Raw genomic sequence first — 60,948 nt, 5'->3', positions numbered from 1 at the left:
GTAACAACCAGACATGTGGTTGATGCGTTTCACAACAAGTCTCCATACCTAAATGACAAAATAGGTCATGCCAGTGCCTTGCAAAACAACCCACATAAAGATTTACTGATCGACCACCCCTAAGGTTAAAGCTGCATTACAGTAATTGATTTTTTTGGGCCACTTGGGGACAGTGGAGCAGGGTTGGAATTTGCGTTGGCTATAAACACAACTATGACATAGAATCGCCTTATAAAGTTGTTGTTTAAAGAACATTTAAGAATCTCACAGACGTGGAGCAACATCTATTTGGAGACGTGTTTCTGGCCACCTGACGGTACCTCTGTCTGCTTACCGTTTGGTGCTTGTCAGGTGGTGTGCAGTTGTTTTAGAGGTTTTTCTTTTCCTTAAAACAGCTGCCTGAAGCTTGAAACAAGGTTAGAAAGAGAGGTGACACTGAAGCAAAACAGTGAGCTAAAATATGATGAAACTCTTCGTAGAGCAGAGGGGAACTGCAAAGTCAGGGGATAATTCTCTGTGGGCTCGTCACTACGACTTTTACCCGCGATATATGTGCTAAGCTAGGCTGACACGGCCTGGAGCTACAGTATTTCTGCACACTCATTTGACTTTAGGTTTAATGCCAAGCATATTTCCCAAAATATTGGACTGTTCAGACAGATTTATGCCATCCTAAACAGATTTTTAGGTTATTTACCTAACTTGGGCATCAGTGGACTTAGAGATCAATGGGTAGAGGCAGCTTGAGGGAGGTGGCAGTGACGGTCAATATGCATATCATCAATATTTGATGCAGAGAAAACAGAGGGACAACGGATGAACATGAATCTCACGGAAAATCCAGTTGGCAGAATCAGTTAATCTGACAAATAATAGATGGAAATGAAACACTGATGCAAAAATATGTTTCTCGGAAGAGCTGAATGTCAAGGCTCACTTCTTATGTTGCACAAATGGCCACAGAGTCTTTGACAAATCCACTCCCCCCCCCCCTGTGTGAAAACATGTAATTCTTTGTCTGCCTCGTGTCGTGTCCAACCGTGTGACTCATGTTTCTCATGTTTACGCTGCGGCGGTACATCACCTAGCCGTGATGACGAGGATTTTGCTGTAAGCCACAGCTGAACACGCTATATCCACCCTGCTGGCACGGCCTCAGTGTTTTCATTCCATATGATAGGAGTCACACCACATTCCTGTTACAACTTCTCTGCGGCACATATAAAATCTCCTCTCGAAAACCGCAGAGACATGTGTTTTTAATTTTTGGTCTGTTTGTTCCCATTTACAGCATCTCTCTCCACTTTTTCTCTCTCTCTCTCACACTCACACACACTGAAAAGACACACACACACACACTGATCGCCAGCTCTCTTCATGTTGATAGGCCCATTTAGTCCTCATGAAAGCATTCCATTTAGGTGCATTTGAGGTTATGGTTGTCACTGACAACCGGCTGTCAAAGAGTGGCAGCCTCTATCAGCGTAGGGGGTTTCCAGAGGAGCTTACAACACACAGAGCAGCTATTGATGGAGCCCACTTTATGGACTCAGACCCACCAAAGGCAATGGTGTGTGACAAAGACAGCGAGGGGAGATGGGAGTTTGCTTCTCTGACCCCACAAACGGGAAGAATCCCAGCGGATAATTAATCCCATTTGATTTTATTGTAATGCCCGGTTTGGATGAATGTGTTGAGAAAAGATGTTAACGTTAAAGATTTCGATGGTGGAAAATGTAAACACATTATGTTGACTGGTGAGAAATGCAGGGCTGTAGCTACCATTTCCATTGTGGGAACCTTCTCAGGCACCCAGGAACCATGAACTCGAGAACCTTATGTCTAGACTAGAGGAACAACGGTGTCAATAGTTCCTGGTACCAAAGAAGTCTGTTCTTCCCGTGCAGGATGTGGTGTGTTCATGTCCTGTCACAGATTTAGCAATTAACATTAGCAAACCCCGCCCCCCCTTAAACAAAGCAAAAAATGTTTTTCTGCCAAATTGTCCAATATCAATTTTCTTGTTCATAAACACAAATATACTGCTGGCTAAATCATCTATTTTTGACTCAATGTGTTCAATTTGAACATTTTTAGGACATCAAATTCATAAACAAATAAAAACTTCAGCTTTTGCACCCCAGAATTGTATCCCTTTGAGTATGAAGAAGGATTTGAAACAAGATTTACACTTTAAAGAAATGACAAATACATTAAACTGAATGAAACAAATACAAAAAAAAAGAAAAATCTGAATAATAAAACAATTTCTAGAGGCGGGGGTGAATTGGGACCCATGACGTCAGTATCTCTAAAATCCTGGCTACAACCTGTACAGCTCTGGGCGAAAGTATTAATTACTTAGTTTTTTGCAACTGTACACAGTGTCTTACTTATGGATTACATTAGAAAATACATATATATTGACCAAGGTCCTTATAAATTATAAATAGTACGGATCAATGTTTTATCCCATGAAGCTGTCGGCTTCCTTATTAATCTAAACTATATAGAAATACCATGTGTGACCTTCATAAGGAGTTACAAATGAAAAGGGCAGACATCATTTCAAATATTATAGTGAAAAATGTCTTTGAAGAGGCTTGTATTACATGATGGGCAATCTATCACTAAATGAAAGCAAAAAAATCGAATTCCTATGTAGCAAATCGGGACTACAATCTAAGTTTCGTTGTGCAACCCTGTCGAACAATGACAAATAAACAACTTTGTAACCTTTGGTAAATCAAATTTTAACATTTATCTTTATTATTGTTAACAACAGCAATACTACTACTACTACTAATTATTATAGTAATAATACTACTACCACTACTACTACTACTACTACTATTTATTATTATTATAGTAATAATACTACTACCACTACCACTTCTACTACTTCTACAACTACTACTACTACTACTACTACTAATAATAATTGAAATAAAAGTCATGGCAATTGTAACTTAAGAAAAAAATACGATAAAAAGATGTATGTGATTGAATTTGTCTGTATATAAATGACTGCCTATGGAAATGTATTGTTGGGAATATCACCCCCAACACACACAAACACACTTACACACACAAACACACATATACACGCACAGCCTCCTCCTCCTCTGGAAACCTGTTCTGGAGGGAGTGACTTGATCGAGGCGGCGTCCAATTATATGGAAGCAGCACTTATTCCACTTTATTCCAGGCTACAGTTAAGTGGCGTGAAGCCTTCAGAGACGCAGGCTTGTAGTATAAAGACAGAGCAATAGGCAGAGAGACGGTACCCATGTGACATGTGAACGGAAAGCCAAAGACAAAGGTAGAAATATCTACTATACCAAGTGAGGCGTCTGGCGGCGTGCAGAGGAGACACAGAGGATGCTCCTAATCAAATCCATGAGGGCTTTTTTTTCTCGTCTGGAAATTCACGGCTTCATATAAATGATTCATGAGAGCCTGTTTCTATTTCTAAGGGAGTAATTGCGCTCGCAGTGAGTTTCAGCTGAAGCCGGTCACCAAACAATCTGCAGAAAGACGGTAGTGGAGCTGGGATCACATCCTGGAGACAATTATAAAGTCAGTTCATTTAGGGGAGTTTGATAAGCGTTCCTTTTTTTTTTCAACCTGGACTGGACCTCATCTGTCAAAAGGATCAACTGTTGCTGCAGCCGGAGCGAGCGCAGAGACATTCTCCAAGTGTGTCTGGCTTTCATAATGGATGTTTGACCGTCACTTGGTCCTGCATGCAGCCACACAGCCGCTGTTGTGTAATTAACATGGAAGAGAGACTGATACTGTTGTTGATGCCTCGGATACACCTTCATTTGTCCTGATGTGATGCCACATTGTTGCACTGAGGAGAATGATAATACCCCACACCGCTGCCGGCTTTTTCATACTGGTTGATCATCTCTGTGTGTGAAACAATACACATTTATTCTTCTCCCTTTGCATTAGGGAGCAGTTGCGACATTTTAACTGTCGGACGTTAATTTGTTGTTATTGACAGGCTTTTTTTTTTGTGATAGTGACCTTGCCCGATTTTGACATCTATTCAGCGGGAGATCATCATGCTGATGATGATGAAGAACGGCGGCATGGATGCGCATCAGGTTGATATCGATTCGGAATTTGAGCCTCACAGTCGTTCGCGGTCGTGCACCTGGCCGCTGCCGTGTCCGGAGGATTTCCCCGGGGGAGAAGAGGCGAGCCGAGGTCTGGCCCTGGCATCGGTCAAAGTGGAGCAGTACAACGTGCCCGCATGCCGGGCCGAGAGAAAAGGCGGCGCACCGGCGGAGATCAAGCACCCAGCCGGCGCCCCGGCACCGGTCGTGGCCGCTCCTGCCTGCATGTCCGGGGCTGCGCTCGACGTGGCCGGCCAGCTGCGCAAAGCCAAGTCCTCCCGGCGAAACGCGTGGGGAAACCTGTCTTATGCAGACCTCATTACCCGTGCCATCGAGAGCACCCCGGACAAGAGACTCACCCTGTCCCAGATTTATGACTGGATGGTTCGCTTTGTTCCTTATTTCAAGGATAAAGGCGACAGCAACAGTTCAGCCGGATGGAAGGTAGGCCACATGAAAGAATTTTTGTGACACATGGTGAAGGTTTTACTGGAGAAACTGCACTATATTTAGCCTTAGTCTGTGTCTGCAGCATAACTCCTTTCCTGCATATTTGAAAGCCACATAATTGACCCTTGTTCCCGCAATTTATGTCAGTGGCGTGTCACTCCACACTAGTGTTGTGGAAAGGGGCGGTGAGCATGCATATGGGTTCACTGGGTTCATCGTATTTAGGGATTGCAGCCTTTTCATATGGAGAAGCCACACGGAGCCAAACTCCCCCTGTTCACGGTTCCCTTTGGATAGGCAACTAGTACGCGCTGTGACGCATTGGCAAAGTGTCTGGTCTCAAGCCTGTATTTCTCTGCGTTATCGGGTCACACGGGGGACAGAGTGTGCCTCCGGTCTGATTTGCAGCTCTTCAGTCACTCATGCCGCCAGTTGGGTACCCGGGTTAAACCGTTTGGAGCCACCCCGCCCCCCTGCGAGCCAGTGCTCGCACATTGAATTACGCACAGGCTGTGCGAAAGCATGGCACAAGGCGAGGGGTTTAAAAGGACAATAACAAGAGATGATGACATGGGGTGTCACAGCAAACAGATGTAACTACAGATCATCCCATAAATTCAAATGAATATGAGGTTAATCTAATAGATTGGTTGCTGTAATCTACTTACATTTACCACCCATCATGTTTGGGGATTAATGGTCTTTTGTTTCCAGGCCCTGTGGCTTCCACTCTTACTATCCTTTATGTTTATGAAGTCTTTGTTTATTCTGCAGGCCTCTTCTCTTTATTTTCAGCCATTTCAAAGCTAACTGATGTCTAAATCAGATCTTCTGTTTAAAATTGCAGTTCAGTAAATTCTAAATAAATGTGCACTTACATCCGGTTACAGACATCAATTAAGACTGCAACTGGGAGGTAATATGCAAGTCGTATGTAAACACAGGTAAATCACTTTTGAATCAGACCCTTTTCGGAAAGGAGACAAAGAACATAGAAAAAAACTTAATGTATTTGAAAACCTGATCACACCTCCAGTTTGTAACACAGGCTTTGTGTTTAAACTTTTCAGTCCAAGCCGTGAGATAACCGTGATGACATCCCCGTGACATCACCAGGGTTCATTTTTCAAACTTTAAAGTTCCCTCCAGAGCCACAGAAGACATCATTGAATAGTTTTCGGCTGAGTAGTACTGCCCGTGACAAGTAAACTGAGCGTTGTGTGTAAAATCAGTAGGGTGCCCCTTTAAGATTCTCTTAACGCTTTTGAAGTTGCGGTTTACTGTGTGTATCGCTTTTCTGACACAGCCTGGCAATAGAAGGAATACAGAGGAGGGGGATCACAAGGTGCAGTGGGATTAACAGGCATTTCACACCATCTGTGTGTTTGACATCGAGTTGATCCAAAATCCTCTATCGACTTCTCCTGTCATGTTATCATATCCGTACAGCGTTGTATGATAAGTGACATTGTCTCCCTTCTATTTGTCCCTCATTCGATGCTTTCCCCTGCTCTGCCATCCCATTTGTCTCCAAATTGAGCAGTATTAAGACGCAGATTAATCTCAATAAAATCACTATTTGATTGAAGTTGGAGCGGAGCGGCAACAACCCCTGTCCAATCTTTATGGTATGGGGGTTTTTAAAATTGGATTTAAAGCTGAGCTTAATTCCGCGGGCCTTGTTCGTGCTGCCCAGGGATTCCCAGCTTGATACCTGCTCCCGTTCCAGCTTTGCGTGGACGTTTTGATTGGCTGTCCTGGCAGGGAATCTGATTGGTGGAGAGAGGCTCCAAGTGAAAAACAACTTGATTCAATCATAATAACGCTCCTCAACAATAACAAAAAAGAGAGAGAGAGAGAGAGGAGAGACCCACATGCACTCACATGTTGGACAGTTGCAGCGATTTTAATGAGATTTGAAACACAGAGGTACAGAATCACTCGCCAACACACACACACACACACACACACACACACACACACACACACACACACACACACACACACACACACTCCCACACATTGTTGTGTGTGATTCTGCTTTGATTGAACATTATTGATGAGAAGGAGGGGGAGGGGGGTATATATGGATGGATGGTTGGATGGTTAGATGGGATGAGTGGGAGGGAAATAAGATCCAGTCAGAGTCTTGCTATTAAAAGCAGTCTTAAAGAGCTGTTGTGTAATCCTGTCTGAGAGCTGCTGCTCAATTCAGCCGCTGGGCTCTTTGTCTTCATCTGGGCCGGGAGATTCTCCTGACTCTTAATACCACACACACACATCCCTACACACCCACCCACCCCCACACACACCCACACACACTGTACATACACTGTTGAGGTGTCACTCACTTGTTTGACAGTCAAGCGCTAAGGCTACTGAGGTAGATTGGATTTCTTTCACACGCTTACTCACTTCTTGCGTCCGGTGGTAGTGTATGGATTTCTTTGATTGTGGTCACACACACACACACACACACACACACACACACACGCACAGTGTTGCTTAAGCATCTGGCAGCAGGGTCACCCTCATGATGACTATGTATGGATTTCTCCGACTGCGGTACAGTAATTGTGGTCAAGTGTTTGGGCCATGTTTGTTATTGTATCGGAGGTGGGAGGCTGTGTTTGGTCATATGAAGTGAGTTCACTTCTGTAGGTGGCCATGGTGGTGATGCGGGGGTACGCGCTCAAACACACACACACATTGTTATGTTCATTTCACAAGTGGCTCTGCGTGGGAATGGATGTGCTGAGCTGTGGCCTGTCTGCAGGCTGTACTGTACACAGATTCAGCACCAGACAGGCAGGTAGGAGCTCACTGATTCTACCTGTCGGCTTCACAAAGCAGCACGGTAAAGGAACATCGTGGGTTTATGAGCGTTGTAATCAGACTGTGATATAATGAGCACACGGTAAACAAGCAGCAATACACATGAGGATCAATTATACTCTCAGAAAAGCGTTCATTTCTGTTAGTTTTCTTGTCTTTAAAGAGCAACTTTACACCCTGTTTTATCTTCACACGACTCTTTGACATTTGCAAAGTGACTGTAAATGTCTAATTAAAAAATGTAAGATTTCGTTTTAATGTACGATAGTTTCGTCGATTTTACAGTATTTTTCACACTGTGAGAGTTTCTCTGTTTTGGTCCGGCATCCATCACGGCTGCAGACATTTATGAGCATTACTCTCAGTATCTCGTATTGTCTTAGGGAAGTGCTTTTTTTTAATGTAATTGTTCAGGAATGCACCATTCCGGGAAGCGTTTGGATCAATTTGAAGCTGCACATCCAAAGAGACTTATGTTAAAATGATACATAGTCCCTACACACCTGTATAGATCTCTGCCACATGACATGAATCCTATGAATCCTGACAAAGTTTTAGTTTTTAGGGTGGGTTTGGGGTGTTTCGCGTGTTTGGGTTTATTTCAAATATAATTTATTAAGAAAAATGTGGTTTTTGACACTTATGTATCGTCCTCACTGACAGCTGTAGAGTCACATGACTGAATGCGACTCATTGTGAGATTGTAAGCAGAAAGTAGCATACATGCCACGGACACCTCTTTTCAGGTTTTTGAGGACACAATTTCAAAAAAAACATTTCACACGTGGACACTCAAATAAAACGGTTGATCTTCGTCGGAAAAAGGTCGTGACTATTTAATGTTGTTTAGAAAAACGTAAGATTTGAAACTAAGCTTTAAGGGGCTTTAAGGCCAAACAACTCCAATAACATAACATTTAAGTTTTGTCTAGAGACAATGAACTGAAACTTAACTGATGTTAAGTGATCTTAGTTGGACAATTCAAAACTCAATCATTCTAAAAAGGAATCTTAAAGACTTTATTTATTGAGTGTAAGGTAAATAAGGTAAACAGGATATATATATTTATATATGCATGGAAATACTAATACTAAATATTTATCCCTTAAAATGGTCAGATTGACTTTTGGTTGTGGTTTGGTTCTTCTATATCCCTGATTACTGAGACCAGAAGTGGATCTTTACCTCGAATAATGCTTCTAATCTGCTTGCAATGCATCACAATGCACTTCACGTAAAGTATTACCGCCCACGCTGACGGCCGTCCACCTTGTTCTGCCGAGATTCCACTCGTGAGAGATGGAGAAGGAGAACAGGGTGCACAGCGCAGAGAGAGAGATGGGGAAAAAAAGACATTTTGAAGAACAAGGTATTATTTGTCCTGCCAATAAAACCTTTTTTGAATTGGATTCGGAATTGAGTGGGAGATGGAGAGAGGCGTAAAGAGAAAAGATAGAAAGAGAGCGAGAGTGGTGGCGGTGGCCCCTGCTGCTGAGCACATTGATAGCAGCCTTAATGCCTGCGATGCTCCAGCGCCAGCCGAGACAGAGGGGAATTGGTTGGAGATGGTGGAACAGGCTTAGAGGGTTCCCTGTGCCAGCCGGCCTGGCGCTCGCTCAACAGAGAGCCCTCTGCACTGCTACACAGTTATTGTTATTATCACAAAGGCGCAGCAGAAGGAGAGGCAGCTCTCGAGTTGGCGGGCTTGGCGCTGGGTTAACCGGGGGCGGGGAATGGGAAGAGGAATTTGGAAGGCGAAGGGGGTTGGTTGTTGAATCTGAGACTATGGCAAAACTCATCTGATCAGTCGTGTGAATGGAGAGAAAACAGTTGGGAAGAGTCGTTGACGGCTTGAATGGAAAGGAGGCCATGCCGAGACGGACAGATTTTGATCCGAGAGGATCAGTTGCCTTGTCAGTTGATGCTGAGCAACAAAAGGCATTTGAATAGAACGCGGGCGGATATCACTTCAATCTGGAGAAGGGGCCGGGATGTAAACACGGGATGCACCAGCAGTGGAGGCGGGGTGTTCACTGCTTAAATGAGTCACAGTGGTTGGAATAGAACATAATATTCTCGCCCTCAGCCCTCACACTTCAATCAGCTGGAATAAAATGTTGAGAAACACTCCACAGATGGAAATTCCAGAGAGGAAACTGAGTCCAGACACTCGAACAGTCAGTCAGGAAGGCGGATCTTGGGAATCGTGCCCGGCGGTGGTGTCGTAAAATGTCGGCCCAGCACACATTCTCTCCGCATTGTCTACCAGACCTCAGGGCTTCAAAGTGTTCTGGTGTCTGGCTCGGACGATGAGCAGAGCGGTAGTCAAAAAAACGTTCAGTGCTCTGTCCTCGCTGTTACACCGTGACTCAGGAACAGGTCAGCACATCACGCGGTTAACCAGGCCTTAAAGGACCCCGCAAGGGGTTTGCTCCTTTCTACAAATCACTGACACTTTACGACACAGCTCACCGAATGGTGTCTGCTGCTCGAGACATTGCCTTCCATTCATTTCTATATGGTATGAAAACATTATCAAAGTTATCTCAAAGTGAGAAATCTATTTATTTCTGGCTTTGTACGTTTCTGCAAACCACGGATACATTGATTGTCAACGTTTTTGCATTCGGTACCGAGCGACCATGATTGAAAGTCACGTGGTAAGATAACTAGAATAAAAAGTCCGAAAGTAACATTGTTACGCTTGCTACGTAACGTTATGTAAGAAAGTCTGCAAAGGGCAGTTGTTGTTTTACGGTTTGTTTGCTACATCGGTTAGTAATTACACAAGTGCTGATATTTCTTCTAAACTGCACTAAGGTGTGAAGAAGTGACGTTTTGTTGCCTAAAACTAACCAATCGTTTCGCAACGTTAACCATGTGTCTTTGCGCGTTTTTCTGCAAGCTTGATACGAGGCTGATATGAAACCGATTCATTAATTAACATTTGGGGGGTTTTCTTCTGCTATATTGCTCAAATTCACACATTGAAATGTATAAATCAAACAGAGTTACTTTTCAAATAGAGTCAAACAAACCCAATCCATAAATTCACCGCAGCACCAAACTGATCATGATCCCACTGGAATCACAAAAATAATGTAATCATGCATCTGAAATTGCACTCAATTTTAATGTGATTAATGACACAGTTGCTTCATAAAGTATTCAACCCCCTAACTTTCTGCATATTGTACTCATTAAAATATGCACCAATTTGAATAAATCATCATGCACTCACATTGTGTTCATAATAGGCTTTTGATGCCTTATAATGCCTTATGAGCACCACTTCAAGTAAAGTGTTGCCCTTATTTTTACTGCAAATGGGATTCATTTTTGAGTTCATGCACACGCTGAAATGGGTTTGATAGAGGTTTGTATGGATCTGAAGATTCTTATCGTGTGTGTGTGTGTGTGTGTGTGTGTGTGTGTGTGTGTGTGTGTGTGCGTGCATCTGGTCTTGTTGTTGGATAGCTAGGCCTGATGGGAGTCCAGGTCCGGGGGGTACAGCTCTAGTTAATAATTCAGATGAGGCTCATTATCAAGGCAGCGCAGATCTCTCTCTGATTCCACCTTAATTGCAGGCAGGATGTGCCTCTCAGACACTCTCAAAGTCACTCCCCCTCCTGTCTGCAGCTGCAAATGACTACCACACACACACACACACACACACACACACACAGATCTCCACTAGTTCTCTTCCAGACTTCACCTCTCCGGAGCAGGTCCCCTCGCTGAGATCAGGCCTGCGTGAGAAGGTGAATGGACATTTGGAGATGAGTGGATAAATCCCACTTAGGGCTTATGACTATCACAGAGTATCTACTCCGAGGCCAGGCATGTGCTCCTATTATGAGTCACTTACATTTTTAATCAGATCTTCATGAGGGGCTTTCTCCTTTTGGAGGGCTCGGCAAACTAAGATTGATGGGAGGTAATCAGTCGGCGGACGGCAGCTCTGTGATTAATGCTGCTGGAGAGCGAAGCTCTCGGCGCCATGCTGGACGACCTGGATCACGGCTTTTCCGTAGAGTTGAAGTGAGCAGGGCTTGTAAAAAAAATAAGAGAACTGCTGCTGCTTGACAAGTAGCATCAGAATGATGTGGCATTTGAATAATGGCCTGGTGTTTCATTGTGAAGTTAATATTCAGAGATCTCTTACCACCCGTGTCTCTTACAGAATGTCTTTGAACTGAACTGCAATCTCAATTATGTTTCTGAGGAAACATTTTTTTCTCCTGGATTACGCTCACAGTTTTAAACATGTGGTTAACGTTGGATATGTGTTAAAAATGTGTTATGTTTATGCAACAAATTCTAACTCCACCATGTCACATGCTGACGCTTTGTCAGAACCTTTGGGGTCACTTTCCCTCAAAACGTAATTGAAATTGTTGTATGGGAACGTCATTTTTAGGAGGGAGAAGCAGGCAGGATTATCAAGATTGCTATCATGTCAATTCAAGACAATCAAGATTAAATATGGTCACACAAAACAAAAGTGCAATGCCTCACCAATGTCTAAAGATTTGTTGGTCAAGCTGAGATTTGATTTATGTAAGAAACAAATGTTTCATGTATACATCCTGCTGCTGACCATTTTGCTGCTCGTATGTTTTTAGAACAGTTTCAGCATGCAATGTTCAAGTTGGATTTCTGCCTGGAAATGGTGTTTCCGAATCAATCCAGCCATGATAGATGGGCATCTCTTTTTCTCTGGGGAGCTTCAAAGTAGAGCTGATTCTTTTGGTGAAAATATCCCGGACTAAAGAAAACAATGTGGGAATCCAGCTCACTGGAATCTCACAATGTATGTACACTATATGCTGTCATTGAGCCTTGATGGTGAGCAGATAGAATGTTTTCAGGGTTTTAAGCTTGGTGGTGGGAAATGTCTTCTTTTTACTCTTTGGGAGACATTTTAATTGATGAAATTTGCCCACAAATAGAGCATGTAAAAATGTTGCCTTTCCCCCTTTTCACCAGGCCATGTTCCCCAAAATTGAATGTTTTTGTGTCTGCTTGATTATCAATTTCAGTCAGATTTGTCAGTTTATTTGATACATAATCAATGAAAGGTGTATAACTGACACAAGCTTGTTTAGTTTGTCTGTTTTGTGGGTTCATAGGATTTTCTGTTGTTCTGGATGTTGCAGTAGATCAGCAATCAAGGAGAGGGTTAACAGGTTTGTCTAATTATGTCCCTGTAGCAGGGATGGGCTGGACACTGCTAAGTGTTGGAGGATAGGTGAGTTAGTTCTGCGGTAAATTACATTATGTGATATATGATGTGCTCATTGGTATGTACTGAGTGCCCTTAGATTAACTGTGATTTCAGCTGTAATTTATAAACCTTGTGTTGATGGTCATTTCATTATTTTGTGAGATTTGGATGCCCGCTCTGTTTTGCTCACCCTGTGCTGACTGGCAGGTGGTACATTCCGGTGAGTTGAGGCTGAAATGGTGAAATGCCATTAATTTGAGTCGAGGGGAAGCATGAGGTGGCAGCTTGCTGTGAAGCTGCATATTTCTTTTGTTTTTCTTTTGTTTTTCTTTTGTTTAATTTTGACTTATTGAAATTCCCGGCTTTCATTTTCCTTTCAGTAATCTTTTTGTTAATAAATGCCACTTTTCTTGCACTGCTCCTGCTTATTGGCATTGTTCCTTAACGTCCCTTTTTAAAGTTTTCTGTTGCCAAACCACATCATCTGCCCTTTATATGGGAGTGTTTCTGCCAATGGTCAAACCTCAAGAACAGGTGGCACAGTGAAGAGACTTTGGTGAGTCTAACTTGGGACCCTCAAAGGAGAAAACCTCTCAGTAAAGACTAAGAGTGGTTTAAGTGGATAAGAATACAAAGGTATTCTTGCATGAGGCCCAATGATTGAGTCAATTCATAAAAGCTGAAAACGTCTCTACAGAGTCCTGTGATATTTTAAATGGAGGGAAGTGTACAATTTAAAAATGATTTGTACAGCAAAAGATGCTGAAAAAGGTTAAATGTTTTGAGGGAAACGAATAGTTGCAGTTGGTAAAGAACAACAGGGTATGTTGGTGAAAAGAGACACTCCATCATTTTACAGTACTATCAATCACCCTTAATGCGTATTGTTCCCAGCGCAGTTCAATCGTGTTTGGGTGATGTTCAGCATCAATCAAGTCACTTTCATTTGCTGGCAATTTAATTCATTTTCATTAAAGATGACTGTAATTGCAATTTGATCATAGTTGATAAAAGCCAGTTGAAAATTAAAGCCATCTGTGCCTTAAGTGCCGGATCATTGGCTGTGTTTTAACCAGAGTTATTTGCTCATTGTCTTTGTTTAAAGCAGTTGCTACACTTGAGAAGGTGTCTGCTAACGATGTCAAGTCGGGCCCGTACACAGAAAAAGAACATGTCTATTGTCAGCACAAAGAAGGGTCAGGGAGGAGTATCTCACTTCATGAATATTCATCAGTCCAACGGCATATTTGGACAAATTACAATAAAAGCCTTTCAAGCTGGAACTGAGTGGAAATAATTTACAATCTTCTAATTTTGGAGATTATTAACTGAACACCTTTTAAACTGCTTTAATTCACGGCTAAGCAGATGCACATTATGGTGCAGATCACACAATCTCTGTGTGTCACGGCTTGCTGAGGGCGGTCCAGGAGGCAGACAGAGGTTAGAAGCGTAAGACGGCCTCTCAGTGAATTTTTGTGTCAGTTTGACGAAAATAGGTCAGGATTCAGAGCGTTGCGTTTAGCATTCTGCCCGTGTGATGGCTGACGCCGAGCCTGACGGCAGCCAGCCTCAAATAAACTCCAGACTCTTTCTGTTTCCTTCCCCCTGTCTTCCTCCCTCCCCATTCCTCTGTAATCTAAACTTTGTCCTGTCATCCTCTGTCTGTCCCTCTCTCTGCTGTGGTTTCCATCGCTTGGAGCTCACGTAAAATAAATTCAAATCTGTGGCCATAGATTAAGCCCGCTCCTCTGCAGAAATTGCACTTAAATCCACAATAGTCTGCGTCTGGTAGAATTTATTTGATTTAGATGTACTTTTGAGGATTGTAGTCCCGCTTTCGAGAGAGAAAATAGATGTGCGGCAAAGTTTTATGAGGATAATATTTCAACCGTGGCCAGCAGTGACCTAGCTTAGCATAAGGTCTACAGTATGTTTGGTCACCACTAGAAGGGCTTGATTTATTATTCTCCTGCAGTGCAGACCCTCATCTCTCATGACTGCCAAGCTTTGGAAATTACTATCTAAAAGGTGAATTCGCTCATATACGAGCCAGCTCACCGTTGAGCTACATCTGAGGCTGTGCAATTGAGTCATAGCAACCACCTCTGCCATGTGGAGAATTGGCTGTGCACAAACAATGGCGAAATATAAAGTGTCAAAAGAGATCAATTCTGTTAAGTGAATTTTCTGATAAGGTTGATCTGCGTCCAATTAGATTACAGGGGGAAAAAAAGTTTGTTTCATAGCTTTCAGAACACTGTGTTGTTGCTGGGGAAAGGTTTACTGTCTTACCTGGCCATCAGCCAGCAGCTAATTTAGAAGAACAACTAGTGTTATTGTGAACGTGTGACTTGTAGCTATTTTTTTTCTCTCTTCCAGCACAGATGGGAGATTTTTGAGAGTGTATCAGACTGTTACAGCAAGATACAGCAAGATAGGAACACGTTCTAATTGCTTTAAGATGATATGGCTTCTTGCTTGAGCCCCGTTACAATGGGCCTTCCTGTGTGCAGTTTGTTGTGTCTACCCTGTGGGAGCGGGTGCAAGCTGCAGTAGAGTTATTAACAGCCTTACGATGGAGTATTACATTTACACTGCAGACAATTGTGATATATTTTTTGTTATTGACAATCTGCCAGTATTTGAGTGCCTTAACTTTTACAGTAAGAACGATGGCCAATGGTTTACATTTTTTAAATGAATGGAAAAACGAATTATTCATAGCTGCCGAACCGTACATTTTGTGTACCGTTCCACTCCCAGTACATGATGCACAAAAAGTGGAAGAGGGAGATCAAAAGGGGTTCAAAAACAAAGTTTGGCCCCGGGGCCCCCAGACAGGTTAATGTGTCCGTGCAATGGAAATAATCATGTCAACCAGCCAATCAAAGTCACCAAATAAATGTACAAAGATGGTGGATGCTGGCGAACTTTTGGCTGCTGCTCCGTATACCTGATTGTAAAGTTCTGTTGCCAACGCTAAAACTTGGCCGATAAAGTTGAGCTGTTACTGTATATAAAGTTAACTTCCTGCACAGGTCAGCTGTGTTCATTTTCTAGAAAGCCTTATGTGTCCGGTATCTGCTCCCTCTGTTGTCAGCCTTTACCTTGTGAAGAGTTAGATTACGCCTGCATAACTGATTTATAGGCCCTCTTATAGTCTGACTTCATCAAATCCTTGATACCGCTAGTCATATATACCGTCTTTGATGAGTGCCACCGAAGTCGACGTGTGGATTTAATAGCGGCATTAATCTGCCTGTTTAATGGCGTTGTTGAGTGGAAGGTGGTCACCACAAGATGCAGCACTAAAAGATGAGTTATGGGCCCAGCCGGCGAACGATGAAAGGGCAAAATGCAAAACAAGCTGAGAGTTGGAGGAGAGTGGCGGAATTAAACAAGGTCTTGCCATACATTGAGGATGTGCAGAGGCTAGAGCTGGTTACTGAGCGCGGTGTGAAATGAAAACATGTCAGACGGTGCTGTCAAAGTTTGCAGCGGTTTGTCACCGCCGCTGAAGGTGTTGCTCAACACATGTCTGAGGTGATATTTTATTTGGTAGCACGCTTTGCTAATTTATTGAGAACACATGATAATTGATTCTCATGTGACATTAATGGGATTACACGAGTATGCTTCATCTCGTTTTTAGCCCTGTTTAGATAATGAGTCTGCTGAAATATATCAAGACCAAACATCACGCGCCTCTTTTTTTCAGGTGTTTTTCAAAACATTCAACATTGTGGCAGGTTATTGTTTTTTTGTTGTAATGAGGCCTGGTGGGGACTTTGTGCCATGTTTAATTGGCTGTGGTTATGAATCGGGTAATATGAATATACTGGGATCGTAATACGCTGTACTCCTCTGAAAGGATGAACTTGAGCAGTGGAAACATTACTATGTACATTTACTCACAAAATACCCTACGCTTTTAACCAGGGGTGGAATGCAACTAATTATATTTACTCAACTACTTTACTTGAGTACCATTCTGAGGTACTCAAGTATTTAATGCTGCTTTATTCTTCTATCCCACTGTATTTCAGATGCATTTACAAGTTTACTCGACCATATTTTACCAACAAAACATATGAATTCATCATTACAGGTGGTTCATTTTTAGAAACAAGATACCCAATAGTATATAAAGCAGCTAGAATTAACAAGAAAGATGCCGTTTACACCTTAATGTATCAGTAAGAATGTTAGACAAGATGAGTGCATTTGCCTTTCATACTTTAAATGCAATTTTCTGCTACTTCTAGTTTTGAATGCAGGACTTTGACATTACAAATTGTGGTATTGATACTTTAACTTAAAGATACTGTGTGGAACTTTTAACTGGTTATGATAGAGTCTTAGTTTAATCCTGATGACTCTATATGAACTACTTAAGATCACGAGAAAATCAGCAAGAAGATTGTCTATTTATATAAAGTTATTGTTAATGATGGTCGTCGGTGACAGCGGGTCGGATTCCGCACAAAAGCGGACAAAATCGGACAAAACCGGACAAAACCGTGGCGGTCCACCAGAGACTCCCTTAAGCTCAAAAGGAGTCTGGTACTCGGGTAACACAACCGCTACAAGGGACTAAAGGTCAGGATATCTTTAGCTTGTCATCTGCAAGTTCCCCAACTTTTTGGAGAGTTCAAGAGTAAATAGCTGAAGCACTCCATTTAAGTAGCATTTTGAATGTTATGTGTGGATTTTTATGTTGGGGTATTGTGGTGTTGCAGTGAGTCTTCCACCACTGATTAATGCGATGCAGTTTAATTGATTAACAACATGTGATCAACACAGCGGTTGATGGTAAGACCTCAATCCAGTATGACTCCAACACATCATTGTGACCATGATACTATAGTGTGTGTATATATTATGGTGCATTATTGACTATCATCATAAAATATAGTCAATTTGCTGCTTCGCTCTGGATATATTGACAGATATGATGGCAGTTGAAGCCTACAGTAATGAAGCTGATGGGAGGACAGAGGAGGACACGACGGTGGTAGCGGTGTGGTGTGCGTGACTGAGCAGTGCACGGGCCTGTCTCTGTAATTCTTGCAAGACGGATATTAAAGACGCAGCGCAGAGGCCTTCCCTCCGCTCTGTCCCTGCACTCCCTCTCTCTCTCTCTCTCTCCCTCTCTCCCTCGCCTTCCCCATTCTCCCTTTCCCTCTCTTTCCCTTTCCCTCTCCGTCTCTGCTAATGATCTGCTCCGCCTGTCGCTGCCTGGCTGACTGATGCCCACTGACAGCCCCACTCATGCGGAAAGGCTGCACCCCTCCTCCCCTTCACACACACACACACACACACACAGTATTGAACTCCTACACATCCCAACGCCAGATATTTGCTATGCATGTGTGACACACATGCACCATGCACGCCAACTTGCGTAAGCACTCACGGCGAGATAGATGGATCTACCCAAACAAATCACGCCCATTTGTTCAGTCACATGTCAACAGACATATATGTAGAGCAGATGACAGACACACAAATAGACCTCACGGTATACGTTATCCACAGAGAGTTCTCATCCTGTATACGCTATAGCATCCGGCTGACTTACCATCCCTGCATTTTTATGCAAATGACAGCGTATTGAATCAGATAAGCTGAATGGAAAGTAGCACATTTCAGTGACATTTTCCGCAGTGTCGCAAAATAGTTTTTTTTGCTTGCTTGAGGCAGAAAACTTTTTTTTTTGTTGATAAAGAAATAATGTAATAAATAGAGATGTGAATGTATTAGTCACATGAATAATGATGCGGGTTTGACATGAGCTTTTGTAAAAGCCTCAGTCTCAACAGTTAGTGTTGAGGACGCGACGTGTTGACAGATGTACTGTCTTACATTTAGTTTGCATATTAAATATCCTTAAGTGTAAGTAGTGATGATGCAGTTAATTGATTCATTGATTAAGAGAAAATGTATCATCAACTGTTTTGAGAATCAAGTTCAAGTCACTGATCGGGCAAAAATGTCAAACATCAACTGTTTCCAGCTTCTCAAATGTGAAGATTTGACACTTTTCTCCACTTGAATATATATTATGAATTTAACACATTTGTCTCTCAGACTTTTGGTTGAACAAAACACGACGTTGAATTGGGCTCTGAGAACTCGTGTTGAGCATTCTTCCCTATTTTGTGACATTTTAGTGGCACTTTACATTGTAAATATATGTAAATAACATTGTATTAATATACAGTTTTTGTCAACAATTATAACTTCTCCTTGACATATAGTATTACAACTGTGTTTTACTATGTTGTCATTTATTATCTGTTTATACAGCAGCCTCCACTTTATGGGTATCCACAGGAGTGTTCTTGTTTTTGACAAATACATAGTACAACTACATTATAGTGTGTTATAAACCATATAATATAGTGTGTTATAAACCATTTAATACATGTCTATATGCTGCATACAAATGCTAAATAGGGGGACTTAAAGTGTTACAATTCTAATAGACAAAACGATTGATTGATTAATCACAAAAAGCAGCCCGTCTGTCGCTGCAACATGTTAATTATTCTCCAGGGATCAGTAAAGTCTAATCATATCTTATCTGATCTCCTCACTTTGCTTTTGTTGCAAACATTATCTGACACCACACATTTCTGCATTCAGAAAAAAAACTCTCTATTCACTTCAACCTGTCTCATAGACACTCAACTGATTCACATTATATTGTTGCACCTTTTCAAATTTTGCATTGGATTCACTTGGCGCCGGGATTCCGGTTAGATTATTATTGGTGGTGATTGCCAACACTAATCGAAAGATTTTAAAAACTGCTGGTGGCTGAGATTCTCTCCCAATATTTAATGTATTTATGCACACATTAGCCAATCTGAGGTGAGGCAGAAAACACTCAGTGGTGCTCAGAAATAAATTGTCACCACTTCACATACTTAGCAACACCTCCAAATTGCAGTTTGTGGATATAGCCTACTTTCTCAATAAAACAATAACTTCTTTCATTATGCTCAAACATCATGCTCAAACATTAACTCGGTATTCTCTTGCTGCTCTTGCTCCTAATTACTAATTGGCCCTTACTAATAATAAACAGACATGCATATGGAAATCTGATCAAAAGAGCGTACTTGAACCAATTCCGGGTAATTTATTCCCATGGACATCCGTTACTATATATTGATCAACTCTATGATCAATCCATTATATATCACTGGGAGATAGTGCTCATATTTGATTTTTCATAGAATACCGATTTATGTAAGCGTGGCTGGGCTCAGTCCCGCCGCAGCATCTCCACATTAGCTGTCTGCCAGGGGAGTTTCAGGGACGTAAGAAATTAGGTCAGTAAGCAACACAGTGATGCAGGGCGACACCTCTGGGCTCCCCTCAGTCCCAGCCTGCACACAGCCCACACAATCCCCCAGCTGATGGCTCAGCCCTGCCATTACACTCAGCCGGGGTTACGCAAGGCTCTGCGAGGCCTGCCGGCTCTGGCACAGATTAGAGCGGGAGACTCGGCCAGGTACTTCACTGCTGTACGAAATATCTGGGCTGAGACCAACATGAGAGAATTACAGAGGAGCACAGAGCACGCTGTAGTGGACCAGGGTTAAGTATTTCCTTTCAATAGTAGTCACTCTCTCATATGGCACACTTTAAACGGTTTATAAATTGCAATTAATGGCTTTATTAAATCGTTTGTTAATACTTTATTGAGTTATATAAAGTTAAGTTACATGAAGCTTTACGTCATTATAACAGCAGTTGTTGGGTTGTCCTCTTGCTGGTGAGTAATTATCAGCCAAGTCATTAAAATGCTCATGAGTTTCTCACTTTTTAATAAGTCATCAAGTCTGCATCATAGATTATAATAAACCATTAATAAAGGGTAGTAAAGTATCAGTTCTGCGGGGACATGGGTGGCAAAATAAATACCAAATGGTTGTGAGTTCATCACTTTCTAATAGGCCATCAGCCAAAGATTCGTAATTCACCTGCAGTTATTCATTTATGTCATTGAGATCTGAGCTCTGCAGCTTACAAGACAAAACTACTGTCTTGCTGGAGGAGGATGGAGAATAGTCAGAGAGATGTTTTACAACCTGGCAACCCAAAAGTTGTTCTCAATAACGGCTTATAGCAAATCCACAAAGCTTTGGTAAATGATGTGTTAATTGTTAATACAGCCATTACTGTAGCAACAACTTATACACCATTTGTCATGAATTTTAGACGATGGTAGCTGTTTTTAATAGTTTCGATATAAGTCAGTCTCTAACACACTCGCGTCCTCATAGGATTGAATTGTAATCACTTTGGGGACATGTGACTCCATCATCAGGTCAGATGTACTTTGTATTTAGTGCCAATTAGCAAATGTAAGCATTCTAGCATGCTAAAGTACAATGGTGATCACAATAAACATTTAGCTCACAGCACCGCTGTGCCTAAGTGTACAATCTCAGAGAGGCACTAGCATGGCTGTAGACTGTTCTCTCTTTAAATTCAGCTTTTATTTCTTGTGAAATACTAAATAATTTTGCCATTTCAGGCCTAACAGTTACTTTCACAATAAAAGGTTAGAGGAGGGAAAATGTGTTTTGGTTATCCTGATTACCACGCTGACAAACGTAAGACATTGAATCTCAAGTAGACATTGCTTAATCGTAAAGGTGGCACAAAACAAAAAAGGTGGAAAAACACTGCTGTATTACACATGATAAACTTTTATTAAACACATTTATGGATATATTTTATTTTGGTAGTAAGGAGAAGAATCAAATTCTAAAGATTTACATCTTGAAGCACCTTCTGCCTATCAAACGTGCGTCTGAGTCTAACCGTGAATAAAAGCTCGTACAAAAGATTGAGACCCACAAAAAACACTCTCAGAAAAACACAAAATCGATTTCCATTTTGTTTCAATTAACGGGACGATTTCGAACTTTATTAGAAGCCGTCCGACCGTCGAGAACAGTGAAGTTACTTCTCGGTTCAAGAAAACGCGACAGCGCTTAGATGTGCAGGAGGAAGAACTTCAAGCCTCTAATGAAGTTTCTCGTCTGCTCTTTGAAAGACTGAAAGCTCTGTTATACTCCACCCCTCAGCTACCATCTTGACCCCCCCTTCACTCATACACACACACACACACACACACACACACACACACACATTCCAGCATCACCATTAGCAATTCATGAGCAGCGTCTCATTAGACTTTAAGTTTTACCATAGGCCTCTGAAGTATATGGCTGGAGCAGTTATTAATATTTCATAGTCTCCCATTGAGGAGCTAAAAACGAAGTCGACCCGCTTCCGCTACAAAGTGACTTGCGCTCCTCTTTTTTTTCTCTTCTTCTACTTCTCTTTTACCCCCTCTTTTCCCTGAGCGTTAGACTGTCTCTCTCTTCCCCTTTCCTCGCCGTTTGCTCCTCCGCCACCGCTTTCTCTCTTCAGTTTCCTCGCTTCCGATCCCAGTCTGCCACACAGACCTTAACTCAAACTGACTTAATTGGGCTGTCTTTGTTCTGGGAAATGTGGGCATACCTTCCCCTTCTCCCCAGCAAAGGGAGAAAAGAGAAGTAGAAAGTGAAGAGGGGAGGGAAACGATGGAGGAGAAACTTGAGTGAACCCCGATTGCTCTACGAGTACTCCCTGTGCCATGCTCGGGTTAGGGGGGGTTCAGGGGTGGGATGGGGGGATGGGATGATGTGAGTGTGTGTGATTGTGTGGAGAGAAAGATGGGGAGGGGAGTCTCGAGGGTTCACGGGGTGTCTGTCAGACTGGCAGACAGGAGCTCTGCCCCCGAAACAAACCCATGCATGAATAAGTCAATAAAGCCATGTCAGTGCAGTGTGTGTGTGTGGGTATGTGTATGTGTGTGTGAAGGGAGGGAAGTGGAGAGAATCAGATGAGGATGAGGGTGATGAGGCTTCTTGTTTCCCAGCGTCTGTGACAATGAGACAGACGCCACATTCCCCTCGCAATGAGAAACAGACTGAGAGAGGGAAAGAAAGAGAGGAAGAGTGATCAAAACCAGAGTGAGACAGAAAGAGAGGGGGGGAGGGAGGCGGGAGGAGAGCTTTGAATTGGTCGGGACAGTTACGGCATGCTTGCACATCGCACGGAATTGGTTGGAAGCTCGTTTTTGTGTGTCAGGGTTCTGCGCGGGCCTCAAACTGAGACCTGAACCCGGATGAACCCAGCTGAGGAAGAATGCCAAATGTGAGACTCACAGGGCTACGTTTTTGTTTGTCCTTTTTAAAAAGACAAAGATATTTACTTTGTTCAGATTGACAAAAGTTTTTTTGGCTTTTTTTGGCTAGTTCAGCCAGTACATTACATTAAGGCTCGTAGTTGTCGTTGTAGGTCATCTCAAAGGTGTTAAAAGGGGTTTGAGTCAAGGCTCTGTGCAGACCAGTCAAGTTCGTCCACACACAAACTGGGAAAACCCATTTCTCCGTGGCTTTTGTGCATTTCAATGTTAAACAGGAAAGGGTCCAACGCAAACTCTTGCCACAGAGTATTGTCTAAAGTATTATTTATCATTTAACTTAATTTTAACAAAGGGGTCTAACCCGAAACATGACAAACAGCCCCATACAAATGCCAGACAGTCTTTTCCAGCAGAACTTCACTGTTCACACAGTCATAATCCAAAACAGAACAAAGTCGAGTTGTACAGTTGCCCACCAATTTTCTTGCTATCGTATGTCCGAATGCTATTGCAGTTTTTTACACAGTACATTACCAGTGTTTAGTTCTGTACAGGCCTAAAACTGAGACTCAAAACCACGTCTTTAAGAACCAATACAACTGAACCCAACTGGTACTGCCAAAATGTTATACCTGAACTCAACCCAAGGCCTGAAGCTATACATTTGCTTTATTTCTCACAGTCAGAGGGAAAACGAAAGAGAACTTTCTGGTGAAATTATATTTGAATGACAAAAACGTGAACCCAAGCCCGGAGTTTAAACAACGCAATCAGCCCGAATCTGACCCAAAAATGAATATCCTGTGGGTAGCAGAACGCTAAGATGGTGTTTTTTTAGCAGTTGTGAACAGCCATGATGTTTCCACAATTCAGGGGCCTTCACCACATCATTACTTATGTCACCCATTCCTGTCGCATTAGCTCCCCAGGCTAATGCAGCAGTATTGTCTACACTTTGTTTCCTGTCATTCGTTCCCTTTTCCTATTTACTTGAAACCTATTTTTCATTCATATTAGACGATTGTGTAGGACATGATTTACATCCACGGCAGGCAGTAGTTGGGTCCCTAACCTCAACCATTGACCACCTGCCATACCTCTTTCCCTTACATTAAACTATGGTTGTCATGCACATGTGTTGTGAAAACAAACTATTTTAAAAGCGTTGGTATTGGACTTTGATCTGAAACCTTAACATAAAATGAAAATTGCAGAATCAACCAATATCAACCTTCTGTTCAACAATAGGGTTGCACACCGATGATTTAGCAAATCCAGGGACAGAAACAGAGACATTTCTTGATGAATAACATTTAAAAGAAACAAACAAGAGCCCATCATGAGTCCAGACACGCAACAAAATGGGAATTCAGTAATCTGATTTGAACCTGATCCCAAACCTAATAGTCAGGGTTCAGTTCGGGTAGCAGAACTTGAGGGTGGTGAGAGTTAAGTGCTTCAGGTGTTAATATGTTGAAACTCTGCAATCATAGCTCCCTTGACACACATGTACTTCTCAATGTGACGAACAAGTCCGAGGCAATGAAAAAAATGATTTAATAAGAGGCAATGAAGTCAGGGAGAGAGAGAAACAGAAGGGAGGAGGTGTGTGTGTGTGTGGGGGGTGGCAGTGACACAGAGAAGGAGATCGAGGATGGAAACAATTCAGTGTCCTTGGAAACCAATAAGGCTAATTTGAATTTGAGACTGAGGACTTCTCTCTTCTTTCGCCTCGTATGACCTCCTCCTCGCCCTTCTTCTGCTCTCTCCAATCAGTTTAATCTCTCTCTGCTCATCCCTCCCAGATGCTCTCCCTCCCTCCCTCCCTCCCTCCCTCTCTCTCTCTTTCTCTTTGCTTTCCCTCCCATCCGTCGTTCAATACCGCTCACTCTCACCAAAGCAGATTTCTTTCCATGACGGATGGGCTCTGTGAACACTCGCCCAAAAAGCTCTGTCAGATCTGCTGCTCGCGTAGTAAAAGCTGAGAGGCAGGCGGTTCACTCGGGGACATGCGTGGCATTATGGGGCGGGGGAGTGAGGGAGTCAAGAAGGGGCTTTGATCGGCGTACGTACAGCGTCATTCTGGCGTCTTCATAAAACGCCTGGATATAGTTGTGGTTGGCCAGGCAGCAACCATGTTGGCCACGGGAAAGCTGCTGCAGGCACATTGGTGCTTTCAGAAGAAGGGGGGGGGCTTTGTTTTTTCAAGGTCTCCCTCTTTTCCTGCTCTCACCCCATCAATTTTCCCCGCACATTATTTCTACAGTCTCTGTGGTTCTCCAACGAGTCCTCCTCTTTCAACATCTTAACCGTAACCCCCTCCAGCCTTTCTCTCCTCACTTCGCTCTGCCCTCACTTTTCCTCCCCGTCTCTCTCTCGCTCTGTCTACGATGGTCATGTCTCATGGGGGAAGACAGTTGGCAGGATGCAGGCTTGCTGCCATGGCAACAGGAGCCCTCCCTCTCCCTAAGGTCTCCTTAGCAACTAGTAGCTTGGCATTGTAGTAATGAGCCGGCCCAGCATGCCATACTAGCGAAGCACAAGATGTGTGTGTGTGTGTGTGTGTGTGTGTGTGTGTGTGTGTGTGTGTGTGTGTGAGTCTTTATGTGGTTTTGGCTTTGCGAGGGTGATATGCCCACTGTCAAAGTGGGGTTTGACTTCTGTTCTGTGATGTCAATTAATAATACAGAATTAGAAGTTCCGTTGAAGTTATGATTCATGAATATGCATATCCTTTTTTTCCCCCTTGTGTCTTGTCAATTTCTTGTCAATTTTCCGGATTGCATTCACTAAATGGAAATGTATAGCCTCGTCGTGGAAGAATGACAGTCGAGACACATCGCTCAGAGAAGAGCATCGGACTTTTTCTTCCCTTTTTGAAAATTGGCATACTTCAAAAGAGCACATCTGATGAGAGAGACGTGTTTCTCTTAAAAGGAATTTGAGTTCTCAAAAAGTGTGACAGTGTGAATTGGCAAAGTGATTTACCGTGAAAAAAGTCACACAGACGTGAATGCTTGAAAAGTCTATTCAAAGCTGGCTGAATAAAAAAGGACTAATTGAATGACACAATACAGAGAAGTGATTGTTGTAGGCAATGATCTGCCATCATCACTATTACTGTCTAACTTTGGTATTCGAGTATGGGCCCCAAAGTAGACATCAGGTTACAGAGAAGCCACGAAAGATTAAGCTAATGATGATCCGTTATGATCGGACACACGCCACCAAGGTTGCATTGAAATATGATCCAAACAGAGCTGTGTATGTATTTCGTTTTGATAAATGTTGCAATCAGAGGTCATTGTGAGGATTACGGTGCTTTTCTGTAACAGTTTGTGATGTTCGAGCCTGGTTCCAGACCTCTGAATCGCACATCTCGCATTTGGTTAGAGATTAAAATAGGTTCAGTGTTGTGCTTGTCAAGGGCTGTTTCACGCATGCAAGTCAGTGCTTTTCAGGCAGGATTAGAAAGGGGGATGTCATTTTCCTGAAAGAATTTGCTACATCCGCGAGAAAACGGTGACACCGTTGCGACAAAAATGGCGTGGATTAGATTGATGCAGCTTCTCAGGTAAATTCAGTGCAGAAACAATTCTTGTCAGGTTCGGATCTATCTTTATACAACATGCCAAATGTATGTTGAAAGAGAACCGGCTGCAGTAATCCTCCCCAATATGACAGTGAAGCGATATCCTCGTAAAGCGACTACAACCGGAGAAATCCAGTCCCTGTTATTTTGTACGGATGAACCTCGGTTATGATGAGGCTTCCTATTGAAGAGAGACCTTTGACTGTTCTGTAAACGATTGGGGACAAAATCCAGTGCAAAGATTAATGCTAAAATTAAAGCAAACATGAGGCTTTGATAGTTTCAGTCACAAAATTTGAGAAAGTATCGTGCTGGCAGTCGGGTGTGGGTTAATTTTCAGTGCCAGGATCTATTCCCCTAAGCAATTTAGTAAGGTCAGAAAAAAACTATTCCATATTGAAGGCTGTAACTTTGGGAAATACCCACTTAAATTGGCTAACGCAGATTGCCATACTTCAAATTAGCTTCAGATGAATTTAAAAACAGAACCATTGACTCATTTCCTATAGTGTAGTCACACCACAAATGTATCACTTGACACCAGTTTCGACAGAACAACCCTTAAGTCTTTATATGGCATTATCTCTTGAATCTTCAACTATCATGAAAACCTTTAGTCCTAGGAGTGAAAATTACGTTAGCAGGACAGATATGTTACTCTTGGTTAGGGCACAACAGAATCAAATACCCCCTCCTCCCAAACAGTTTATGTGAAAACAATGTCGTACTGAATGAATGAATAACCACGATGGCAGTCTGACATACCGTCAGCTGAAGTAGTACATTCAAGTTGATATTTGGCACTTTAATCAAGCAGCAGTTTCAGAGGAAAGGTCTGAATATTCAACAACACCTCCCCTTTTCAAACTATATGAATATTCATTACAAAGCGTTGAATACTTTTGTTCAAGATTAAGTGGCTTTTCAGCACCACTTTGGATTAAATCCAACCCTATAAGTGAGGTACGCACACGTTAAGAAAAGTTGATCACCTCCTCTACTGTTATTCAGTCAAAGCTGCACCTTTCTGTTTGGAAACTCTAAGTTATGTATGAAAGGCCAAAGGTTGAGCTGATTATTTGCACATAAGCAATAGTTGTTCGGCATAGTTGAGTGTCTGTGAGTACGTTCCCCCCTCTCCAATTCTTCAAGTCAATCAAGCCTTTGTTGCTTTTTTATTAATGTGCCATTCAGAATGTCTCAGCCCGTGTTACCGCCAGTGTATCAGCTTCTGACTGTGGATCAGTGCATTTGTTGGAGGTGCCGTGCAGCCTCGGCGTGTGGATGGATGTGACAGCTGAGTGTTGAGGTGGGTGGTGCTCTCCTGAGACCTGATGGCAGGTGTGATCAGGCCTGTTTCTCAGCTTCTCCTTTGGCTCCCATAGGTGTCACGATGCTCCACCTGGCGTGTGAAAGCTCCCAGGGGAGGGATAGAAATCACAGCTGTGGAGGTGACTCCTTTTTATGAGCGCTAGTCAAAGGTGGAGGACAAACTACATTTACTTTTGTTACTGTAATTGAAGGGCACAATCGTGTAGAGAATATGCTTGGTTATAGTGTCAAAAGGTCCCAGCATAGGGACACGATTGTAAGACAAAAATGTATCCATTCAGATAAAGAATATGTGGAATTTAACTTTTAGGTTATTTTGTTTTTAGCTATCTAAAAACTAGCACAACAACTAGCTGGTCTTGCTCATTTACAAATTTTTTGCTCTATGAAGTAGCTTGATAGTGAAATAAAAAAGAACAAGTGCAAACAATAAGGGTGAACATTTTCATTTTCTAAAAGCTGGTATCGAAATATTATTCTCAGAACTCTCAACACAGTTGATAACATTATGTAATATGAATTTATTACATTGCATGCGAACAAAAGACAAACTGTGGCTTAATCCTCTTGTTCATTGGCAGCTAACTTGCAAGTTTTACCAAAGAAGGGCTAAGCAAATACTAAGCAAAGAAGGATAAGGGAAAATATCGCTTTGGTTCTTTTTATTCACCGAAACCTTTCCAAAAAGCCGCTACATAGGGAAAACTGCTGGCTACATATAGTGATACAAATAAGGAGTTTGAAAAATTATTTTGTATAAAGTAAATAAAAGAAAAGAGCCAATTTTACTGTATTTCTACTCCAGCAAGTTGACTTCTACTGTACTTCATTAGAGTTTCCTGTAGCAGGACGGAACGGTGTTCCTTCCCGCCGGTGTTCGTGATGTAAGGAAAGCCAACAGGAAGGAAGCTCACGGCTGCTCCGGGTCCGTCACTCTTTACAGAGCTGGCTGTGGCCTGAGGACTGGGCATCTTTGGCACGCAGGGAGGATTTTCCGATCCCCTGCCCCGCTTTCAGATGCTCGTTAATCTGCCGGCTCTATTTTTATCTGCCCTCTCCTCCCGCCCCCGGGCTCTCTGCCTTCACTCTGCTCCTTATGTCCATTTGCAGAGAAAGAGGCTGCCTCGGCAGGCCAGCAGCTCCAATTAGAGGCCTCTCCGCTGGGGATTGGGCTTGCTGTCCGCCTCTAGCCCCTCAGGCTCCCTTACCGTCTACCTTTCTCAGGTTAGCCCCAGACGACGCCTCGCCCCCTGCCTCTCTGCACCCGTCTTTTCCCTCCATGTCTGCCTTGTTTCTCTGTCTTCCCCCGTAGAGCTTGTGGAGCTCCGCAGGGAGTAAGGGGGAGTGAAAGGCCTTCTGTCGCCCGAGGGCCGGCTCTAGTCCCTCGGCTGTACTTTGACGAGAAGTTAACTGGTGCACCTTTCAGGAAGCATCCTCAGTAGAACTGCTGGTTGTATTGTCACAGCTACTGCAAGTATACAACTGACTGCAAACACTGTTATTCATCCTCCATGCAGAAAAGATAAGGCTTTTGTTGTTTGGCGAGTTTTGCAAGACCGTCACAATTCAAAGAACCGGCCTATTACAAAGACCCTTACAAATATGATTCCAGCTTCAAAGGGTTTGTTTTAACCTGCTGAATAAGAGCGTACAGTCTTCAAAATGTTTTAATATTCAATAACAGAGAATCTTTAAAATCTTTATCTACTGTTGAATGAGTTACCATGTGGTACATGTCTAAAGAGCCATTTTTTGGTGTTACATGAATAAAAGATGTTGAGACTGTTATATTTAATCATATTTCAGTCTGTGCTGCTTTGTGTTGGTCATGTTTCAACTGTAGTAGCAGCACTGTTGAAAAAATGTGGCTGCACGTCTTTATTGTAACCGATTGGTCTGCGCTGTTGCTAGCCTTGTACACAACTCATTGTGTGTCTTGAATGGTCCTAGCTACACTGCAATCATCTGGATCCTCTCATCTGGATCTATTTCCCTGCAATCCACCAAAAGAATAGCATCTTTTCCCCCCAGCTTATAGCCCCCACCCAAACTCTGCATGTTCACACCTTCTCCAACCCCATTAATCCCTCAGCCTCCCACTTCTTTATTTCCCTTCAAAGAGACAAGCGCTGCCCGTGACATCAGTCACAGGAAGTGAATCTTTAGCGTTGACTAATTTCCATCGATTGCCTCCAGACAGGCTTAGCAGACGAGACCCATTCCCACACAGAGCTGGCTGCTCTCATTTAAGTCTCCCCGCCTGCAGAAAACGCTTCACAATGAACGCAGTCAGCGCTTTTATCTTCTCCCCCACTCCTGCTTATTATCAAATAAATGCGCGGCATAGAGAGATACCCATTGACAGGACCGTGCATAATGACTCCTGGCTGTGTGAAATGGATTAATAAATAATGGTTGAGCAAGGGGAGAAAACAGATTTGCCAAGTCCCGCTACTTCTCAACAAGGCGGAGTACAACAATCCCCACAACACTCGGCTGGATTGTGCCGGACCACATCTACAGTTTGTGCTCTGGTTTATGCTCTTAGATGCTTGTTTAAAGAAGGAGATGCACTCATGACTTCTGGTGACTAGTAGTTCTTTTGAATACCTATGTTGAATACACTCATTGTAAATCGCTTTGGATAAAAGCGTCTGCTAAATGACTCCTTTAAAATGTGAAGCAGAAAGCACATTAAAATCCACAACATGATGTTCGACTGAATCCTCTAAAGAATCCCCTCCAAGAGACTTCTCTCCTGTGAGGATGTGGGGAGGTAAAAGCAGCCTATAAAAACGTCCGGGAGCAGAACTCCTCGGCAACCTGTTTCCCCGTCTCGCTGCTCGACAGAGCTACAGCAGAAGGTAAATCAGTTTCCGTTTTCCTTCTGCTTTCACGCTCTCATGAGTATACCACAATTCAAACACAGATATCCTGCAGTTTCCATGTGCAAAGTCAATCGAACAGGCACACAGTCGAGCCCACAATCACCAGAGGCCTTCTTGTTTTTAACAAAGCATCCTCATCCATCCCATGTCAGTGACATATTGCTTCATTAACGCTCCCGGCTTTGTGTATATTGACAGCTTTTTCAAAATGGCAGAGAGTAAAAGTGCTGCTTGCTCTGCACCAAAGGGGCTTAAACAGACTATAAAACCGAAACTGAGTCTGTGCCAGTGAAGTGTGCTCTGACTGCCACTGTACCCATGTGCTAAAGTAATAAGTCTGTCTGAGACACGGGGTGAAAAGGTCTCAATCTCCTTAACGCTAGATTAAGGAGCAGCTTGATCAAGGCGTCTTAAGTGCTTCATTTTGGAATCAGGATCGATAGCAGCTAAGAAGAATTGAGCTAGGAGCTTTCGGTTGGTAAAGCTGATTGAATAGAGGCTAATGACTTCTCAGAAGCCCCTTACACTGGAGGAATGGCTCATACTGTATACCCTGCTTGCGTTTTTATTTTAGCAATTTACTTCCCTGTCCTTTTATATAGAAAAGGTTATTCTATCCCCTAGCTGCTGCTGCTGTCACAGCAAGCAGACAAATTAACAGGCCCTGCCGTGTATTAGCGTTTACATGCTAACACACAGGACTCTGGTGACAAACATGTTTTCTACCAGGAGCGGCGACAACAGTAAGGCCGGTGTGACGTAGGTGTGACGTAGCGGGGGTCAATCCGGACGTATTTTGAAGAGTGGTGAAAACCTGTGCTTGTTTTTCTTGGCTACCAATAACGACCCGACCAATTACGTCCATCAACGCCACGCCCAGCCTCAATCGCCGTGATCCGACCAATCCCCACCCTGTCTCTGTGGTTCGAGGGTGAAACCCAGCTGAGGAGTGCCCAGAATTAACCAGGATTAGCCTTGGATTGTCAGGGATTACTCAGGCTGGAGAGGGATTAAGTATGATTGCCAGTTTGGGGTGGGGGTGTGCGGGGGGGGCAGATGTGCGTGTGTCCGTGTGCGAGTGCACATCGAGGTGAACATGTGTCCATCTGTGAAACATATAAGATGGCGTTTGTTTACGTGTGTAGTGTTTGTGTACAATGCCGCCTGGACTGAAAAGTCTAAAACACACTAGATGTGATTTAATTTCCACATTTTGTACAGTCTGCAAAGAGGTGTGGAAATGTCTGGAAACTGTTTTTTCCCCTTTATGGTGTGACAAGGTCCAGTAGATATATGTTGATATTAGCTGTTGTGTAGAGTTAATATAGGAGGCTTTTCTCTGCTCAGACACAACGCTCCGAGAGAACGCTCTGAGAGAATTGCTGGCAACAGGGACACAGCCAGAGGAAGAAGGGTTACATCATTCTCGTAGCTATGCAACACAAACTGGATAATTTGCAATAGATGTAATTAACGTTAGCTAGCTAACCCGGACTAAAAAAGGGACAAGGGTGTTGGAAATAATAATAATCAAGAAAATTAACCACAGCTCTGTTGTTGCTATTCTGAAATGGATGAGTGGGCACACCACATACTGCTGAAGAGAACACACCGTTCTTGACCATTTTAAAAGGCTGTTCGGAGACAAGAATCCCAATAAAATGTAGGGGGATAGACAAAAAATGAACTCATTGTGATATAATCCACAACCATAGAGGGGAATTAACAGTCTGACACAGTTTTGACAGTCTGAAAAAGGATGTTTTCCTTGAGGGTCTACTGGATAGAATGAGACTGTTCAGATGTTCCTGTTACTCCATGTTCAGTTTGGAGTATATGTTAAAGAGACACTTGATGTCTCATGTGTAAAATCAGTGGAGTACTACTCAGCCTGTGAAAACAGTTGAATACTGTCTTCTAGGTCTCTGGAGGGTTTTCGGGAAAAGTAATATTTTAGTTGTGTCAGTATTTGACTACAGACTAAAAGCCACAATATTCCAGCCTCTGCTGCTTCGATTTAGATTTTAGATTTTAGTTTTGTTTTTATATCTTTCTCTTGATAGAGCGCCAACTTTGTGGAAGTAAAATACAAAGTTGATTGAAATTAAATTGAATTCCAACTCAAGATCCAGAGTCCAACCATTGAACCTGATTAATAATTTCATTTTTGTAAGCAAGTAGGGGCGAGCGTTAAGGTTATCTACATTTTATACACGTAAAGTTGTAAAAGGTCCATCTCCCTGAAATCTGAGCAAACTCGACCCACTTTTGAAGACCTTGTTATGCGGTTGAAAGCTCTGGAAAAAGTTAATCAGCACAAAGCAAAGCAAATAATTCACTTTGTTATATCCAAATTGTATTATAGGGTTAAATCTCAATGTTCAGTTGTAATTATAGAGCCTATGCAGAATGATCATGATGCATAGTTTATCCTCATACTGAGTGCAAACCCATTCATATATTGTTGCTTGGTCTGGTATTTTGAAAAAGGGAAAAGTGTAAGAATTCTGTGTTTAGACAGATCTGTGTGTCCACGGGCCATTAGCTAACCACTGGACTGACTATCCCCTGACTCAGTGAAAGCAGCAGTGTGTCAGGGTCAAACTCAGTCACTATTAATGTACAGTATACAGTAGTGGAGCTGGACACAGTGCAGCGTGTTCCCTGTAGAGGAGGAGGGTGGCTGTGAGGACGGATTCAGTCACCGTTCTCTCTGCAACAGTCCATCTCCTGCTGCATTAGCAGAAAGGCAAAGGCTGAGAGCAGAGGCAACAGGCTTCTCCTTTCCAGAATCACTCTTTCTGACAACTTAATGTATACACTGAGGCAGGGATGGCCAGCCTCTATGCCACGGAGGGCTGAGAGTCGGCAGGTTTCATTCCAATCAAAGACTTTGCTGGAGGTTTTCACTGATCAGCTCCTCCTCTGTGGCTGACAGTGTGCTAATCAGTGGCATCTCCTGCTATATAGCATTTGATTGTAATGATAACCCGGAGGCTCTCAAACGTTCCTTTTCACGTGATGGTCCAATCCTTCACCAGAGTCGCGTTGATAAATTGAAAAGTGATAAAAAAGGAAGTTCCTTGATTTTTCTTGTGGAGTGAAAGATCAGAGAAAAACCTCGTTCTGAAAGTAGTCACTTTTTTGCCGCGTAATATTCTCAATCTGTAGAAAAGTATTTATGACAAATAAACATAAGATAAAATAAAAGCTCAAAGGTCAAGATTTGTTGAGGTTTCGGCACAAAAAAATGATTTGGTTGGAGTGAGGGAAATATTGTATTTTGGGTAACAATTACTACTTACTGTTGGAGGACCTCGGCTGTGATGGTAAACAACAACCACTTTGGTTGAGGTTAGGGGACGACGGTGGTCTTTTTACTGGCAAGGAACATTATCCACACACTTATGAATTAATTTTAAAGGAGACTGCATTAAATATATTAAAAAGAACTCCAAAGGCATCTTTTAGCTTCATGCGTCTTTTTCTAATTTGTTAAAGATTAATCTCACTCTAATTGCTTTTCTGTGCTCAGACTATGATGCAGACAATCAGGCATCACCATATTTGGGTATAGAAACTGTAACATTAGCTGCTGACAGTGTTGAGCATCACCACACAATTTTCACTATTAGCAATACAAAAATTCCGGCCTAAGCCTTCAGAGAATCATAATATATACACGAGACAAAGCACATTATAGTATACAATGTTTCAGCAGTGAAGGAACAGCAGCGTACTGTATAATTGTTGCGCTGGTTGTTGTACAGAAGCTTTTTCTCCACACACACACACACACACACACACACACACACACACACACAAGGCTGCTAATCACAGCTTGGTACAGGTAGTGAGACATTGGGACTGCTGGTGATTGAGCCTCCCTGGTGGATTGGAAGCAGGAATCTGACAGACTCAGATAAAAAGGCTGTTTGGAGTTGCCTGCAGCATCAAACAGCATCAGCCCCCCCCCCCCCCCCCCCCCCCCCCGCTCTCCTCCCCACCATCACCATCACCTCCCCTCTCTTCATTTCTCTCTCTTTTGGTTTACTCTGTTGCCATGGCTACGCCCAGCCGGAGCCATCATGTTGTGGAGGAACCTGTCAGGGCGCCGCTCTCAGATCACCTGATGCGGGTCGGCTCCACTGGCGGCCTCTTTCACACGCCGTCATCGTTCAATTTGGCTTTGATAAAGTCTGCGTTCGATAGCGCGCCGCTGCTGAGAAGTGCATTCAGCCCATTTTGTAGCGCACGTTGAGCTTGTGCAATTTTACCGACCCGGTGTTTTGGAGAGGACCCCTCTGAACAGCAGAGAAAAAAAACGTATAAATGCATCTCTCCTATCCAATTTCCACGTCTGCGTAGAGAGTCTAGTCAAAGCAGCGTGATTTGAGTGGACGATGGGACGAAATTATCTGTTGGGAGTCACGCCGAGGGGATGGGAGTGTGTGGAGGGGGCCTCTCTCCATGAATGAGAATAGCAGTAGGTCGGATACAAGACTGATTTGAAACCCACTTGAAGCTGAATTCCCCCAGTAAACATATTAACTACTCTTGTGGATGCTGTGCTTTTCATAATACGCTGCAACAACAAAAAGGCTGTCCAGTTTGCAGCCACGTGGCTCTGTATGCTGCCTTTGTATTGGGGGGGGGGGGGGGGCATACATGTGCTGGATATATGGATTGCGCTGAAGGGTGAAATGTAAGCTGGCCCTCCACTAAGCACAGATTTGCATCTCCTGCTGTTTGTTTCCGATATTTACCCGCCTTTCAGTGTGAATGAATGAATTAGAGAGGGGAGAGGGGGGAAAATGGAAGTTGTGTAAGGTGATGAGAGGATGGATAGATGTGGAGAGAAGGGGAGAATGAGCAATGTCGTGATCAAGAGACGCAGGGACACGGAGAGGGAGATGAATGGGGCTGAGCGCAGGAAAATTGGACAGGAGGCGGGGAGTGAATGAAGATAGAGAATGGCTCGAGATATCAGGAGACAGAGATTGTGAGCTATGTGCAGGTAATAAACAAGGCAGAAATAGATATATAGATATCGCCAGAGAGGAAAAAGAAAAGCGCGTGATTGCGCACATGGGGAAGAGGGTTTGGGGTTGAGGGGGGGTTTGTTCCTCCCAAAAGATCAGAAAAGAGCAAAAGGCAAAAGAGCGGAAAGAGAAGGCAGAAAAGCAAAGGGAAAGAAAGTGGAGAGAGTGTGAATAATGACACAAGCAGGAACGATTTGGATGAACATGCTGTACTTAGACTAACTTGGCCAGCTGAGATGATGTGTATCCCTGCTAAGCTCTCCTTTAGGCAGGCTTAGATCTCATCAACTCACTCCAGGTTGGCACCGGCTTCAAATGCTGCTGCGGAGCCCTGGATTAACTATACAACCGTCACTCAGACACTTAAACAGAGGTCTGGAGAGGCTTATTCTACAACCCCCCCCCCCCCCCCCCACACACACACCGCACTACACACCCACCCACAACCGGCACATTCGTCCTTCTTCAAAGCTATTCACAAGAAGACTTCATCATAACGGTATCTGCCGTCGTTGCCTACGGTCATGTTAATTGTGGCATGATTTTAAAAGAGGTTAAATGAGCATGTCCCTCTCCTCCTCCCTCCCCCCTTTTACTTCCCCTCTATCTTATTCCAGGCCTACGTATGAGTGTTTCTTTTTTCACTCTGGTACTCTTCCAGATCTGCTCCTGCCAAATCACGCCTTTCCCCCCTCCTTCCTTCCCTCCCTCCCTCCCTCCCAGTCTCTGGCTGGATCTCAGGCTCTCATATTTGGAGGCCCTTCAATCGATATGGGCTGTCTGTGATTGGGTTGCCTCGCGTGATTCATTTCTGTAACCTTGGTGATGGTTTGATGTGGAGGCTGCACCCATGTCCATATTATGACTCAGTGAGCGTGTGTGGAGAGGAGAGGCTGGTCAGGGGAGGTATCGATTGGTCCTTCACTCTCCCTGCCCTCTTTACCTTCCCCTCCATCTCCCCCTCATTCTTTATCCATCTTTTTCTCGCTCACCGTGCAGCCTTGATAGTTTGGCCATAATTTGAAATAACTTTGTGTTCTCAAGAAATGATTATTTAACCCTAAATGTTCCCATGGGAGTTAATGTTAATCTATTCTCTCTGCCTCTTCCTCCCTCTCTTTTTCTCTCCATCATCTCCTTCCCATCTTTCTCTCTCGTTCTAGAATTCAATCCGACACAATCTGTCCCTGCACAGTCGCTTCATCCGGGTGCAAAATGAAGGGACGGGGAAGAGTTCGTGGTGGATGCTGAACCCAGAAGGAGGGAAGATGGGGAAAGGACCCAGACGACGGGCGGCCTCTATAGACAACGGCACTCGCTACCTGAAGACCAAGGGTCGCATTAGCCGAAAGAGAGCAGGGGCCATGGGCCTCGGACGGGGACAAGGTCAGAGAGTCGGACCCACAATGCAAGGCTCCCCGGAGCATGGCAGTCCAGCAGGTAAAGGAAGTGTGGGCATGGGGGGTGAGGAGTATGACACCTGGACAGATCTCCATTCCCGCACCCCCTCCTCTGCCTCCACACTGAGTGGTTGCCTGTCCCCGATCCTTGCTGAGGCTGAGGCTGACGAACCGGAGGAAGGTGGACTGTCCTGTTCAGCCTCCCCTCGATTGTACCCCAGCCCCTCCAGCACACGCTCCCCGGCCCTGGGCACTGGAGGCCACTGCCCGACTGTGGAGCTGCCCCAGTTGACTGACTTGACGGGGGCTATCAGTCTAGATGAGAGTGGCTACCCCCAGCCACAGCAAATCAAATGCAACGGTTATCCCTACGTGCCTGCGCCCAAGGCAGAGGGCTCCTACTGTGGGCCCATGTACGGACAGCCTTCCATGGGCATGCTTCGGCATCACACTCTCATGGAGACCATCCAGGAGAACAAGCCAGTCAGCTTTCAGCGCCCAATGAGGGCCTACTCAGAGAACAACGCCCTGCAGAGTCTGCTTACTGGAGGTCCTCCGTACTGCAACAAAGAGACAGTACTGGGCCAGGGACGTGAAACACACACACTTATGACACAGGGGACCAATGGCATTCACAGCCAACACAGCCACAATCAGAATCGCAGCCACAATCATAACCACAATCACAGCAATGAGCATGCTCACAATCCCAGTCTACACAATGGCCATGACCAGAACACAACACACCATCAGAACCACAATCAGGGTCACAAACACCAAGCCAGCCTCGACTACAGCCACAGCCACAAGCCCCTACCCGCCCATGACTATGGTTCGAGTTCGAGTCACGAGCACAGTCACAGTAACAAAGTAAACGCCAGCCATGATCACAACCCTCGCTCCAGCCAGAGTCACATGCACAACCACAACCCCCATAACCCTATGCACAGTGGGCCTCACCCACAGGCCCTCTCCCCAAGGGTTAGCACCGACATCCTGCAGCCCTACAGCCTCAAGACCTCTAACCACTATGGGCCCCGACCACACCTCCCAACATCGCCGTCTATGCCGCCCAACCCCGCCGGTGTCATGGACGTTCCCCAGGACCCCTGCCGCTTGGCGTCCGCGCCACAACCCCGTCACCAGCCTTACCCCGGAGCTCACCATCAGGGTATGACCGACTCCTGGCATGGCTACTACCACAACAACCACCAGCCAGGGAACGCTGGCTACCAGGGGCAACAGCACAACTCCCACAGTAGAATGGCTGCCAACCTGGAGATGGAGAACGTCCCCAATAGTCTGGACTGTGATGTAGACTCCATCCTGCTCAATGACTTTATGGACACAGAGAGCATGGACTTCAACTTTGACGGCTCTCTGTCCCAAGGCATGGGCATGGGGATGGGCATGAGCTTGGGGGCGTTTGTCTGCCCTCCACCAGCACACAGCAACCAGAGCTGGGTGCCAGGGTGAACCCAGGCCCAAGGGTTTGGATAGACATGACCGGAAAGCTCACTCACTGGGCCAGACTGCTGTTGGGCTGTACCCTTGGACTGTCTGACTGTGATTCGGTTTCTCTGAGACTGTAGAACAAAATACGTATTGTCATTTTGTTTCCTGGGGACTCCATACACCCCCACACCCTGTTTATAAAGCCTCCTGTCTCCATATTGAACCTGCCCCCGATGAGCCCAGTCCTAAAGCCCCCCTTGTTCATGCCCTTCAGTTTTTTTAGTTTTTTTTTATGGTCTCCACCCAATCTCGTACTGCCTGTCCTAAGCTCTCAAGCACTTTACATCCATCCTATCCATACAGATGCAGTAACACAAAGACCAGGCAAAGTCGCGTTGTGTGTTGGCTTAAGTTTAATGTATGCAATCCACTTTACAGTATTATCTCCTTCTACAAAGGAGGTGTTGTTTTTGACTTGAGAACATGATCAAACAGCTGCATAAATATCTTTCAATGTAGAGGTGCGCTCAGATTGGGGTTTAAAAACAGGGAGGCTTTGAGGTGTAATGATGAAGAAAAAAGAAGGTTTTTAGAAGAAGAGGGAATCACAAATAATGGGATGGAGGGATAGAAAGGAAAGGAACTCCCTGGTCAGTAGGACTTCTCTCCCTGGTGGACAGTGGTGTTTCCTGTTTGGTTCGGTGCAGGAGGACAGTCATACATCAGGCAACCATCAGCACCACTCCAATGAAATGCAACGTCCCGTCTTTAATCTCCAAAGTAATGCCAGAGTGATGCATCGCTATTGCAAATCTAATGCGCCACTCTTTTTTCAAGCCCCCCCCCCCCCCCCCTCTCTCTATGCTCAACTCCGGACACACCGGCTTAATGTGTTTTGGCGAAAGTGATGATTAAAGTCACTCTGCACTAAATGGGGGAGGGATTGAAAGGGGTGGTGTTGGAGAGGGAGGCATTGAGGGGCGATGATAGGAAAGGAGAAATGCAAATATTCCCTCCGTGCCTCTTTCTCTCCATTTTGTGGATTTATGTAGCTTTCCCCGTAATGAAATAAGCAACGATCAGAGCCTGCTGTACATCCTGAGGAGCTCTCTGATTGGCCTGCACTGGGCTGCCTCAGCGTGGCTCCTTCACCGGCTGACCCCAGAACAGCTTACCGAGCAGCTGTGGTCAGGCCTGGATGTTGATGGAGCTGCCGTTCTCAGACCCCAGTCAACCTTGTCTAATTCACTAACACCCAGGTTCAAGCCCACTATGTGCTTTTACTCCTGCGGATTGCAAACTGATGAACAGCGTCAGCAGATTACTATTTGGTGCTATCTCCTCTTCCCAGGCTCCCTCCTATCACGCCGCCCCATCCCGAGGTTACTCGGAGGGTAAACAAGAGTAATTAACCGCCAAACAAGATGGATGATTTATGCAAGTGCGTGTATTCGCTCATCGGCACAAAGTCATAATTCTCCCTCCCGCCAAGAACAAGGAGGGCGATTTTTGAGGGACCGATGCCCAGCGACAAGGTAAAGTGGCTGGCAAGCGGTGTGCTTACTTATAGTGTCCTTTAAGTCCTTCAAGCGTTCCCTTTACAAGCGTTCCCTGCCCCATCCTGACCATAGCTTTACTTTGCTGTCGTCTTTTCTTGTGCTCGTTCTGTGATTGTGCAGTTGTCTGTCCTGTTTCAATACAGCATGGATAAAAGCTTTTGTGTACATTTTATTTTGTTCATTCCCAGAGGGAAAACAGGCAAAGGGGGCATTCGCCAACCCTTGTCCTGGCACCTGTCCCACTCGAGATAGAGAAAATAGGAACAAGAGAGAGAAGAAAGGTGGATAGATACAGAGAGACTGAACGGGAGGGAGGGAGCTACATGAGTAGGCAGGATCTGTGAGACTGAGAGAGATTTTCCAGCTCGGTAGCTTTCTGTAGAATTGGCTGTTTGAATCAGGCCAAATGTCAAGTGCTACTCAGCCAGCTCCAGCGAGCTTTGACCAAAAAGCCACTTCTCCCTCCTGATCAAGGACAATGATGGGTATTTCCATACACATTTCTTTAGCTTTCTTCTGTCCTTTTCATGAGTTAAGATGGCCCATTGTTGTAACCCAACTGTAATTTGTTCTCTGGACTGTGTGCACTTGTGTGTCAAGCTTCTCGTGGGTGTGCGAGTGTGTGTGTGTGTGTGTAGCACAGTGATGTACAAGAAATGATTAAGGGAATACTGTTGAGAACTAACGTGCCCTGGTATTGTCCATGCCTGGATGAGTGCAGCATACATAATATATACAGTTTATATTTATTGGTTAGGGAGATGGGTCTATGGAGGACCGCTCAGACCCCTCTCTGCTTCGTCTTCTTGATGACAAAGAGGCAGAATGCTATTTCAGTTTGACTTCATTTCATTCTGTACATATTCTATATTGAGAAAATTGTATTATAATTTTTTTGCAAATATCAATTTCTTTTCTAAAATGATGTATCTGCTCATCTGGTGACCGTAAAATAAATAAATGAAAACAAAAACGAATATGAACTTAAATGTTTGTTCTGTGTCTGTTATTTGTATACACAATCACATGCGCACTGTTGTCAGGTGGAAACCTTGTATCTCCTGCATATGAAGTCTTAAAGAACTATGAATATATATATATATATATATATATAATTGTTTTTCTTTTTTCTCAGACCCACATCAATGATTTAATTGTACTGATGAAGCCGAAAATCACAAATTACAAAGTTCCCTCATAGGGTTTAACAGCATACAACAGTCTCTGACATTAGGCCCAACATTTCAAATAGGTAAAAACCTTCACCAGGAAAAAAAGAAAAGGTAGAAACCCCAGGAAGTGCATCTGAGGGATCCTGCTTCCTGGACGGCGAGACATGTGATAGGTGTCATAGTAGAGAGAGTCGAGAGAAATAGCAATAATAAAACTAAAATATGGAGAATTACCATTGCAATATATAGGTAAATTAAGTGTAAACATATAAAAAGAACAGATTTAAAAAAGGTTTCTTATTCATCACATTTTTTTATGATTATAATATAATAACTCGGCAAAGCAGTTGCAGAAATCTGTAAACACGAGGAGGCAAGAAGCACATGAGTCTGCCGATCAAAGAGGTTTCACACAAAGCAACGGTTTAATCAGATTGCCAATGTAATAGGAGATAAAAACTAAAAGTGCGCACGCCTGAACTGTACGACAGGTCAAAGTAGAACTAATAAGTCGATCTGCAAACTCTGTTGTAAACATCAGTCACAAAGTTTTGGTGGTGATTTTACTCTTCACCTTCGTTTTCTGCTCCAATTAAATTGACTAATCTCAAGGTTTGTTCACAACCTGATCGTCTGACCGCTTATGGTTCTTGCCCCATCTGACTCTATTATAGAATAGAATAGAAATATACTTTATTAATCCCCAAGGGGAAATCTGTCTGTGGCAGCAGCAAACAAGGTTACACAATAAAATAAAAATATTAAGTATGGAAAATGCACAATATAATAAAATAACAGAGCAGGACCTATTCAATTTAAGAAAATAATGTAATAAAAATGCACAGTATATACACTAAATGGAATCGATTATCAGCGATGAGCCCTCGTTCCTAGTTCTTAGCAATGAACGTAGTGAGCACAGTTTCATTATTACCGATAGAAATGATGTCCCGAACTACAAAAATAAGAACAACATGAAAATCACCAGTGGCGTTACTAGGTTTTCACATTAACAGTAGTCATAGGAGCTCATAAGTCATACAGTTAACACCAGTATGGAAACATATCACAAGATGTATCATTAGCTGCATGTGTGGGGGTGTATGCGTCTGTTTCTGTGTGTACATGAAAGTGTGTTTGAGGCCTGTGTGGTTATGTGTATGTTTCTATAGAGAATGTGTGTGTGTGTATATTTTCATGTTTTTTTGTCCGTGTGTAAACAACGGAGCTCGTGCTGAGAGTATATCATCCACATTTGAGCCCATGTGTATGTATGTTGCTGCATGTGCTTGTTTGTGTGAGTATAGGAGATAACTGTGTGTGTGTGTAGATAATGTTTTTCAGGGTAATCATGTGTTTTTTTTGCTTTGTGTGTGTGCATATGTGTGTTTATCAGTGTGTGTATAATGAACAGTTTACCACACCACTGTATCACCCTTTACCTCTGTTTTGGGACTGTCTGAGTGTGTGTGTGTGTGTGTGTGTGTGTGTGTGTAAGTGTGGGTGCCTGTTTATGTGTTTTGGTGTGTGTGCCGAGTCTAGCGCCTGTGTGATAAGGCTCGTTAGCAACCCGATGCCATGCCACAGCTGTGTCTGTCCCAGCGGAGGCTTCCTCACTGAGGGACTTACTTACATCTGCACCGCCATACTGTGCTACACGCACACACACACACACACACACACACACACACACACACACACACACACACACACACACATATGGCTGTGTCCTTGTCGCCCCCTCACCTCCATTGCTGTGTGTGTGGTGTGATCCTGCATAGAGAGAGTCAAAGTAGTACATGGTTAGTTAGCAACAACTCACCTGACAAGATGGCTGATCCCCGTACACCTGGGAAGATGGCGGCAGCCAGCGCTACACACACACACACACACACACACACTGTCAGAAACCAATAACAGCTCTCCATCATCCCCAGCCCAGGCCGTTGTATAAAATATGCCGCTCGGATGCTAGTTAGTTCAACTGGTAGAGAGAGCAAGGTTAGTGCGAGACAGAATGCATAATGAGGACGGGCTCCTGCTGCACTCCATGCAAATGTGAAGCCTGACGTGTCACAGCTGTGATGGATCTGTTCTGACAGACACGGTGACAGCCCAGTGACAGCAACTTAAAAACCTACACCCCTTCTCTTTCTCCCTCTCTCCCTCCTCATATATATTTACAGCAGAAGCATCTTAATGCACTCTTTCTCCCTAACACCCAGTGTTCTTCTGCCGCTAGTTCACAGACGTCCCCATATTTCACAGGGTATGGAATTGTGTGATCTGACAAAGGTTGCAGGCTGATATGCGAGCTCTGGTGTACGGTGCGGTATAATGTGTAGGGTCTGTCACTAAATATTAGTAAAAACACTCAAATCCACTGAATCCCAGGAAACTGCTCTGACTAGCAATCAATCCTTTTTGAGCTCATGCAAATCATGGAAGCCAATGGTGTAGTTTTTTTGATGAATAGTTAATTATTTTTGATAAACAGTTTTTTGAGCTTTCTGTAATAATTGAAGTTTAACAGAAGAAAAATAAATTCTATGAAAAAAATCTGTATTATTAATGCACTTAAACAAAATCTATCCCTATTTTTAACAATGAAGACCTGGTACTTAATGACAGATAATGTTGTATTTGCATCTTAATGTCGGCCTCCCTCTGTTATCCCTGTGAAAAATGCTGATGACCTAACAATCACGGAGATCCTGATGGGGTCTCTCACAGGCCTGACTCAGAAGGCCTTGGATTCTGTGGTTGAATGGGGACAGGAGAGGCAAAGTATTGAGCAAAGATCAGGGATATGGTAATTATAGTCAGCAGAGAAGACAACATCCTTCATTCTTCTCCTCCATCAGTGAAGCAAAAGCGTGATGAGGCCACCCTGCTCACCCTCACCAACATACTCAAGGACAGTTCCTTGGCACAGGGAATTCGTGCCCACGAGTAGAACCAAAAGAACTTTCCTTTAGTCCTTGAGCTCATAAATTGTTCTATGTATGACCTATTTATTTGAGGGTTTATGCTCTTGCTCTCATGCTTTTGCATATGATGTTGATTGCGGTTTTGTTTGACTTATTCAGGATTCACTGTTTTACATATAGCAATGCAAATTCAGCCAATCACTTGCAAGATTTTGGTAATGGGTAACAATGTTAGGTTGTTGAAATCAAGGTGACATACTGTAAGCAACGTCTCGTACTGACCCCCCACAAAGATGTTTCACCAATCAAATTTCAGGACCAACGTCATCAATCAGTACCAAAATGTCATGTCACATTTAGGAAAGTAACTAAAGGACAAGGTGGTGGCGAAGAACGCTGTCTCATCTTCTTCATCAGGACCCGTCCTACCAGGCTCATGCGATGGCCTCCCCAAACAAGGTAGGCTGGCATCAAATCAGTCACCATTTACAAAGTGCATTTGTGGTTTGTTAAAACTTACTGAAGGTGAATTTCAGTGACAGTTCATCAAGCAGAGGTGTTGTTGCTTTGGTTATTTTTACAGTTTAATATACCTTGTGCATTATTCTATAATGGTTTGTCAAACTGTGCTCCAGGGCTTTGTATAATGTCTGCCACGATCTTAATGGGGACCTGCCAGCTAATCTAAAATGTATTTCATGGTCATTGCATGAAAGATTCAATGAGCCTGAAGACAACAATATTTGTCTCAACCTATAAAACACACACACTCAATAAAAACACATGCAATTCATGCACTTTTCCCCAGTGACATTTTTCTTTCTGTACTTCATGTTTTATTTGTCATCCACAGAGGATGTAAAGTGTAACACAAGCGGTCAGCGGACACACTGTACGGTTACGTGTCGAGATCCATTATCGTTGGCCTCCTGACCCCATGCAGCTCCCAGAGACACACAGGGACTGGCTGATGGGACTTCCTGCTGGAGAGTGCGTTGCAGTGCGTTGCAGTACGCTCGCGGCTGCGGTTTATTACAGCAGAGCCTCCCCAGGGATCCAGCTGATGGCGAACATCAAAGCTGTGCCTGGTGTATTAGAATAGCGAGAATGTGGGTGGAGGTCATCTCCAATGAATTCAGCCTCATATATGGGACAAATGCCTTCAGCACGTTGCATGAATGCTCATTATCAATTCATGGAGCACTGAACACTCCCGGTTTCTCTTCAAATTCTCTTTTTTTTCCCCTTGTCTTTAAAGGGAGTTTTTTTTTTAGCATGGATTTCAACAATTCAAACTTCCGCTCAATGACAAGCTACGAGTCCCACGCTGGAAAAAGGTCCCATGTGTTTGAAGCATCTAGGCCGCTCCATCTTTTTGATCAGCAGCTCGGCTGTGAATTCTGCAGATCAAAAAGTGGATCAGAGGCTCCCTGGGGACCGCCATTTACGCCTGCCACCAGCAGAGGATAGAGAACGTAATTAAGAGTTTGTTAAGATGCCCAAATTCCTTCTCATTTCCCCCCGCCTCCCTCCATCAGCCTGCCATCCCTCCTCATCCTGCTCCCAGTAGCTCTGATCTCGCCACAGATTAAACCTCTCATTCCCCGAGAAGACAGAGCCATGGAGGGGAGCTGCATCTCCAGCCACACAGGCTGATTATCTTAAAGAGTAATTAGTGAGTGTGACAATCTCAGAGACAGAGCGCTGTGTCGACATGATGGAGATGGATTATTCTGACTGGGATGTACACGGGCCCCTCTGAAAGGCACAAGAAAGAGGAGTGCATGCGTTGCATGTGTGTTAATTATCAGTGTCACTCACTCTTTATGTGTCTTTATGTGCTTGTTAGTAATTACTGTTCATGTATGTGTATGTATCAGTGGCAGCCAGTCAGTCAGCGAGCAACTTCAAACCATCGCAAGGCAACAATTATCCCCCTCAATGATATGCAGCTCGGGCTTAGTACATACTGTGTGAGATTTGATACTGAATGCTAATAGATCTGGAAGTTGATTGTTACTTTTGTGGGGGAGGGTGAAGACTTTGAAACTGATTTTTCTTGCATAGAAATATGTCTGGGTCAGTCAGTATGAGAATATATTTCATATTTTATTAACATTATTGGTCTTATCCACAGCTAAACAAAGACAAAGGAAATTAGCATAACACACATGTAGGCAAAGAGGGCTTAAAATGCCTCGTAGCAGCGTAGGAATATCATTTTTTTTATTGCATTGTTCCTCATCATCATTCTTTCCTACACTCAACTTGCTCTCAATATTAAAGATAATAGTTGAATTAAGGAATTTTGAATCAGTAGAGGCTAATTAAAAGAAGAGCTTAAAGAGCTATTAAAAATGAATTAGCTTTAATGTGCACACAAGTTGAAGAGATATGTGAGGAGTCTCCGGTAATTAGACCCCTTTGTGACATTGATAATTTACGGGGGTAGTCGTTCCATGATCCGTACAGGAACATCCCCCCAGTGGAGTCCAGACAATGGTGGTGGTGAAAGACACAAGGACAAACATAGCTAAACATCTGGATGGATGTGATCAGGAGCTAGTTGTGCTAGCTGTTTGTAAGAACAAACTTAGTCTTGTTATAATTTAAGAATCTGGTGAGTGGGTATTTAAACATCCCTGAAACAAAACAGTTGCACCACATAAAATTATCCTTGCTTTGAGATTTGTTGTCACAAGATACTTAAACCCAGCGTGGAGCTCGCCATCTGAATTAGCTGACACAAGTAATAGTAGCTCGCTAATATTGGACCTGTTCATACTGAGGGAGACTCTTCGTGGGCTGCTACGACCTGCAAAGAGCCTCCCTGTGACTGAAGACTAATTGAAGTCATCGGATCTGGTGGAAAGATTGTGATGATTTTAAATTCCTCAATACTAAAAAAGCTACTTACACCTTAATGCAAAAATTGTGATCCAATACTATACTCTATTAAACCTCTGAAAAATACCATTCTGCATAGAGGGTACTTTTATACTTTCAATTGTGGTATTGCTACTTTTACTTAAGTAAATAATAAGTGTACTCCTGCAACACTATTCGAGGGGTACTGCATTTAAAAAAACATGCAATTGAATCTTTATTGACCAATAAAAGTGTGTGTATAAAAATCAACACTTCAACAAGAAACCAGCTCTCCACCATCTTGTTGCTGGTTGTCTTTTTTTGGTGTCACTGTCACTGCCGTGGTGTGAAACGGCATGTTGTTTAATTTGCGTGTATATAATTTCTTGGTCCGTAACACACAGTGAACTGTGCGATCCCACTTCTGCCCCCTGGGACTTTTTCTTGTTGACTCCATGTTGAGATGCCAAAACAAGCAGGAGGGAAAACAGATCAATGAAACACCATATCAGATGATGGAAAAGCTGCGAGAGAGAAGTGTTAGCGGAGAGGAGTGAAGATCAAACTGGGCAAACAAGACTGACATCATCACCTCTCGCAGCAACCATCACAGCACAGATTTTGTTGGTGGTTCGCTCATGATCCAACTTTAAAGTGATTATAAAGCTCAGATCTTTGAGATCCAAGTATATACCGGCTGTAAATCCATTTGATCTCTCGTGTCTTCTTAAAGCTCTCTCTCTCTTCTCACGAACTGATTCGATGGAGCTGTAATTTAACCTGCAGCCAGTGAAATATGTAATTTATTTGGTGACACCTGTGTTTAGTAACGGAAATGTTAAAAAAAAAAACAGGACTCAGAGTTATGTTTAAAAATGACACGTGTATCAAAATCTAGGGGCGGTGAACACACCCTGTGCTGCTACAGAAGAACCGACAAGTAAATTGAGCTAAAAGGAATTACTGCACCATAACAAGGAAGGCTTAAAGACGACAATATAGAAATATCCTACGATAAGGGAGTGCAGATGAATTTTATACACGGTGCAATTGTACACAAAGTCAATGGAGAGACGTGCGAAATGAAGCAGACTTGAAAATATTCAACTTGAGTGAAAAAATTGCACGTATATCCTTAAGCTTCATGGATCTACTTCATAAAGTGTTCAGATTTCAGTCGACCACAAACACACAGTTGGTGCTTTAACTGAATCCAGTGCGGAACGGTAGTCTCTAACAGCAACAATAAAAAATACTACGGAAGCAATTAGAGAATGTAAATATATTCGCTGTCGCAAAAGACCAATATTCGCTCTTGTTTTCGCTCTGTTATGGTCGCCACCAACTGCTGAGGAAAAATCATCTCTCTCTTTTGCGAAATGGTTCGCTATGTACGGACGCTATAGTCTCTAACTATGTCTACTGTTTGGTGCTGAGCAGTGTCTGTCAGCAGGTCTGTCAGCGCTTTCGCCACAAGCGGGCCCCATTTAACATGACACATCGGTGTGCTTTATTTTTCCATTTCTTTAGAATAAGCAGAAGTGAGTAGCATGAGCAGCAACACAGAAAGGAACGCCTTCAACACTTCATCTGCAGTGAAGCTCATACTGCGTGACTGATCTCTGGGAAATACAGTGGAAAAAACACCTCAACAAGCACTTAGTCCCAAAGATGAAGACTAAAACAAGTCTGTGTGTGACACAGTGTTTGTGTGTTTAGTAAACTGAGGTTTGCGTGAGACGTAACTCGAACATACCACAAAAAAAAGAACATCGATTGTTCTCCATCCCAACATGAATACAACTGGATGTGTGTGAGGGAACCTGTATCAGACTGAGCCTGAGAGGCAGTCGGAGAGAGCAGAAGGAGTGTTGGATTGGATGGCAGGTATATTGCATCTATCAGAGAAATCATCTCCCCCAAAACACTGTCCGCCTCCAGACTCTGCTCTCTTATTCTTTTGTAAGAGGGGCAATTCTCTGCAATTCCCAAGGTGTCAGCCGGCGCTATCATATCTCAGACTTGCCATTCAGCTCTGGCTAGCTTGAAACGGAGGGAGTGATGTTGAGCCAGGCAATAGACATCTCATTACACTTTCATATGCTGCTAACCGCCGCAGGTTGGCTGGCTGGTCAAAGAGAGCCGAACACAGCTTCATTGATTCAGACGGCCACTCTGCTCTTCACGCCCAGAGGCATGGTGCCTCACTCCTTTTCCCCCACGTTAATTAATTTCCTGACGTGTCACTCCTTGTCGTTCCCCGCAGTAACGTCTTCTGCTCTGTGTCCTGTGGCTCTACTTTTATCAAACGGCGAGATGTTTGACATCAAAACGGTCCGCTCCAGTGCTGAAGGGGGCGAGCCTGAGCCCCTCGCCCAGCGTGGCCGGGGTTTGACCTGGCATGGCGTCAGCCGAGCTGTGAGCCAGAGCGCACGTGACATGACAGTGTCCCTCTGTCTCAACCCCAACACTGGAGTCATTCTTTCCCTGCCGCACTGGTCCCTGCAGCAGGCCGGGCATATGGCTGACATACATCGCCCGGGGGTTACGCCTGAGGGTTGGCGTCCCTTCTCTGTCGGCCTCGGCTCCCTGGAGAAGCAGGTGGTGCCAGATAACAGCTGCTGCATCCAGCAGGAATGGTCTCTCCTCACATGCACCCTTAATTCCCACTATTCCCCATGGCAACCAGTACAGTGAGTACTCCAGCGGTTTCCAGCCGCTTGCCAAGGAGGCCCAAGAGTTCTCAGAGGTCTCTCTCAATATGCATTCTTGTTCATTTGCGTCTTTAGTCACATGTTTAATGTCCATACTGGCGCCATCAAATGAGCTCATGGTAACAGTTTAATATGAATGTCCCTATTGTTCATGACTTGGTTAGTGGAAATGTTCTGATAGTTGTGACACACACTGTTTTAAAAAATAACAGAACCCTAGTTGTGTGTTTTTCATCCACTGTTGTTCCTTCATGTGGCATTGAAGCACAGAAAACATAAAGTCATTCACTATTTTTAGCCACACAAGCGCCGTGGCTCTATGGATGTCAATTCTCAGGCCCAGACAGAAACATGTCTATTGGATTGATTTTTAATTTTGTACAGACATTCATTTCCAACAGATGATGTCATGCACTGACTTTGGAGACCCCCTGACTTTTCCTCTGGCGACGCTGTGAGGTTGACACTAAATTAATGAAATGTTTTGACAGCTATTGAATCTACGGACATGACATTCGGTATAGATATCCATGCTCCCCGCAGGATGAATCTACTGACCTTTATGATCCCTGAACCTTCGTCTAGTCTCAATTTGTCCAATCATTTTTAGAGCCTGAGGCCTCTCTAAACCCTCTCTGTGTCTGTGTCCAATACTACAGGTTTTCTTTACAAAGAGCTGCGAGCATTGCTGGAGACTGGTTGAAAAAATAATAAGAAGGAGTAACTTGACATAAATTCTTGTTGTCAGCTATCTAGCAGCACTGTTCTTATGAGTGTAACTACTAAGTATGCTTCACTTCCCATGTAGCATTTGAAGGCAGAGTATCTCTAATCTTTAATATGATTACTTTTCATTCTTTTTAGCATTTACCTAGTTTACCAAGAGGCAAAAAGGGGACACTGACCACCGCAGTTTACAATGAATGGGGCTTACTAACAGCTCAGAAAATAAATGTAAAGGTGAATAGAAGCAAATGAAAGGATTTGTAGAGTCCCTAAGTAAGATAAAACAATGGATAAACTAAAACTTGTTTGCCATTAGAGTCAGGTTTTCACACAGATTTTTGTACAATAGTTTTATAATAAGATTTTGACCTGTTTTGTAATAAGTATATTCAAAACAGAGATTTGCTGATTTTATTTTGAAAAGTAAAAAGTTCTAAATATAACTCAAAGCCAAAAGAAAGCCGGAGATTCATTGTAACACCAAGGCCTTTCATCCAACCTGCTCAAACAACTGTGTCTTAATTGACACAACATCCAGCATGCAGTCCGTCTCAAACTGTAGAGATGTTCTCTTGGTTTGGTCTCTTTACAGGAACCATCTCCACAGGAATAAATGTTTTGAGGTCACCTCAGAGTTATGAAACATCAGTTTATTTCAGTTGTGACTTTTTCCTCTATGGATTCCTCTGATTGTGAGTTCTGTCACTGTGGTGAGTGGTAACAGTGACGCTTGGATCTCAGTGGTACCCGGCTGAGGACTCAGACCCAGTAGCCGCTGCCACAGACAGGTCATCGGAGGTAGCATCGGCACTGCCTCACTACCTCTGATCTGCTCTGACAACAAGCCTGCCATTTGGCTGACAGGCTCCTCTGTATTTAGGTGGTTGAGACCAGTTGTTTCCGACTCCAGAGTGCTTCACCTGGCCATAAGCACGCAGTAATCACACACATCTGACACAGGCCTCGGCGAGATGGAGGTTTTAGTGTGCTTGGTGTGACTGATCTGACAGCCTGCAGAGAGCGCTGTATAATATCTCACACGTGTTTTTGAAGTGATTGTCTACTTGTTTTTTAAAGCTGTTCTAATCAGTATTTTGATATTGATGGATCAAACGACAATTGCAATGAGAAAGATGCCGCTGGAAGAATTATCGACCGACTCTGCTCAACTTTGTAAATAAAATTGTAAAGATTTGCAAATGTACCAAAACGAAAGCTGACTTCCACATTTGTTAAGAACTTCTACCTGGATCAGGCAAACTCGGGGGGCATAACGTATTTCTGCTATCAGCTCAAAACAGTTTTCAAAGTTATTCAAAATGAATTTTATACCGCGTCTCAATATCAAATTCAGAAAATTGTGTTTGTTTGTACTTTGAACTTGACCTCCTCTTGCACCAGGCTGGAGGAAAAAGTTGTAGACTGAGACCCCCCCCCCCCCCCCCCCCCCCCCAGAAAAGAGGTCCTTCTCCCAATTTCTCCAACCTGTGAAGGAAAAGACTTCTTCCATGTGGCGTCTCTTGATAAATTACAGCGTGCTTGGAGTTTTTATGTAAGACCCCGTGAAATATGTAGATGTGACAAACCAAGAACTTATGCCCTGCTTCAGGCCAAAGCAAACAGACTTTGTGTTTGCAAACACCTTTAAAGAGAAAGAGAGAGAGGCCATTACCAGGCCACAGTGACCTGGAGCAAACCTCTCTCTCTTTATCTCTCTCGGTCGCTCCGCAGCCACACTGCTACTAATTGAAAGTGCTGTGAAATATAGATGAACACAGGAAGCAAGCAGGCTGTTCCTTCCTTTTCCTCTCTTGCATCCTCCATCTCGTCTCTCATCCCGCTTTATCCTTTTATCTCTTTATCTGCCTCTCCTCGTGAGGTCAGATTGGTCTCTCTCTCTCTCTCTCACTGTGCATCTCTCTCCTCCGCTCACTTTATCTCTCTCTAACTCTCTTCATCGTGAGTCTAGACAGGTTAGGTATCAAAACTAGTGGGACTCAATGAAGTCAAAGTTCTTCAAACAAACAATAAATTATGGCAATGCTACACTAAAAGTCAGCCTAAAGAATGTGGAAATCCGTAGAAACTTTTTGGAAATCTTAATTCTACAACTTTTGTGATATGTCATCCCAAAACTTCATCCACTTATCTGATGCTTTAACAGCCCCCAGTTTTCTGGCTTCAGTCTTTTCCACCAGATGCTGTTACCTGGCTGCAGGGATTTGCTCAAGAAGAAAATATTTGAGAAAGAGCTTCTCTCCTCTGGATTTTGGCTGATGGACAGCAAGTCGTCATGTTTCAAGAGATTTTTGTTGAACTGAAGACAAAAGTAGGATCTTGAAAAATATACTGGAATTATAGTACACCCTTAGTAAAAGGTTACAACCTAGTGACAACCTGTGGGTGTGAGGAGAGCTGCGACTGGTTGCATGTTAAATATACACACACACACACCCACACACACACACACACACACACACACACACACACACACACACATGTTATATTAACTGCCAGCCTCCAGTTCACACACGGCATAGAATTCAAGGTTACCAGGCCTGCAAGGGCTCACTCAGCTCCAAGAAAATGTCTCTGAGCGTCAATACTTTTACTTCATGACTGCCTCATGCAAACACACACAAGCACACTCCCTGACACACACACACACACACAACCACACCCACAGAGCCTGCTCGTTGCTGCTGCTGCATGATCATTTGATATCTGTGTAAGCTAATGTTCTGTGTCTGTGACTGCGTGAGGAAAGAAAGAAAAAAAGCTTGTTTGTGTGTTTGTGCGCGAGTGTTTTCAGTTGATCCCACTGAAAGTCACCTCTGATAGCCATTATACACCCACGCGCTAAAATATCCCTCAATTTCTCTTACCCCCTACCAGCTCACTCCCCCACAACGCACACTAAGCAGACATGGTTTGTTGCTGTGTTTCTCTGATTTGCACGGGATTTACAACAGTGCCGCAGCCATATTAATAGGGTGGTGTACGCTACAAGGGCTGGGTGGTGGATCTTAAGCACAGCAGTGCATCTGCTACGCACCGTAGTCGGGGATGAGTTTAGTTTGGGAATCAAAAAGTGATTCTGACCATCAATCACTGTTTTCCCAACACATATCGGGATATCTCTTGGGATTGAAGTCAAGGTGTGGCTTTGTGTGATCATGAATTTATGTATGCGCATCTTTCCTTGCTTTTGAGCATAGCCTGCTTGTATCCGTGGCTGTGATTTGAGTGCGCAATTAAGCAGTGAGTCTGCGTCCACCTTTATATTTGTGTGTGTGTGAGTTGTATGAGGCTCTAAATCACCTCTGTGCCTTGGCTGCCTCTCAGTCTGTGTTCTGTGATAGATCCTGACAAGCTGCTGTCTGAATTATTGATTCTCTGATCTGAAATTTTGATGCTTAGCCTGAGGGCTGGATTAACCTGCCGAAAGCACCACCGTCTCCCCTCAGAGGTAACCACAGCACAGTCGCACACATACACATGCATATTCATGTACACGTAGGTGAACACACACACACACGCGCACACACAAGACACCAGTTGAGGTGGTGGACCCTCCTCTCGGCAGAGCTGCAGATTACATGCAGCCTCCCACCCACAGATATAAGCAGGCGGGTTTTCACTCTGTTGTCTCTGTTCATTTGTCCTCATGACCCCCATGAATGGCCCTGAGTGGGTGGGTCTCATGGGTGGGGGTTGTTCAGAGCATCATTGGACTCAATTCTTCCTGTGCAACTCCCTGAGGCAGTGTTAGCCGGATCACCTATATTCATGGGAAACAAATGGATAATTTATTTCATATAAAGCATTATGGAGGGAAAGTAAAATGAAGACACAAAACTGTTGGTTACAGGTTTATTTTTATGAAGCTGTGGTCGGGAAAGAACCTCCACTAACCTGGTTGTCGATAAAAACAGTGTTGCTCATTCAAAAAAGTGTAATTTTCATTCAAACTTAAATCAATATTTCATGCAAGCAAAATATCAGATGACTGTGCAACGTGAGATGTGTTGCTCATTGTGATAACCCTACAGAGAAGTATGGCTCTGACTCTGCAGCTCCTCAGCTCTATATGGGACTCTTTTTCATCTTTCCGCCAATCGTTTTGCTTTCGAAGCCCACAACTTCACAGTTTTAAGGCGCTCACGTCAACCTAGTTTAAAGCAGGCAGCTGTTTTCAGAGAAAAGCTACCAACCCACTGTAAACTGTACCTGCCCAGCACCAAACAGCAGCAACACATTTAGCAGCTAAATAGTTTTTCTCTGGAGTTGGTGGACACAAAAACAGAGCTAAAAAGTTTTTGCTAATACGTCTGCCACAGTAACTCATCTTTACAGCTTCATTTGACTGCCCCAAAGTGGCCCAAAAATAAATAGTTAGAACCATGACTATCGAAAAGTATCTCGACAGAAATGTTCACTTCACAGGATTTTTTTTTTCCTGCCAAAAAACATTGTGACTGCTTTAAAGAATTAGTTTTGGCAAATATGCTGTTAGATTTTCTGTCAGAAGCTAAATGGAAAGATTGATACCTCACGTCTGTGTGTTAGGATTGTGTCCTGAAGTGTTTAGCCTAGCTTAGCAGTGAGACAGTCTCTAAATTGGGACAAAGCTAATTAGCTCTTTCTCCCTGCATTCAGTGTTTTGGACGCCAATAGGCTAATCGCCTCCCAGCTCCGTATTTAACATGCAGACGTGAGTGTGGTGTTGATCTTCCCATCAGACCCTTGGAAATAACGCAAATGAGCTTATTCTCCAAAATGCACAACTATACCTTCAACAAATCTATGCACACTCTCCGATGTGACATTGTTACATAAATAACAGAGATAGGATAGCTTTTCCTGTATGTTATTTATTCTTTATAGTTTAAATATTGGAAACCAAAACTGAATTCATCTTTGTGATTTCCTATGTTTTTAGATGTGAAACACCCCATGAACCTGGCGACTCACTCGCGTACTCACACATGCACACTGACCCCTCCTAACCTGTTTGTGAGTGGGTGCATCTAACAGCCCACTACACTACATGTGTTGACAAAGACAAACATTTGTTAAATGACCATTATCCAGAAGGAACAAGGCAAAATATAACATGTTTTCTGTACCTCCGACATTTCTCTTTTTTCCACATTTTTTCCTTTGTATTAAATCACGTAATATTGTTCAAGCTCTTCATAGCAGGAGCTGACACGGTGCAGTGCAGTATATTGGTGATACCAGGCTACGTGGTTTTCTGCTCAATTTAGCTGGATTGGATTGCCTGAAGTGGGCAAAAAGAATAGATTGATTTGTTTTTAAGATGATGGGCTGGCATGTTTTTTATAAATTAAGTTGTTTTCTTAATAAGAGCTAACGACCAACAGTGTTTCATTTTCTTTTTCTTGCAAGATCAGTCTCACAAAAGCAGGAATAGACCTTCGTAGTCCTCAAATTAAGCCCTGCAAGCATTGTTCCCTGCTACACGTCCATTTCAGTCATTGGGAGTAAAACCTAATACCACCAAAGCAGCCTTTGTGTTGTTAGGGACAGTATTACACACTGTGAGCAATGGCACACTGTTGATTATACATATAGCATAATCACAGCGCCGTTTCATGAATACTGTGTCTGTGTGGAAAGTGGTGCATGCATCATTTATACGGCACATCCATGTAAAGTATGATTGGTACTTCACCTCTATGACACTGAGTGTCCTTGTTTAGACTCCTTCACGAAAAGACTTCAGACCAACCGTATCGCCAGACAAGAATATTGATATTAAAAAATTCTGCAAAAAACCTGGATTATATCCATCAACAATCCTTGTTTTTTGTGTCCAATGTGAAATTTTTGGGAAATTCTTGCTTTTTATAATATCTAATATCTATGTTGCATAGTTAAGGTAATGGACTGTGTTTTTAGCAGTTTATTATTAAGGTCTTGTTACCCTTGGACCATAAAGCACTTGGTTAAGAATAGAAAGATTAATGGTGAATGTTAATTGCAGGTCTGTGATATGACTTCTGCACCTCCATGAAAGTCAGACATGATATATTCCCGTCCTGCTAGCTGTGGCTCAGGAGATAGAGCGGGTTGTCCACCAATTGGAAAATCGGCAGTTCAATCCCCGGCTCCAGTCCACATGTCGTAGTGTCCTTGGGCAAGATACTGAACCCCAAATTGCTCCTGAAGACTATGCCATCGGTGTGTGAAGGAGCAGTTCCCAGCTCACCACTGTGTCACTTCACTATTCAGCTTTTAAATATTTCCAAAATAAGGTCACGGATTATATGCTTCGCAGTCTCAATAAAACTAATATCCAGTCCAGCCACGCCCTAAACCAACACATCATCTGTCTTCCCTCTTGATTTGAATTGTTGACAGGTTTGAATGAATTTTTGGCCCTTCAGAAATTTTGGAACGCACCACACCCCTGCTGCGATACTCCGTCTTCTGTCACAAACTACACGGCGAATTGACAAATTGTCAATTTCAGTTGATGGTACGGTTGAGTGATTTGTTACAAATGAGGGCTTTTATTGTGAGCATGTCTCCTGTGTGGAAACCGCAATAAAATAACATTGTTGAGTGATCGGATGACGGATGTTGTGGATTTAGCAGTAAAGTAATTACGGCCTTGTTAAGAAGTGCCATAAACTAATGGCCGACATCAAACAGCGCTGCGGTCTGTATTGTTAAAATGCGAGTGTCTTTATTTATCGCCCTTTCCTCCGTCAGACCTGAACCTTTTCCCCTCTCTCCCTCACTCTGTCTCCTCCTGTGTGCTGTTTCTCTTTGCTTATCTGTCACATTGCTGAGGTGAGTCCTCTGTCTCCTGATTTATTCATGATACGACTTTTAATATCATTCACTATGACACTGGAGTCTGCATCTCAAATTAAAATCCTTCAGGCAAAGTGTGTGCCGTGTACTGTGCACAAAATGTGTGTGTGTGTGTGTGTATGCGTTTGTTTGAGATAGCAAAAGAGAGAAAATCTACTGTATCTCCATCAGTTTATACAGCACGGTGAGAGCAGATGCTTAAATAATCCATTATCTGATTATGAGATAATGCATGCTTATGCACAACTGCAATACTAAATGTTTTTTCAGAAATAATGTATGTATTTATATATATATATATATTTATATATTGTGTGTCTGACTTGTCTGTGTGAGTCTCTATGGTAATGGGGCATCTGAACAATTAGCCAGGTGTAATTGAGTGTGGTACATGATTGTCACCAGTAACTGTAGTGACGGAAAGGCACGTCATTCAACAGTGCGTGGGCGTTAACCACGAGCGCGGTTCCGTGTTTGTCTCCGAGATTTAATGGCCGCTATAAGCTTTGATGGAACATTACCAGTTTGTTCATGAGCGTATGTCAACATATGTGGGAGGAAAGGTGCGCTTCTGAAGAGCTTTTTTCTCTTTAAACGTGTGGGCGGGATTTTGGATGTGTTTATCAGTGTATTGGAGAATTTGTCAGGAGCATTTGAAAGTGACAAAGAAGGGGAAAAGCCAAGTGAAGACTTAAAGACACCGACGTGTTTTTACACCTCGGCTTTGTTTTCCATTCACGTTGCCTCCTATACATTCGGCTTTTCCCGATGACAACCTGATCACACGTTGTTCCTGCTGATTGCAATCTGGTTGTTGTCACCTCACACCTGATCCTATAGCTTCCCGGTGTTGTAAACTGCTGGTTTTTTTTCCTTCTGTTCAGAGAAACTTTGTTGCTCCTTATTGCAATTCTAAGCTGAGATCTGTTACGAACGACAGCACCCACACTAATGATATGGTGGTTGGACCCAGCGTTTCGCAAGAGGTACCATCCTGCAGTTGCTAGAAGGTAGTTGAAAATTTTTTTAGAGCAGCTCAACTAATTAAAAAAAACAGAAATTACAATTCCTTTGAAAATTGTACTAACCTATTGAGCAAACTGTAACGCCTGAACAGTAAACGCTACAATTGAGAAGGCATGAAAACTAGAGTGAAAGCTAGCAGAGGAGTCTAAATGTTAGCTCAAACTAATGGATAACTGCTTGAAATAGATAAATAAAGGTAAATATAATAGGATTTATTGGCCATGTGTGTGTAGGCCTACATATATTAGGAATTTGACTCTGACTTTCAGTTGCCCTCAGACTTGCTTGTTCAAGAACAGCTAGAAAAAGACATAGAACTAAAAACAAGGACCACAAAGCACATATATAACACATAACAAGCATACATACATTGTCCATATACAAGTCAAACCCAGAACAATACAATTGTGCAAAAAGTGCTGGAATAAATAATAAATGGGTTACTTTAAGTATGCAGTGGGTGGTTATGTATAGCATTTGCATATATGTATACTTACAGCATGCTTACAAAATCTGTTCAAATGAACATATGGTGCGAGGCGTCCACAAAGTCCACAAAGGTGTACCTGAGTTCATCTCACAGGGCCGTTGTGGTACGTCAGACCAAAAAGGTTGGGAATCACGTCTTTACACTCTTCATCATTGACATTATAGGTTTTCACACACACAAATAGATGTATGCATGGTAATCTGGCGGGAATAATTTAATTCAATTTATTTTGTATAGCCCAAAATCACAAATTTGGGAGGCGAGAAAGCAATTCAGCGGAGCTCTGCGTTCTGTCTTCTTTCTCCTTCTTTCTCTTAAAAACAGGCCTAGTAGTTAAAAGGTTAAGGCGGGAAGTCATTAAGTGCATTACCACCTGGCCCTCTTCTTACCCATAATGCTGTATTCCTCTACGATAACAAATACCCCAAGGACAATAGCGAGGGACGACAAAGGATGAAGATGAAGAGGAAGGGTGCATGTTGTGCCTCAGAGCGAGGGCATGGCTCAGCAGGCTCGACAGTGTCCCCTCGATGCTGGCTGGTTTTTTGATGTCGAGGACTCAGAGTGGGCTTGGTTTTTAATGTTATGCAACTTTGAAGATGGAGTGTTTGAAGTTATGCATGAGTTGGACTCATTTCCAGCTTTTTTCCTGATTTGTTTTTTTGTTTTTTTTTACCATCTCTTTCTTCTCATAGAGCCTTTTTTTTCTATGAGAGGCACAAGTTATGTGTTTGAAGTGAAGGAATGTTTCAAGGGTATATCTGCTGAGGGGTCCATTGTGGTAGTGGTCTTTGCTGTACTCACGCCTTAATTGTGTCTCTTAAGTAATTGTTGCTGCTGTGTTTCCTCATTTCCTCCCTCCTACAGAATCTATACTCTCTCTTCTAATTGTCATTGTCTTTCTTTGGACTCTGTTCACAGATATTCATACAAAAATATATGAAAGAACTTGTGGGAGCTATGTTGAAGAGGGACATTTAAAGGGCCACTGTGTAGCATTTTGAGGGATCTCTCAGCAGAAATGGAATATTATATTGATTGAACTATGTTTTCATATGGTATAATCACCTAAAACTAAGAACCGTTGAATGTTTTTCTCAGCTTCGAATGAGCCCTTCATATCTACTCAGGGAGAAAGGGCAGCTTGTTGCACCATCATATTTCTACAGTAGCCCAGAATGGACAAACCAAGCACTGGCTCTAGAGGGGGGCCTTTCATGTTTTTACGTTAGCTGAAGGCCACCATAATTCTCCAACACGCTCGTGAAACCGCCGTAACGTGAGCCGCAGAGGTCAGAACTGTGGTGCCGCCATCCGCCGTCTGACTTCCGTTGCTCCTAAAATGTTATTATTATGGTACGGACAGCCTCTGAGCAAAGCCAGCGGCTAACCACGGTTTTGCACTCGGCGGGCTGATGTTACCGCAGTCTTGGAAAGGGAAGTAGTGAGCGGAGGGGTATTCAGTGGGTTGCGATGCCACCAAAACCTACACACTGTCCCTTTCAAGGACTGACTTTCAAATGATATCAAGTGGATATTTCTTCATAAGTCAGTTTGACTGACTTGATAATGCTTCTCTTAACACACTGTTATAGCATTCATCAGTGACCCGTAAATACTGCTCTTGGTCACAGGAGTCACTTTTCCACAAAAGTTACATGAACTTGCTTTAACGGTGCATTCATTTGGTCACTAGTGGGCAGCAGAATAAGCTGTTAACACAGCCTTGATGTATTATCACATTATGAAGTTGTACAGCAGATACAGAAAACACTCCCTCATCAACTCTTGAGGTAATTTTCTGGCTCTTTAGCTGCTAAATGCTCCACTTTGTTCACCACGTAGTTGCTAGCTTTGTTTGTCTAATGTTTGGTGGTTGGTGGTGGAAACAAGGTTAATAAAAGCAGTGAGGCTGAAACCAAAACGATTAAGTGCGACCGCAAAACCAAACCAAAACAATACAAGGAAAACAAGATATCGTATTTTTTTTTCTCAGACAATATGATTTTAAGAGTGAATCGTAAAGGAGTATTACAATTGACAGATGTG

At 43.3% G+C, this 60,948-nt stretch overlaps 1 protein-coding gene across 1 annotated transcript; it reads left to right on the top strand.

The window, feature by feature from the left end:
• The first annotated feature begins 3,956 nt into the window (after positions 1–3,956).
• On the top strand, positions 3,957–38,589 carry foxo6b (forkhead box O6 b). Its single transcript, XM_076075284.1, has 3 exons — positions 3,957–4,571; positions 36,877–37,945; positions 37,985–38,589. Exons 1-3 carry the CDS (start codon positions 4,074–4,076, stop codon positions 38,587–38,589), a joined length of 2,172 nt encoding a protein of 723 aa, XP_075931399.1. The 5' UTR covers positions 3,957–4,073.
• Positions 38,590–60,948: the final 22,359 nt, after the last annotated feature.

This window comes from Anarhichas minor, unplaced genomic scaffold (genome assembly GCF_050575085.1).
Source record: "Anarhichas minor isolate MPS153535 unplaced genomic scaffold, ASM5057508v1 ptg000051l, whole genome shotgun sequence".
Lineage (NCBI taxonomy): Eukaryota > Metazoa > Chordata > Actinopteri > Perciformes > Anarhichadidae > Anarhichas > Anarhichas minor.
Note: the sequence above shows the minus strand (reverse complement) of the source record. Positions and strands in the feature narration are given on the sequence as shown.

Bases quoted from the DNA above. Each gene is read 5' to 3' on its own strand.
- foxo6b (XM_076075284.1), top strand. From the start codon at position 4,074: ATGCTGATGATGATGAAGAACGGCGGCATGGATGCGCATCAGGTTGAT. The intron at 4,572-36,876 runs GTAGGCCACATG...CTCTCGTTCTAG, and splicing joins ACAGTTCAGCCGGATGGAAG to AATTCAATCCGACACAATCT. The intron at 37,946-37,984 runs GTTCGAGTTCGA...ACAGTAACAAAG, and splicing joins CCTACCCGCCCATGACTATG to TAAACGCCAGCCATGATCAC.